This window comes from Dermacentor variabilis, chromosome 10 (assembly GCF_050947875.1).
Source record: "Dermacentor variabilis isolate Ectoservices chromosome 10, ASM5094787v1, whole genome shotgun sequence".
In the NCBI taxonomy this organism is placed as follows: Eukaryota; Metazoa; Arthropoda; class Arachnida; order Ixodida; family Ixodidae; genus Dermacentor; species Dermacentor variabilis.
This window is the reverse complement of record NC_134577.1, coordinates 79,843,016-79,914,385: the sequence shown is the minus strand read 5'-3', so window position 1 is coordinate 79,914,385 and position 71,370 is coordinate 79,843,016. Positions and strand designations below refer to the sequence as shown.

General features: G+C 48.9%; 2 protein-coding genes across 2 annotated transcripts; one reads left to right on the top strand and one right to left on the bottom strand.

Annotated features, from left to right (window-relative positions):
• Positions 1 to 6,607: 6,607 nt before the first annotated feature.
• Positions 6,608 to 14,203, top strand: LOC142559620 (uncharacterized). Its single transcript, XM_075671196.1, has 4 exons — positions 6,608 to 6,695; positions 9,448 to 9,568; positions 12,354 to 12,650; positions 13,956 to 14,203. The coding sequence occupies exons 1-4, from the start codon at positions 6,652 to 6,654 to the stop codon at positions 14,127 to 14,129; spliced, it is 636 nt and encodes a 211-aa protein (XP_075527311.1). The 5' UTR covers positions 6,608 to 6,651; the 3' UTR covers positions 14,130 to 14,203.
• A 27,876-nt stretch (positions 14,204 to 42,079) lies between these two features.
• LOC142560709 (midnolin-like) lies at positions 42,080 to 70,879 on the bottom strand. The gene is made up of 5 exons (XM_075672999.1): positions 70,533 to 70,879; positions 51,910 to 51,997; positions 50,714 to 50,770; positions 49,020 to 49,190; positions 42,080 to 46,236 (listed from the first exon to the last, which is right to left on the bottom strand). The coding sequence occupies exons 1-5, from the start codon at positions 70,703 to 70,705 to the stop codon at positions 45,697 to 45,699; spliced, it is 1,029 nt and encodes a 342-aa protein (XP_075529114.1). The 5' UTR covers positions 70,706 to 70,879; the 3' UTR covers positions 42,080 to 45,696.
• Between the last annotated feature and the right edge of the window lie 491 nt (positions 70,880 to 71,370).

Here is a 71,370-nt window from a genome sequence, read left to right as displayed (position 1 = left end):
TTTCATTTATTGCACTTCATCATGCCCTACATTGGCCTAAATTTCAAAGGAATTTATACTTTAATGCAGAAAGTAATAGTAAGAGTCTGCAAGCACGCATAATCGTTGCTAATTGCAATGGCTGTGCTTGTCCATGCGTCCCGTGGCGTAATCGTTTCAATATCGGGGCTTCTGTGCTAGAGGTCCTGTGTTCGAATCCTGCTGTGGGGCAATTTTAATAACGCTTACTTAATTATTAACAACGCAGTACTTTCTTAAAGCGGTTCCCTTTGCCCAAGTCAAGAAGCCATTTAAAGCCAGAAGGATGCACTTTAATCCAAATCAATGTGCTACCCATCATTCCCATTCTAGCTGAACTGCCATGCTTGCAGTTCCCTTAGACACTAGCGCCACAGTTCTTTCTAGTATGTATGAAACTCTATGGCCACAACGACACAGCACTGCTTCTGCATTTCTTTTTCTCACGCCTTTCGGCGCATACGTCACATACCATCTACATACCTTCCTATACTCTGCCGAGTATGGTGAAAATCGCATTGCTGTTTTTTTTTTTTTTTTGCCGCAACACATCCGCCTACTCCTGTCTTTATTAAAGTACATTCTTAATCCTATTGCCCCAACAAGACTTCCTAATATGGTGGCGCACAGGCGAACTCGACGGCGCTTCTTAAGGGAGCAATTGGGTGAAGGTTCGATTAGTAATGCTATCTCCCAGAAAACTTATCGGCAAATGACCGGTTTTGGTCAAACGTTTTCTGGAGCGAGGGTTCGTCGTTTTATTTAAATTCCGCTTTTCTATGTGTGTTATTTTATTTTATTGTACCCTCAAGACTGATGTACTACAGAGGGGAATGGGTAAAAAACATATACATAAGGCGAGCTTTCGGGAGAGGAACGCGGCCTCATGCGTGGGCCAATTCCGGAGGTAGTCCAAAATATTATACCATTTCCAGATTTCTGTTATTGTTTCGCACTTTTAATATTTAAGTCTGAGAAGATTTAACATAAAAGGCATGCACTGTCGGTGATTCGTTTCATGACATTTGTCTGTGGGCTGTCCTCAAAATTCCGAGGAATAACTTTATCAAGAATGTAAAACACGATACGAGCAACTTTAATGATAGAATTGTGTGGCAATATAACCCGCATACATGGCATGTCAATGTACATGTACTCAAATATACGAGACAATTTTCGCTCACGGACAACGCCACCGACGCCGACAGCGACACCGGATTTTCTGCGACACGGGGCCCTTAACGGAATCGCGTTTAAAACGTTGCCCGTACGCGATGTCTCAGTTGATGTGCCATTATGCTGCTCACTGCGAGGTTGCGAAATCGTTTATAAGCCGTCCTTTTTTTATGCAAAGCTTCTCTTCGTGAACCTCTCTCTGGTTTTTCGAGACCGTGGGTGCTGCGGCGTGGCGGTTCTCTGGTCGAATAGGCCAACCAGTCACAGCGGAGGACGCACGCGACGTCACCGCCGCTGTGTTCCGAGCTTGCACCACTGCCAGATGGCGCTCGCATCCGCGGCGGCCGTGCCGGGGAAATAAAAGCACCAGAAAAACGCCAGGACGTCCCGCTATCTAGTGCACGTGTGTGTTTCCTTTACAATTCATTGCACTAGCATTTCTACATGGCCACCTGGGATTATTTAACCTGCACATAAATCTCTAAGTATACACTGGTCTTTCCGCATTTACGCCCCCCCCCCGCCATCGAAATGCTACGGGATTCGATCCCGCAACTCCGTGCTTTTAGAAGCCCAACACCGTAGGCCACTAAGCAACCACGGTGGGTTCTGCTGGCTTTATAAGGGGGTCGCGCAGTAAATTAACTGCTTTCCGCCGCCCCGTCTCTCGCAGCCTAGGTGCCGATCCCCCTCGTTGTGTTAACCTTTGGTAATACCTGTCCGGTGCAGTCACGTACCGCAACGCGCCATTATTCGAGGCAGAAGCGCCCCACCCAATGGCCCTCGTCACCTCGACGACCACGCTGCGACCCGGAGTGCTCTACTGCTTTATCGGGGACCTGAAATTCGGCGAACAAGAACTGTGTTGCGTAGGCTGCACGTTCGTCGTTTACACGGGACTTACGTTGATCAACCAGCAAACCTACAGCTACCGGCCTGGTGGACAGGAGGCCTGGGACGCCTTTATGAATGTGAGTGCGCTCGTAAAATGCAATAGCGCAGAAATATCGCGCGCACGTGGGTATCGCACTGCCGAGACAGGGTTCTATAGGTTTTAACGAACAGATCGCTTACAGAAAGCCACGTAAAGAACGTAAGCAGTTTCACACGTTAGCTGAGAGCTTCTATTTCTGAAGGGCCCCTCACCAGGTTTTAGCATAGCAAGGAGGCAAGCGCGAGGGGACAATCACGCGGCGGCAATCGTGACTTCAAAGTGTCAAGCGGCTGCGCGGCGACAGAGCAGCTCAACATTTCAAGCAGGAGATCCGCACACCCTAATATTCCTCTCGAGAAAGCGTCGCTTCCAACGAGAGATTAAAATTAAACTAGACTCAGGGGTTTCACGTGCCAGAACCGGCGATCTGGTTATGAGGCACGCCGTAGTGGAGAATTCCGTATTAATTTTTGACCACCAGGGTTTCTTGAACGTGTCCCCAATGGACGGGACACGGGCGTCTTTCTTTTTTTTCGCATTTCACGCCCCCTCCTTCCCACATCGAAATGCGTCCGACCAGACAGTCCAAGACGCACTGCTTGCAGCTTCCAGTTTATAAAAAAATTCCTGTGCGGCCTGGTGAGGGTACTTAACGCAGTACACTGACGCGATATTTTACTGTTCCTCTCTTCCTATGTAGAGATCAGATGTCGAACCTTCAGTAACTATATTAACCCTCAATCCTTCTAGACCAAAAATACCAATTTCGTCTTCACACAGTAGCGCGCCCAAATAAAAGCGCGCGCCAAGGGCAGTGCTGTTTAAAAGCATGCAGCAGGCACCCTCGTCACATCGCGAAGACAGGGAAGTGGTGGCGAGGCAAACCGAACGTGGGCGTGTCAGCCACTGTAGAGCTGCCGCGGGCCACGTCATATAGCTATGGCGCCTAAAGCTTAACATGTTAAAAGAGTACTACATAACAATTTATACACTCCATTTCTCTTTTGGTTATAGCGGTTGGAAGTCTTAGACCTCCAACCGCTATATTTACAAAAAAAGTGACGAACCCTTCCTCTACCGGAAAATGGGGGTAAGCGAAGCTTGTTCCACGTGCACGTGACCTTCGCCACGGTTAAGTAACCCACAGGTAACGGTGCCGGATTGCTTCGGCCTCCCGCTCCCTCAGCTCGGGATCTCGTTGCTGTCGGATTGCCTGGGCTCGGGCGGCTCTAACGGCCCAATTGGCGCGCCGACGGCGAGCCCTTCCACGGGCGAGTTCTCGCCGCTGCTTGTCGAACGCTGCCCATTCCTCGGGGGAACGCACGACGCGCGGCCGTCCCATCCGTTTTCCGAGACTGAACTGAGCGGAAACGAAGACAGCACAGCACGCGCGAAACCCTTTCCCGCCCTTTCCCTCCTCGGCGGAAGCAAAACGGCTCTGATTGGTTGCGCGCGCGGCGTGAGCGCGTGCCCATGCAGCTGGAATTCTTGCTAATGACTAACAATCTGGCGCTGGCGCAGCTGTCAACTCATCAAACCGCCCTTTCCCGCAGCTGCTCTGCTCTGGGAGCAACCGGGGTTTCTTCTTCCTTTTTTTGCGTGACCACGACAACGCCACCGAAACTTGTGAGCCTATACAAGCGTCGGCTGAAAAAGAAAAGTACTGCGAGCGTCAGAGCGTCGCTAATCATTTGATATAATCGCCAAAGTGACCTTGAGCCAACAGCCAGCGCCATTATCCGGGCACTCAAACAACAACATCCGGGCAAGTTTGCGAGAACAAAACGAGATTATCCGGGCAACCAATCAAAACTTCAAATAATGCGGTCTCTGGCCCCAACCCTTTGTACAGGACCGCATTACAATGGCTTAGTTACTGCCCAAACAAATACAAAAAATATTGATTCCGACTTTTTCATAATGTTTGTTCCCTATATAACTCAAGCTGTAACTTCTAGTACGCTGAAGTCTTATCTACCAGTTCCAATAGGGCGACGTTCAAAAGGCAGATACAGGGCACTATAGACTTATTTGTCATCTTTTGGCGCTGAGCGCTGAACGCCAATGGCCCGCGAGTTCTGCGGCGCGGGTTTGGCGCCGTCTCGAGAGATGGCGCCACGCTGCGTGCCGCCTCCTCCAGGCGCTTCTACCCGCCGCGGTGGCTAAGCGGTTCTGGTGTTGCACTGCTAAGCACGATGTCTCTGTATCAAATCCGGCCCGCGCCGACTGCATTTCGACGGAGGCGAAATGCAAAAACGACCGTGTCCCGTGCACTGGGGGCGTTAAAGATCCCCTGGTGGTTAAAATTATACCGGAGTCCCCCTCTACGGCACGCCTCACATTAAAATCGTGGTTTTGGCACGTAAAACCACAGATTTCAATTCATTCTTCTAGCTAAGCAGCGCGCTCTGTCTGCCTGGCTTCTTTCACTGTCGTGCGGTCTTCAACGGTTTTTCTTATTCTAGCTGGACAGCGACCATACGGAGCAGTGCACAGTATGCCGCGGTGAGGTGTGGTGTGGTGGGGTGTGCCGTTGCCAACATGCACTACACCCATTTTAAGTTTGTGGCTAGTGTAATGCTCAAGCAATCTCCTTTGCCGGTTGCCATTTTATGCTCACAACTACTATCGATTACGGGAGAGCGAGCAATTTTTTTATGGCTAGTTTTGGTTTCGTTAGCCGGAAGGGGCCTGCCGTGACTTCATGATGTAGAAGGCGGTCACGTGCACGGGAGCAGAACAACCCGACGTTTCGGCATTTCACTTTCGTTCGCTCGATCGTCTGCTATGCTGTTACTTCAGCCCTAGCAGCATAGCAGACGACAGTAGAAGCGAGTGCGAAAACATCGCTATCTCCAGCTCGCACTTATCACCTTCTATGTCGTGAAGTTGCGACACAGTCCCCCTTCAGGGAAACGAAAGCAAAATTTATTCCTAAAAAAAAGTTATTCTATTAAATTTACTGCGCTATATGACACTTGCCAGTAGTTCTTGTAAGGTTTAGATGTCGAGGACTTTCACTTAGCGCAAAAGAGTTCGAGGAGTCGGAAATATCGTGCAGGTAGTCAAAAGCCCGCGACTGCAGAGAGACAGGCATTCAGCATTTCCCAGAGAAGTGAGCGTCGAGACCTTGGGAACTCGCGAACGGCACAGTGTGAAGAAGGAAAGAATGGCGAATACTGCTGTGCACGCCCACTTCTCGCCTATACGCTCCGTCCTGCTCGTGTCTCTGATACTAGGTCCCAACAATTCTGCTTTGGAAGCTACATACTGCTAGTGGAACAAGTTTTGAACTGTTCGCGTGTAAACATGATAGGTCATTTTTGCGCGTTCCAGCAACTCAATTTCGTATCGTTCTTATGCCATCGAAAGCCACTTATGAAAAAACAAAAACACTTTATTTAATTATCTGCCGCAGTGCTCCCGCCTTATGTAGGCTGCCAATTCAGTTACAGTTGGTCTTTAAATGCGTAGTGTCCTTTCTAGTACGTCCGGTTTCGCGACTACCTCCTGTTTTATCCGCCGGAAACGAGTGTCCGCACTGGCTGCACCTGCAGATGCTGCACGACAAAAAGGGCAGCGACGGAGGACTAGCTTTCCCTCCGATCTCGACTGGCACTTACCAGTACTCCTCCACCCTGGACTTCATCGACCAGTCGCCTGATCTCCCCAAGTGGTTGCAGGCGGAGCCCAAACTGCTCAGCCTCGGCGCCATCTGGCACGACACGGATAAAGTCAACCTTAAGCGCTACCAGGCTCCATACCAGGCACGTCATTGTTTGGCTTCACTGCACGGTACCCCATGTAGTACACCACATAGGGGTTGGCCAGGCATCTTGCAGAAAAAAAAATCAGGCAGAAAGCATCCTTCGAAAAGGGTTACCTATGTTAATTCGATGAGCATTCAAGGAGTGGGGGCATGTGTCATTTGGCGATAGGAAATTCATTATTCGTAGAGATTTTAATTAATCGTGTTTATGTTACGTAATTAACGGAGTGTAAGTTGGCTGTTCGGGCACACAGTGGCCGAAGCTGTCTGCTAGGCCAGTCAGCAGCAAGTTGTATATTCGGGCACATAGCCAGGGGTCAACGTCTGCTCGGCAAGACCAACGCATACTTAGTGGCCCAAGCCAGTAGAGCACGGACGGACGGACGGACGGGCGGACGGATAGGCAGACAGACATACCGACCGACGAAAGCCCGTGAAGCGGCCTAAGAATGCAAACGCATTAAAATTGAATATACACCAGGGATGTAACTAAATCGATGTTTTCACGTACGCCCGCTGCACACTCGGAAACCACCGTAACCTTTCGGGCAGCTTCCTACTATACTACACTGCGTAGAAGCGGCCGACTCACCACGAATGCGCGCCTGCTTTTCTCAACTTATCGTCTGGCCGATGACGAAGGCGAACTAAAGCGCATGCACTCTGTATTTCACTATTCCAGTACATGAAGAAACTCCTGACGGGCAAAGATGGCGCCGAGACGTTCCTCGGGGCAAAGGTCACCAGTCGCTACATGGCCGACAAGCTGATCGAGGAGTTGCTCGAATTTCACTACAGGTGCTTTCTGTCGCCTCGCTGGCGGCCCTTAATAATTAGCTGAGCGATCGTAAACGCATTGCGCGTGTAAAATCTCGGAACGAGATTGAACCTCAAGTTGAATTCGATCAAACACAGCGGCTTCCTGAGGGAGCTGGGAGTTAGAATGGAGCGGAGTCACCTCGCCCGGCACTCTGTCACGTTACCCCTATAGCTCGTGTGATGGGAGTATACGAAGAGCACGGGACTGTTTAAATTTGTTTTACTGTACAATTCGACGAGAACAACGGTTTTCGAAACGGTATTCAATTAAGGATCACGTCCATATGTTCTCAATCAGATGACTGAGAAATCTGCGGTGTATAACCAACCTGTCATATATGGGTTTCGTGGAGTACGACAAGGCATTCCTCTGCACAGAGATAACAGTAGTGATGTAAGCATTGCGTATATAGTGAATAGTAGCTTAGCAAGTATCTACGAACATTGCATGGCTATACATTTCCTTTTTCGAGGAAGAGCGGGAAAATACTGATTAAATACGATATCACGCAAGAAGACACACTCTCTCCAGTGCTATTCGCTCCACGCTTAGAAGTATTCAAGATGTCAGGCTGGTACGGATCAGGCGTGAGCACCAACGGGGAAACATCTGAGCAACCTGAGCTTTGCAAATTAAGTTGTCCTGTTCAGCAACGTTGGAAATGACTTGCAACAATTCATCGAGGATTTTAGCCGACCTGTTGTATGAAAGTACGGAAAAAGCTAAGGTGATTGGCAGTCAGCCTCATAGAAACCGTGCAAGAGTATGTTTATAATTTCCAATTAGCTAGTAAAACAACGCGCGCATGACAACAGTATTGTTGCCATTTCTGTGGAAACAATGCGCAGGCAACTTTCCTGTAACCCATACAGCATGGGTTTCAGAGTGAGCACAGATTCAGCAGCCAAATTTTCTGGATTCACGTGTGGTTAAGTGACGACCATATTAGTTACACCATGCATCTGCAGATAGTAAACAAATACAGTTTATTTGCCTTTTAGTGTTTCCTCTGACCCCGCAAAAGAAATCATACGAACGCAGGAGGGAAAACGGAATGCGAGGTGTTCAGTTGTCACGTGTGTAGTGGAAGCAAACAATTAAGAAAGCACATAAAACATCCGGAACCAAACCTTAGCATGCGTCGATCATGTGCGAGTTACAATTTCATTTTTTTTTTTTCGGGAGAACACAGCAACTTGTGTGCTCATGTGAATTAGTAAAGATTTCATTTGTTAAATGTCAATGTTTGTCCCCTCCTGAAGCACGCCCCCAAGAAACATGAATTACGCCGATGTTCTGCGGGCCAGTTGCAGGCAACTCCGTTTTGTATGCATCGAACACAACTGTACAGAAGCTATGAGAGTACAGTGCGGTCATTAAATTTTTTTCACACGCCAGCACTTTCTAGGCTTCAAGTTCTAGTTTGCATTCGCCGCACATAAATAGATAGGAATAAATCGAACACGTGCATATAAATTATTTGTCATTTGTGAAAAGACGCAGTTGATCCCATGAGCTATCGGCGCCACTTTGAGCGCGGCATAACTTATAAGTTGGGCCCTTCTCTATTGGCGTGCGTCGCGTTACAGAATATAGTACTTCCTTCGTTCCGCTGGCATATTATTCCCTGTATTGTGTGTTTACGGTTCAGTGCTACATTGTAACAGTATTAGGAGATTTAAGCCAAAGAAAAAAATTCAACTCGGGCCTGTGCTTTACTGCTATTAGCTTCATAACTGGATGATGGCTCTGTTGAAAGCTCCAATGCTGTGACGTGTGGTAATGCAGGCAACAATGCAAATGATTGATGCAGGGGCGAACGTCTTGAAGCCGTGGCCATAAGGATTACTCACAAAATTTCCCCAACTGAAGCACATTATCTTATTTTTTAATGTAGCCTATCTGTTTCGCGCGATGTTTCGCGCGACCGCACGCGTGCGGTGCGGCTTGCGGCGATGGGCGGCTCGAGCGTAAACCGGCCCCCGAGAAGCAGTTAGGATGCAAGTGAGGGCTTAAGCGGACAAGGAACGCGCGGAAAAAGAAATTCACCTAAGGGACTATAACGCTTTCGCATTCCCACACATGAGCAGTCGTAATGTGTCTCTGCCGGTTTTGTAAAATTTATTTATGACGTCCCTGTTTGCTTGTACGCTTACGTCGTTTCATAGAGTTGTTCTGATCGGTGCTACATTTCATTTTTTTTTATGTTCCTTACTTTCTACGAGCATTGCTTTGCTACGAATCTCCGAACTACACGCGTCAACAATTTAGGAAGTAATCTCTCAGCGTTTGCTAAAAATTACCTATGATAATTGTACATTTTAAGAATGTCGTATCGAGTTCCGTTTTCAGTGAAAATTAAAGCTGGTGCTGTTTCAATAAGTCCGAAATTTAAGAAATTAACCACTGCAAAAACAAAACGACGAGTCCTCAGCAAAATGCTACAATCAACAAGTGCGAGCGCGAAATGATTAATAGGTTGCCTTAAAAAAATCTTATATATTGTCAGGTGATAGCTTTCCGATAAGCGATAGGCGCTTCAAGGTGCCGTGGCATTAGGTAAAAAAACACGACAATGCCACTGGCAGAGCGAGTCGGGATCCACAACGCAGCAATGCTTTGCTGTGCTTAACAACACAGTGGTGGAAACAGCAGTGCAGTAAAAAAAATAAACGATCTAAGTATGGGCAAGCCCTGCCTCGAGCGTGATCCGATTTCGTCTCATCGCAGCACGATCGACACGGTCATCATAGAGTCGTACATAGCGTCGCCCGCCAGGATAGACTGTCGCGTGTATCCTGTCAGCAGCAGGACAGGCGTGGAACTGAGCGTCTCCAACTTGCCCACGTTGGTGAGTCCCACTTTTGCATTTAACCGCGGAGCTCTGTTTCTTTTCCCTCGCCGTATCGGCTCAACACGTGACGCTCCGAAACTTCGAGCGTGTTGGCCGCGGAAATGTTTGGTCCCCGGTAGTTTTTAATCGATGCCAACTTGTTTGGCTCCCCTGCCATAGAGTTAGGGTGTGTTCCAATTCTGACCAGCACGAGACAGTCCGCGTAGACAGCTAAGGATATAGCAGAGACAGCTTGGATGCCATGTAATGGAACGCGTTTCTAGCCGTCTGGAAGACGTACAGAAAACACGTCTGCGATTTGATGCCACCTCGCAGCGACGAGAAAAAGTTGAGAAAAGCACACATTATTTCATTATTTTAATACATTGCGCCTGAAAACCTACGAAAAACACTATGTAGCTGACATTAAGGGCGTAGAATCGCGTGTCTACGTTTTGTTTGTTTGTTTGTTTGTTTGTTTGTGTGTGTGTGTGTGTGTGTGTGTGTGTGTGTGTGTGTGTGTGTGTGTGTGTGTGTGTGTGTGTGTGTGTGTGTGTGTGTGTGTGTGTGTGTGTGTGTGCGTGCGTGCGTGCGTGCGTGCGTGCGTGCGTGCGTGTGCGCGCGCGCGGGCGCGCAGGCGACCTTCCTCTCGGCTTTCCAACTGTCCTGCTCAGCCGCCATCTTGTTTGGACAGGAAAGCAGCCTGTGTCGTCTTTGACTTCGATGCTGTATTCGCGAAGCTGTCTACTTTGACGTCTTCGTGAGAATTCGAACGCGACTTAGGATGGCCGCTGTCCACTTAGCCGTCTACTTAGGCGTCTACGGCGCGTATTGGAACACAGCCTTAGTATCGGCGGCTGGATGGATGGATGTTATGAGCGCCCCCTTTGGAACGGGGCGGTGGGTTGCGCCACCAAGCTCTTGCTATTATACTGCTTAATGTCCTACCTAGGTTAAACAATCAAAAAAGGGAAAAAACCCGGTGAACTACCACATCCAAATTTTCTGATCCCCTATTGCGAACTGTGCTTTTGCGAACTGTGCCTCCATCTTTTGTCGTTTCCCTACTTCCAATAAACCTCCAATCGCCTCTTACTCGGCGAACACTAACGGAGTCGGCGAAGACTAACGGAGTCGCCATCTGTCGGAAACGCCTCGCTTGCGTAGTATGAGGGATAACGCGGTGCGCTCCCCATAGGTTCAATTGGCTGTCGGCGCTCAATAAAAACACCACGCGGGAGCCCTCCTGGACATTTCTGCAAGTACTCTCGGAACGAAGGAAGTTTCTTACTGTAGAAATAATAATCTTGGGCAAACAGAAAGCACAAAATGGTTTACAGACGTCTCTTTACGGGATATCTACAGTGAACGCGCACTGACCGCGGTCGTCGCGATGGAGTCCCCCGAACCGGTTTCTTGCGTGAAACCATGTGAGATACGCTCTTGCCGTGTGCTGTCTGTATAACTAAATGGAGCATAACAGAATGAAGCATCAGTGCAGCGATCGCACGGATCCGCTGCGACCGACTGCGCGTCTGCATGCCTGTCCGGACACAATGTTTCGCTTTCGCTGCGAGCGCGTTGTCGCACCGTGCCGCGAGGTTTAGTCCGCGGAATATGAGCATTTGACAGCACACAAGCAACCACTGTTGCGTGGACGCCATCAGAACTGTCCAAAAATATTTTTGTTACGACTATAGGACTCCGACACCTACAGCAACCTTTGGCATGCCGTCGCGACGATTCAATCTTCTTTGTTTATTTCCTTCTAAATCCTTGGTCGTTTGAATATCATTATTTATCAAGTTGCTTCACACTGTACGTTTATCGGTCTTCTCAGCGAGCAATTTCCCGCTGCTTGTTTTTCTTAATCGTGTACATCCTTGCTTGGTGCTAACACGAACAGGAGCTTATGCCAACCCTTTTTTAATGGGTGAAATAATGATATTGAAACTCCAAGAATTTAGAAGAAAAAAAAGGTTGAATCGTTTCGGCGGAAATTTGGACCACCTGGGGGGGGGGGGGTTCCTTAAGCTGCATTTAAATCGAAGTACACAGGTGTTTCCCCGATTTCGACCCCATTGAAATACGGCCGCCGTGGCCGGGATTCGATCCCGCGACCTTGTGCTTAGCAGCCCAACACCATAGCCTCTAAGCAACCCCGGCGGTTCAACGCGTTTCCGTTTCCATGGTTTTCTGATGCACAGAAGAGCGTCACGTCGCCTCTGGTAGGGATCGCCTCGGGACATTATCGGGACGCTCCCGGCTTTGCAGTAAACGCCCCGCATCCGACTTTACCCTGTCGCGACGGCCAAATGTCCCGACTTTTGCTTTTCTTTTTTTCTTTCTACTGGATAAAATCAAATAGACGACATTTCCTTTCTTTTTTCATAATATGTGACAGCTAGTTTGTACATTCTTCTCTTTTCTTCTGCTGTTGCATTGTCGTAAACATACAGGAGGTTTCGTCTTTGTCGCAGTTCTTGTTCTGTCGTACAGGCCCGAACACTTATACAGTATACCTCTTTCCGTATTGGTGGCCGTGTTAGTCAAGCAACTGGGCCGTACATTTATTGTAAACCGCGACACCGGTATGACTGAAAACAAAAAATAGTTTACTTTGTTGCACGTACGTCGGCCAAGCACAGACAGAGTCGGTCGTCGCCAGCTAAACTCCGCCTCTCGAGCGCCCCACTCCCCTCCCTCAACCGACCCGAATTCAACTCGGGTGTTGGCAACCCTGGTAGATAACCCTATATGCGCGAGCGCATCATCGTCCTCTCTCTCTCTCTCTCTTTGTCAGGAGCTTGCCGCCTACATGTCCAACAGAAGCCGGGACGAGGGAGACGTGTATCGCATCCTGTTCGCCTCCACAATGGCGTTTATGATCTACCGCAGAGGACCCCGACAGCCGAACCTGACCGACCTTGGCGACGACTGCGAAATGAGCTACATGACCGATATGGGAGCGTACTGCTCCATGAGCTTGGATAAAATACCGAACGCCAGGTACTCCAAGGACAACTATTCGATGTACGCCGTCACTGATGGCGGAAACTACATGTACGCCTTCGAGCATTATTGGACACTTTTTCAGAAGGTACGCACAAACTTCATCTCCGGCGTCCGGGGGCTGCGTTTAAGCGGGGGCGGCGCACAGCGCGCCGGAATTCCCGACTTGCGCACCTCAAAAGTCGTTCGCAGCGCTGCCGGAGGTGCGAGGCATACGCAGGCAATATCCTTGCGCAGCGGAATATAGGTCCGGGCGTAACTGCCTCACAATTGGCGGAATTGGTGAGTTTTTGTCTTGACGCTATGTGTGACGCTATCGCAAGAGATTACGTGAACGGCGTCTCTCAAAGCGTTTAATTAAAAGAGCGCCAGGAACTTTGACGCACCAGCGCACACTTGTAACACCGTCTGAACAGATCGAGCGCAGCGCTAAACCTCGCTATCGCTTGCAAGTGCTTCAGCCTTCGAGCAAAAAAAAAAAAAGAAACGTTTTCTTTTTTCATTTATTTTCTTTGGGCTTACTCGGTGCTTGTTGTTGTTGTTGTTGTTGTTGTTGTTGTTGTTGTTGTTGTTGTTGTTGTTGTTGTTGTTGTTGTTCCGCTGGGCCGACTCAAACCAAGAGTCACGCATAGGACCCGGATCGCGTGGTCCCGAGTCCATGTGATTCGACTCACGTGCTAGAACTTGCAGACCCATAAGGCCTGCAGACTGGGCGTGGGTCGGAGAGTCTTGCAGAGTCTTGCAGTGGATATATAGATTTATTTATTTATTGTCATACTCTCAAGTTCCCAGGGGCATTACATGAAGGAGGGGTGATAATTGCAAATAGATTCGTTAACAATATTCTTGAAGTTTGTGGCGTCAGAAGTGGCAGTGATGGAGGCAGGGAGGCGGCTCCAGTCATTCGTAGTTCTTGGCAAAGAGGAATCAAAACAAACGTTGGTGCGACAAATTGGAACTTCAACCTTAAAACGATGATCCGTGCGTGACGATATGTATGATGTCGGGGAAATTAGTTCATCCTTAAGTGCTTCGTTAGTGTAATAAATCTTATGAAAAAGGCATAGGCGAAAGAATTTACGACGTAACTCTAGGTTAGGCAAGCCAAGGGTCAGTTTCATTGACGAGACACTTGCATGACGAGAATAACTCAAGACAATAAAACGAGCAGCTCGGTTTTGAATGGATTCGATGGTATCTTTTTTTTTAGCTTTAGAGTAGAAGGGTCGAAAATAGAGCATGCACATTCAAGTTTAGGCCTCACTAAGGATTTGTACAGAAGTAACTTGACAGCTGCAGTTGCCGACGAAAAATTACGCCGTAAGAACCGTAAAAAGATGTCGACGATTTACTCGATTCGTGTGTTTTCTTTTTCTTTTCTTTCTGCCTGCAGTACTTCAAGTACATGCCGAAATATTCGGATGGATGGGCTCTCTACGACGTGGAACTGGACAGGGAATTTGATTGCACCACAAATTACGGACCTGGCTACAAGCGTGTCGAAACTACGAAAGACGTCGTCCTTGATCGGGCTGCGAAACAACCAACGTACCGCGTAGCTTCGTAGTAAAAAAAAACGAATTTAGCCTGAAAGGTCCCGCACGCTTTCCTTATTATACAGAGCGTCGAAAAAATAAAATGTGTCACAAACAGCGCTATAGGTGTAATCTCCTGACATTCCGGCGTACACGTCTGTACGCCAGCAAGTCATCGCTATAGCTATTTTAAACCTTACATAGAAAGCGCGGGAAAGCCTCTTCTAAAATCGGACAACGCTGGTATGCGGCCGCCATTTTTTGAGAGACAGACTGAAGGAGTAGCCAGCAGCCTGCACCAGTGCACGCTTGCATGTTTTTTTTGGGGCTGTTCCTCCAGCGTTGTTCCACTGGAACGGGGAGACCGAGTGCACTGGCCCAGCTAGAGGAAGAAAAGCGCTTGGAGGAGGCGCGACCGAACGTCTCGGCAAATCTCGATTCATGCTCCGTGATCTCGACGCAAGAGGTCACGTGTTGGGCCGCCACTGAGGGGCAAGGGGGTGCTGGCTGCACGCAGCGCTCGCTTGTTGCCAAGGCTGGCTGCGTGACGTAATGCTGTCTCCTAACTTATTTTTTTTTCCCTTCCTCCCCGAAGGTGGTGATGAAAACTTTTATTCAGCAAGGGAGGGCGAAGCTCGTAGGCTCCGCTAAACTAGGTGTCGTCCTTAGTCCGGGACATCATTGGTCGAAGCCGCCGCTCGCGGCCCGTTGGAACAGAGCTCGTTGTTCCTCTAGTCCGGAGCTACTGAGCAGGGTCGCCTCCCAGTTCTCTCGAGTGTTAAAAGACATGTTTTTTTTTTGCCGCAAGTTAAAACACACACAAAAGGAAGATACATAAAGGCAACACGGGCGTGTTGTCCTTGTGCCTTCCTTTTGTGTGTGTTTTAACTTGCGGCAAAAAAAAAACGTCTTTCAGCAAGCACCAACTATAGGCCAACAAGCAGTTCTCTCGAGTGTGGTGGGAAGTAGGGGATAGCTTGGGATCCTGTTGGCAGGCCCAGACCATGTGATATATATCTGCCAAATCCCCGCATGCAGTGCTGGCATTGCCCGCCGATATTTGGATCGAAATGTTTAACTATTGCTGGGCAGAGCAGCGTATTAGTTTGGAGGCGCCGTAGGACGCACTCTTCTGTTCTGGATGGGCCTTTTGCCGGAGGGGTATACTGCCGGCGCTGGTCGCAGAAGTAATCTCGGATTGGCACTGAACCGTAGCATAGAGGGGTAGGACATCTGGGCCGTTTAGGGCAACGAGGAGGCTCCCGGAGAATGAGTGCGTGGGCCGCTGCATGTGCAGCTTAATTACTTAGGAGGCCCTGATGGACTGGAGTCCAGATTACTCGTTCTGGCGCGGGATCTCGGTCCCTGACGCAGAGTTTGAGAATTTCGCTGGCTAGCGGAGAGATTTCCCCTGCCAAGTAGCTTTCACAGGCCCTTCGAGATGTAAGTATGCATTGCGATGTTGGGTCTGCAGCCGCCAAGGTGATAGCAACGTCCTCTGCTTGGTTTGGATTCGCGGCTCTAAATGAGAGTCCATCCACCTGAGTTCCCCAATGTGTAACCGCCACCGTGTAATATCCCCTGGGCGATGGTCCGGCTACATCAATATACTTAACCCCAGAACGGGAGCCAAGCCGTCTTTCTTGCGCTTTGGCACGCGCGTGTCTTCTTACTTCATGTGTTTCCTTTGTCATATTACGAGTGAGAGGGGGCACTCAGAGTTTGGTGCGCCAAAGCTCTGGGATGTGCTCTGTGCGTTCAGGTTCGCAATCGTGTTGAATGCACAGGCGGTCCAGCAGGCGACGCCCCGGGGCAGTCTGCATAAGCCGTGTGTACTTGTTTGTCAGGTGGGCCTCCCTGAGCTGCTGAATAGAGTTAAGGACCCCCAAGGCACATAGTTTCTGATTGGAAGTGCCGATGGGCACCCAGGTAGCACACAAAGTCTTGAAAACGTCGTATTAAGGGATTCAACGTCTGAAACGGATTTTTGACCAAAATCGACGCATCAAAGACGTTCCAAACAAGATAGCTTAAAAACGAGGGGTGAATACGTTTTGATAACGTTGGAAGCCAGACAGCTTAAAAACGAGGGGTGAATACGTTTTGCAAACGACTCAAAACGCCACGCCACGGCGCGTCAGCCTCTTTAGCGGCTTCTACAATATTCAACAACCCATCAACGCGATCCAACCTTGCGCAAGGTGGCGATACCGTCGTCAAATCATGTGACCAAGGTGGCCACGTGATTCGTGATGCCGGGCAGCCGGGCGAGCCGGGGCATAGTCGCGTCGTCATGGCGTCGTCGCGTCACCGCACTCGCATTGCGCTGTGGTGTGTTTGCGGCTGTTCTGAACGTGCTGCCGCTGCCCTTTGCTATGTAAGTGTTGCAGTGTTTTGCTGTCAAGAAAACGATATTCTGTGATCAGTTTGGGTTGCGCGATATGTTTGTGTGGTTTTAATTTGGAAATCAGTAGTGTTTTCAATTGTTATGTGATCAAGGCGGCCACGTTATTCGTGAAGCCGGGCATAGTTACGTTATCGCACTCGCATGGCACTATGGTCTGTTTGCGACTGTTCTGAATGTGCTGCCGCTGCCCGTTGTCATGTAAGTGTTGCAGTGCTTTGCTGTCAAGAAAACGACATTCTGTGATTAGTTTGGGTTGTGCGATCTGTTTGAGCCGGGCATAATAACGTTATCGCACTTGCATTGCGCTGTGGTATGATAGCGGCTGTTCTGAATGTGCTGCCGCTGCCCTTTGTCATGTAAGTGTTGCAGGGTTTTGCCGTCAAGAAAACGACGTTCTGTGATTAGTTTGGGTTGTGCGATCTGTTTGTGTAGTTTAATTTGGAAATCAGTAGTGTTTTCAATTGGAGGGCGCGGAGTGGAGGGCACTAATCAGCTCTTCAAGTTCATTGTCATGTTATGTGAGGCGCCTTTTCACTGCCGCTGTAATTAACGCGTTAAGGGCAGTATAAGGACGAAAGTTAGAGGGACGACATCGTGCCTGTGTGTCCCTAGCGTCGGGGTCGGCCGCTATGCGTGATGCTAACAAGAAAGCATTTTGCAGAATGCGAAGAAAGGCGGCAAAATTTCTGTCTGTGCGCACCTTGCTGATCTCCGCAATAGAGCCATCATCGTGGTATTTTAGTCTCCCGTTTAGCAAGAGTGTTGCAGACAAGGGAACTGGTTCAAACAGGCTTTTTTTTTTAATGCTTCACTACTAGTGCGGTATCCCAAAAGGTGAGGTCAAGTGCTCGCCCTATTTTCTTCCCTCGCGCTACAGCGCACTGACAGAATTTTGCGTGCACCGTACCGTGCTTTTATCGTTTGCGCTTCAGGTTCTCGATTGTGTTTTCGCCCCCTTTACCCACGTGATGGGTATTTCATGGTATTACCGGGTACCACATGTGTCCATATATTGTGTCCAATATATGAAACGGCCAAATTCGATTTTATTTGACGCCTCAAATGGTAGTAATGTATTGAGTCCCTTGTAGCTTTGTGCTTGTTATCAATTTTACTATTTGGCGAATGGATACAGCATGTACGCTGCATAACTCGCTTGCGCATACTGCATACGTGAGTCGAGTATGCCCTTGGTATAAAATAACTTGTATGCTTTAGGTAGTACGATTGTTTGCAGTTTGGGACATGTGTCGGAATGTACGCTGTGCGCCCTTCGCGCTTTACGGCGGCCTGCCGAGTTCGTGCGGGTGCCATGTGTGCGCATGGAGTTCGCGAAGCGCTCTCGCAGTTTTTCTTTAATATATATATACATGTGTTCTGTTCGCGCGCTTCGCACAACAGGGCATGTCGCAGTTCTTTGTCCTTGTGCAACACATTTTCCTAGCGTACGTCTGTGCATTATTTGATACCGGTTTCACACGGGGCTTTTTTAGCCGCTATCCAGTCCGTTACAAATCGAATTTCTCGGTCGTGATGGCTCCTCTGCGCAAGCTACGAGAGTGAGCCAGTCGCATCGATAATTTCGATCCGGATCGGGCTTGATCGCGATCGAGAGTGGTCGTGTGACACCGGTTTTACACATGGCTCCCACATAGGGAACACTTTAAGTTCAATGCTACTGAGTGAAGGGCAAGTGCATATATATGCCAGTGGTGGTATGTGGGCAAGTCTTTCTGGTGAAGCCAATACTTGTGCATTCAAAACATTTCAATTACCAGCGTAGTGCATCAATGTGTCTACTTCGACAAAATGGAGCACCAGTGCAGATATCTGAACATACCTGTCCAGGGCAGCAAGTGTGTCTAGATTGAAACCACTACCAGCATGTGCGGCAGTTCTATTTCCAGCAGCGGGACTGCACAATAATCAGTAGGGTGCTCTCAAGCTGTTTATCTATGAAGCTCTGCCTGGACTGTGTGCCAAATATTTTTAGACGTGAAAGTGGGGGTGAATTGGTAAACATCAGTGGAACTGTGCCTGGACTTGGTGGCAAATGTTTTTGGATGTGAAAGTGTGAGTGAACTGGCAAAGAATTTGCTCTGGGCTACATGTGTTAAACGTTTTTCTCATTCAGAGTGCTTTTTTTTACTTTAGGAGACTGGAGATGTGAGCAAAGTGTGACATGTCACTGTGCTAATTAATGTATTTGCTGGTTTGCAAATTATTCGTTGCAACCTTATTTTTGCCAGAGAGGTACAACTTTGCCTCTTGTAAAGGGCTCTTTATATAAAACACTTACCATTTATTATGACCATTGCTTCCTTTGTTGCACAAATGCAGCTTCCAGTGCATTCTAGTTTATTTCCATGTTTATGTAAGTTTCTAATATGAGGCTTGCATATTCATTTCTCACGTTCTGGAGTGGCAAGATGCAGCATTACTGTCTCATCGTTCGCTGTACTACAGTAGTGTTCACTTGTTACACTGAATCCCCCGTTTAAGTATTCTGTACTAATTTCACTTTATTGCTTTTTTGTTGTATGGTTATTTTTTCTCGCCATTAACTTCTTTGATATATCCTAAAGGCAATATTTCCAATTTTGCATTGTTCCCATTTTTTTTATTTCTGTCACAGGATTGTTTTATGATGGTATGCGGTGGTATTTCTTTTTGTGCTCTTTTCAAGCTTCTAGATGATTGGTAACATTGCTTGGAGGCAGTTACCATCCAATTCATACTCTTGCATTTTTCAGTCTACTTCTTCCATTCGCTCCGATGTCACTTCTGCATAACTCTAGCCCATCTAATAGCACGCGCACTTTACTATGATAAATTAGACACTTTAGTACACTCCAGGTTTTTCTGTTCATTTTTGTATGTGTACTTGGAATTTTGTTTATGTGCTAGTGAATGTTCACTTTCGAGTTCATTACGAATCCTTTCTGCGACTTTTGTCATTGTTGATGTACTTTTATTTCTATTTGCATTTCTCACACAGTTTGTTCGAACCTTGCATAAGCATTACATTTTAATAAAGTGTTCTTGCTTTGTCACAACGTTCTCATTTCATGCACTCTTGGCATGAAGGGCTTGGTCTGGCCACCTGCCAAGACGTGGACATTTGTTCTTTCCAGAATGTCATTCCCATTGTGGTTGTAAGCATCGTAGCTTACTAAAGGCCGTATTAAGGATTTATTATTCCTAACAGGCTCATTTTCGTGCGACTTGGTAGAGGATGCGCCGGCCATGCGGGGAACAGTGCTTGGCACTGCGCCATGGCTCTTACAGTCAACACCGACGCTTCTACTCATCTGGGGCGCGGTTGGAGATCGTTGTTCGAAACGCCCGATCAATTTCACCTCACGCGATTGGCCTAGGCCGTGCCAACGGGTGCGGCTGACGACGTCTGCGCGGCATAGGCCAGTCGCGTGAGGCGAAACAAAACGCGTGTTTTGAACAACGATGTCTGATCGCGCCCGTCACCCGCGAAAATTAGCTTCAGATGATCGTAAACCTTTCAAGACCGCTTCTAGACCAGCTTTTTGATAACGTCCTAAAAACGTTTAGAAATTGGTTACGAATAGTTTTGGCAAAGGGATTACTTGTGTCTTTCCCAATCCTATTTCTAGACCAGCTTTTCGAATACGTCTTGCAGACCTGTTCTAGATCGTCTCAAGAAAGTAATTAAGCCGGACATTAGCAGAGATATCCGACGTTTTCCCGCCGAAGTTCTCTCATTCGTGTCTTCTTTAACCCGTTTTTATCGTCTTGGATAAACGCTACGAAAACGTTACGTATCTCTTTTGTGCTACCTGGGCAGGTCTGGTTCAGGCCCGTTTGGTTACTTTCCTGAGGATTGCATCAGCCCTGTTCTCCTCGTGTTTAGTCATTCTTAAACATGGAATCGAGTAAGGAATCCTGCTAGTTAACAAAGGCGTGGGCGAGCCGAAGCGCGCCACCGCATAAGCTTCCGCGTTTGTTTGAGACTAGCCGGATCATACGTCCTACCTGTTCCCCAACTTTGCGTAACTTGTACAACGCATAGTTCCGTTTTTAGTTCTGTTATGTATGAGAAGGCCCCAGATTTGGATCTCAGAGACAACCCGGATGGAGCCCCTCAGAGCCACCCGGATGGAGTCAAGTCCAGGGACGTCCTTTCCTTTAAGCTTGCCCGGATATGTAGGAGTTCGGATTTAGCTGGAGCGCACTGGAATCCGCATTGAGTCGCATAGGCGTCCACAATGGAGGCGGCCTGCTGGAGACGGTCTTCCATTTCCCCTATACTGCCCTGATTTGCCCAAATAGTGATGTCATGGGCGTATAATGCATGATGTACCACCTCCACCTGTGCCAAGGCACGCGGGAGCTTCATCATGACTATGTTAAATAGTAGCGGGCAGAGTACCGCCCCTTGCGGGGTCCCCCGCGTACCCATTTCAAATGAACCGTGTTCCTCATCGTCTATGCGGAGGATCGCCAGCCTATCTGAGAGGAAGTCTCTGATGTATGCAGAGGTTTCCCTACCGCAATGAGTGTCGCTTAAGTTGGTCAGAATGCTCTCATGTTTAACGTTATCGAGCGCATCCTTAAGGTCGAGAGCAAGAACTGGCCAGTCATTGTGCGTCGAGTAGATGGGTTGGATGATGTCTTGATTTAGTTGGAGGAGGATGTCTTGTGCAGACTGTTAGGATCGGCCTGCACGGGTATTGCTCTGCAAAGCTATTTCAGCCCGCTGCACGTGTTTCGATCGACCCGCGGTGTTGGCGCCCTTCAGAGAAACAGCGAGGACAGCGCTAACCAACCATGAACTTACTTCAGAGAACTGTGGACTATGGCAACGTCAATCCACCAGGTGCCTCGTTCGGAGAATCGGTGACAGCAGCAGGGCAGGCCACGTGGTCTCTCTCGGCAGCAAGAAGAGCTTCCCCCCCCCTACCCAAAAAAGTGCTTTGCGGTGCGTGGGCCCCAGGATTCGTCACAGTCTGCTGACACTAGTGGCGACTACAGGAGAAAGGCAGCTCTGGAATTTAGAGGTGCCGGCTGGGGTCAGGCGTGACCACCTGGCTACGGGGACGCGCTCAACTCGGTTTCGCGGAAACCAGTGCGTACGTGTGTGTGCAAGCCCTCCTGCTCAAAGGCGGCTCGGATCGATGACTGGTCGAATGGTTCTCTCACCTAGGGAACTAGGGACCAATGGAGTGTTTATAAGCAGCTGTTGTCGGCTGCTAGAGTGTGCTCGTCGTCGTGCTCGTGAGCTGCGTGCTGGTCAGTGTGTTTGGAGCTTCGTGCTCGTATGCTGTATGCTTCGTTTTGTGGGCTCCATTTGGGAGTCACGCTAGACTGTGTAAATGTATCGCTTGTTTAAAATGTAAATACTGTAAATAAACCCTGTTCACCTAGTTCCTCCTCCCAAGTTCCTCTCTACGACCTTCAACCCTTACAAATGGTGGCAGTGGCGAGATCGTCCGACAACTCCTACAACTGTATGCCAGCTGTGGGATCGTCCGACAACTCTTACAAGACACGTGCGAAACTAAAACCAAACATGGTATCCGCGAAGTATCCCGTACTTACGAGGCACAGAGAGCCGGTCTCGAACCATGGTTTTCACGAGCTTGCTGAGTGAGTGACATGGGTCTGAGGTTGGGGGTCTGTGCTAATTTGCTTGCCGGGTTTGGGGACGAAGGTGCCTAATGCTGTTTTCCAACCAATTGAGAGCGGTTCGCCGTCCCAGATCGCGTTTATGTATTCCGATAGATGCCGATAGGTATCATCCGGCATACTTACTAAAAGTGTCACCGTGACATGACCCAGGCCCGGCGCGGTGCCCCCACGCATTTTGGCCATCGCCGCTTTCAGATCATGCGTGGCAAATGGAGCATCGAGTCGATCGTGTTCCCTGCCCGCGTATTCGTGTGCAGTTCTGTCCGGGTCCAGCGTGCGTCATAGGTATTTGTCACAAAGGGCATCAGCTAGCTTGGAATTGGTTCCATGAAAGCCATGCAAGGCCCGGCGTTGCTGTTGCTGTGTTTTGTCCTCCGGTTTGCGCGGGGTCGATGAGACTCCAAAAGAGGCGCCATACCGCCTTCGAGTTCATCTGCTTAGCTATACCGCATTGCATCGTTCTGACCAGTTTGAGCCGTTGAGTTGCGCCGCGTATTCTGCCGCTTGCATACTCGACGTAGCTATTCAAAGTTTGAGCTTGCGGTTGAGTTTGCTTTTTCCGCCAGCGTTTGGTTAAACTCCTGCGGGCCTCCCAAAGGTGGAGCAGGTGGTTTTCTACTGCAGGAGTGTCTTCTGTGGTCTGTAGAATTGTGAGACACTTAGAGCTGGTTGCAGTAAGTTGTTTCGCCCATTCTGTGTATCCTCCCGCTTCCAAAACAGAGGGGATTGTCTGAGAGCGAAAAGCTGTCCAATTTGTGAGCGAGCTTGGCTTGGCTCCAAATTCTAAGGGCTGCTTTAGCGGAAATGGGGATTTTGAGGAGACAGTGATCGCTACCGAGCGTCTCATCTCAGTTTTCCCACGTTGCATGAGATATATTTTTTAACCAATGGTAGATCCGGGCATGTATCTCGGTTTACTGAATTTCCGATTCTAGTAGGTAGCACCGGGTCGGTAAGGAGCGATAAACGGAGAATGGAGATGAGTTCTGCCAATTTGCGACCGTTGGGGATTTCGCCCCCAGTGGCAGCTGGGGGCGTTAAAATCACCCACGATAACTAGTGGGTGCTTATCCGCTTCCTTAATTGCTTTGTAAAAGATCACGTTGAAGACGCTTCGCTTGGATTTGGGGGAACTGTAAACGTTAAGAATGTATCTAGGGTCTCGTCTTCTATAAGGTTGTATGTTGACCATCGTGTACTCATGCCCCTCCGAGAGATCGAGGTCTACCTGACGAGCCGTATATACACTCCTTATGTACGAGAATACAGGTGGACGTATACCCCCCTGAAATGAATTGTATCCAGGCAGTTTCGCCTCCAATCCGATCTCCTGTAACGTTATGACCGCCGGCATTGAATTTAGGGTCTGCATGTAGAGATGAAGAGTGGCCCTCTTTTTGTCATCTCTGCAGCGCCTGCTCAATTCCATTGGATACTCTCTAATTTCTCTTGCTTGGACTTTTTATGACTGTCTTTGGAAATGCCTGTCATCATTAATTTATTGTGGAGGGGGTGGCATCATCACCACTGGGGCCTGCGTGGGAGCCTGAGTAGGCATGGTAGCCTCGATTTGATATGCAATGGCGTGCGCCGTAGCACCCTCGGATTCGGAGTTTGCCGGGTTACGATGAACAATTTTGCGTCGGCGTTGTTCCGACATCTTAATGCGAGCTTTGATTTCCTCCAACTGGGGAGTAAGACAATTTTGGACGGTCTGAAGTACGCTGGCCGTGAATATCGGCACGCTGCTCTGCTTCATGTTCTGTATATCGCCGCCTGAACTACAAGGTTTACCTGTTGTGGAATAACGTGTTCCACCACGAGTTTGCTTTTGTTCCAATATCGTTTTGTTCTATTCCTCAAATATTGTTTCCAGCCTGCTAAGACGTGTCTCTATCTCCTTCGAGGCGGCCACTACGGTTTGCGAGACGCTAGTATAGCCTGATAGGTCCGACCCAGACTCCTGCTCCTCGTCCGAGATGGTCGAAGCCAGCATAGACTCCGGCTCCGTTCGTGGTGGAGCCTGCGTCGTTTTCAGCGCCTGGTTTTGGCGTTCTAGAGCAGCAATCCGTTTTTGCGTGATTTCTAGCTGTTTACTCATTTCGATTTCGGAAGGGGACGGGTAGGTGGCAATGGGAGATTGAAAGGCGACCCCTGACCAACTGCTCACCTTTTGCTGCGGGGTTACCAGCGGGGAGAAATCCCCGGCCTGTACATTGCTCGGTTTGGGCTGTCCAGTTTTGCTTTGCTTGGGACTCTGATTTCTTTACGCCAGTCTTGGGAGGTGTTGGGGGTCCTCCTTGCTTGTGATGTCCCGGTTGTCCGTGCTCCAGCTGGGGTGGAGCGGGCGTCCGCGTCTTCCCGAATTTTCCCGCACACTCCGCAGAGCCGCGGTCAAGTGCTTTTCGCCGCAAATGAGGCACTTGGGTTGGCAGTTGCGCTCCGCTGGGCCGTCCGGCGTAATGTCCACCGTTGCGCCGCAGTGAATGCACCGCCGACTGTCCGGGTTGGGGCATGCATCTGGTCTGTGGCCCACCGTACCACACCGGTAGCACGCCGGAACCGTCTTCGTACAGTAACGCACTGGCACGTTTTCTGAACAGTATATAGTGAATGAATCTTGGAACGCGACGCCCCTTGAAAGTCACCACGGCGACGTTAGATGTTCCTAGTTTCCGCACGTACACGATTTCGCTCTCGATCCATCCGAGCTTGTGCCGAAGGGATGCCGAAGTTTCGTTGGCTGCAACGTTGGCTACGCCTTTGCGGGGTTTCTCCAGAAGATTTTAAATGTCCGTGAAACGGTATTTGCCGGTCCCCGGTCGTCAGCGTGACGTCCCCGATGAGCTTCGAGGCCGAGGTTTCCGTCTTCACACCCACGACAACGGTATTCTGATCCCATACCGGCCACACAGAGACACCGGCGCTCGCGGTGTACTGCCCGCGAGGCCTTGCACTGCGGTACCGATCCCGCCTGTGCCGAACGCAGCGTCGGGATCCATGGTAATTCATGGCTTGAGAAAAATCAGCAACTCGTCCGGCCGGATCCGAGGTGTTTGTCCACGACGCCAGCTGCCCTCCTTGCCTCGAGGAGTCAGAGGTGGCACCGGCTGCGGGAGCCAAGTTTGTTGCATGGGACCCGGCCGCCGATCCTAGCGAGCTTCTCTCGCATTTGACCGAACCATGATCTGAAGATATCAATCTTCTCCGGGTACAGGGTCCTGCCGTGCTTCCCGCGGCCTGAAGTTCAATCCACTGCATCGTGCTGGGGTCGTAGCCTCCCGTACAAAAATGCATACTTACATTCTTTAGAATTCTTTCCAGCTTTCTATCAACTTTATTAATATCATATGTACTTTTACTTGCTATTAACGCTTGTTACAAGAAAGTTGGTAGGCTTTGTATTTACTTTCGTTTGAATAAAGCTTGTTAAAAGAAAGTTTAAAGGAAGTTGGTAGGCTCCGTTCTTACTTTCGTTTAAAGAAAGTTTGTTACAAGAAAGTTTTAGAAAAGTTTGTAGACTGCTCCTACTTTCGCTTAAAGAAAATTATACCAATTGTATTTGCTTAATTCATTTGTTCATTTAATACTGCGATAAAGAAGCATAATATACAAATTCCTTCGCGGCCGCTGCCGTGGCTGGAAAGCCACGGCGTTCGCCTCGCCGGCGTTGGGCTCTGGCATGGCGTGCTTTCAATCAGTCGTAACTTGCCGGGGAAAAAAAAAAAGAAGGCACCTCGACAAATAGCGTATCCAGAGGTTCCTGACGACTTCACGAAGACGCTCGAGACCAGTTTCGGGTGGATGTCGGGACGAATTTTCCGCGACACCTTAGCGATTTCCGACGGAGCCGACGTAGCGTGCGTTCGACCGCCGCACCGCGTTTTGTCCACGATAGGCAAAAGCAGCGCATCCGGACGCGTCCGGCGCCACGCCACACCCGCGAACACGCCGGCCCGGGCACTCATTTTGCGGGCGTCCCACGAGTACCTGGAATATCAAGGCAGCTATCTTGTTACATTCAAAGATGTCACGACCTTTTACAAAGATAGGCATCGCCAACGCCCAACTCCTGCAAAACGGCTTGGCAAGGCTAATGAACGCATCTCGATCCGACTTTTCACTAACACTTTATTACGTGCCCGGCAATCTTGAAACATTTCGATTGTTCCTTCACTGTTCCTTCACTCCCTGTGGGGAGGTGGCTGCCACCTACCACATGGTTTGGGCTTGTCAGCTCAATTCAGATATGTACCTCAACCCTGGCCCAACCCGAGAGGAGTGGGAGGCGACACTGCTCGGTTTCTAGGACCTTGAGGCCCAAAAGGCCTTGGTCCGGAGGGCTAAGCTGGCGGCTCGTGCCAATGGGGTCCCGGAATAGGGACTCCAGCCATTGAGGAGCCCCTTAAGGGCTCCACCTCTTTTTGTTTTCAGTAAACGCTTTCAAGCAAGCAAGCAAGCCACGCCACACAACAGCTCGGCGAGCGCAGTAGAACCGCAGCAAATTAAATTTCGAAGTGTATGGTGCCTGTATCTTCCTTTTGAACGTCACCTATTGGAAATGACAAATAAAACTTAAGCGTACTAGAAGTTACAGCTTTGAGTGATATTGTGAAGGAACATTCGGAATAACTCGGAAGCAATATTTTTGTGTGACTTGTTTGGGAGTAACTAGCGTATGTAGTGCGGTCCTGTACAGTGGGTTGGGGGATTTCGTTCTCGATAGCCCGGCTTCCCCAAATAGCGCTACTTTTTCAGCTGTTGCACTACTGAGACTTCCTGCCCTACGCAAACACCACCGTTATGAACGCCTAAGTATCTACCCTAATTGCCCGAATAACGACTCTGGCTATTGGCCCAAGGTCACCTGAATGTTGCAGACAACGGGAGCTAAAAATTACAGGGACTCCTAAGATCTCTCTGAAAAGGTGAACGGCGAAAGCCTACTCTTCTTCCTCTTATCATTCGCCTCTTTGCCTCTCTTCTTTCTTTTAGTCATTACTGCTCACGACTGGGCATTTTTAGTCATTTGTAATCAACTGTGGTCATTACAAGCCGTCGTTAGACATGTTGGTCATATCATATATTCATTAGTAGTCATTACAAGTCATACATTTCAATGATTACTGGTCATTATTAAATACCTTTAGTCATTTCTAGTGAATTGTAGTCATTACAAGCCATTGGTACCATTGGTAGCAATTCTTAGTCATTACCTAGTCATTATTAACCTCTACTAATCTCTATTATAACGTTACCATTCACTAACGTGTCACTGTCAATCATTTTTCATTCTTTATTAATCTGTCTTCATATGGTGTGATGACGCTTCGGCGGACATTCCGGCGGTCAGGTCTGCTCAAACTTCACCATGAGCCTGTGGGAAAACTTAAAATCTAGTGACTGTTGGTTTCGAATTTTTAATTTAGGTCATACATTGCTTTATTAACAGGTGTCGAAGATCGAAAATTTTAAGGCAACGAAACTATCAAGTGTACAACTCTGTAACTCAGCAATGAGAAATGATATCACAATTAATCTAACTGCATCCAATATAGTACATCTAAAGCGGACAAAATTGATGTGTTGCACATCAATCTAAAAAAATTTAGTAAAGTGGACATGCAGCTTTTGCGGAACCCTTGTACACAACGTAACAAATTCACGTAAGATATAAAATGACATCAAATTTGTCCGCTTTGAATGTTCTAATAGATGCCGTTTACAGAACCGCGATATCTGTTCTTGATGCAGAGCTATTAATTTATAAATTTAGTGCTTCTATTCTTTTCAATGTTTTCGAATTTTTGAAAATCATTTTAACAAAATTCGGGCCCTAAATCTAAATTCCGGTTCTAACAGTCACTAGAATTTAACTTTCTCTCTCAAATGCAACAGATTTCATTAAAATCCGTCCGAGGGTTGTCTCAGAAAAACGTTTTTGCGTTTTACATGTATTTGAAGTGGCCGCGTCGGAGTTGGGCCCGAGCTATATAAGCTTCCTCTTAAAAGCATTTCACGCTTAATACGAAGCGCCGACCTGCCAGTGCGAGCCGCTGTTTGGTTAGGTTTGGTTAGGGAGCCTATGCATGCAAGCTCTGTTTTATGATGGCGACAGCCTTCGTAAACGGTACACGCCGCCGCCAGCTAAATTAGCGGGTTAAACTTGCCGACGAAATTATAAGATGTGGGAACCAAAACGGCGAAAGAGCAGCCGACAGACCACGTTTCCCCCAACCTTTGGCGACGTGAAGCTAAATAACTTTTTTTTTTTTTCAAATAAACGTTGGCCTTAGCAGCCAGGGACATGTAGCTTGTCTGGGCGCAGCTATATACGGCATGTCTACGTTTTAGTTGCAGGCTAGTAAGCACTGCCTTTATTACAGGTAACTTCGAAAAACGCGCTCCATATCTTACGTATACAAGTGGAAGGCAACGGCAATGCTTAACGCGAGCATGTCACCGTACCTTATAACTTGTCGCTTTTTACGCGTCGAACGACGTGCTATAGAAAAAGAAATAACTTTTGATGTGTTAAAAGGAAAACGCCTAACTAGTATATTAAAGATGTATGCAGGTTTCGTGTACGCATTGGTATAAAAACTAAAAGAAAATTCAATATATCGCGCGCCAATATGGGCGACCAAAAAAAAAAAAAAAGCAGGAATGCGCCGCGACTTCTAGCGAGATTAGGAATCGATAAACTGACTGCTCACCACATTTGCCTGTAAATAGCGTTCAAAATTTTGGTGTTGTCACCACCCTAAAACGGAGCTTGCACGTAGGCGCCCTAGGTGTTTCTACGTGGACAGTTCTGGCTTTAAAAACCAACTGCAACGAAATTCTGGGCCCTCTAAAAAAAAGGCCAGTTTCAGATCAAAAGTTTCAAAGTTTTACTTTTCAAATACGAGTGGATGTGTCACAAAAGGCTCGCAAAAGTGTACGTATTTGATAGAGAAACCGGGGGGAAAAGATAAAAGCCCATTTTTTACAGCAAGATGGTTGAACGCGAAGCGTTCCCCCGATGCAAACCGAATCAAACTCCAAAGTCAACGACCACGAAACGAACCCAAGAAATGCTGCGCGACCTTATGCTATGTATGTGATTTGATTGCTTGTTTAGGTTCGTATTTTTTGAACGTTGAAATTGAATGAAGACGCATTTTGTTAAGTTGCATATATCCTTTAAATCACGTAGCCGTTGATTACACGCGCACACTCTCACTTTCACGGACGACTCTGCACTTGCACAGTATTGCTTTGTGATCGCTGTGGCAGACGGTCTGAGGCTCTGCCATCGGAACGTGACACACAGCCTGCTCGCAAACGCGACATCAATGCAGGAACGGTGTTGCGCGGTGGGTTTCCGCAGCGTCTTCAGTTTCAGCGAGTAGCGATCTAGCACGAAGCTCTCGGTCCATTCGCCGCGCTCTTTCGCCACATCGATGTTAATGTCACCGCACGCGATGATCGGCGTACCATGTGGGCTTTAATGTCGGCATCGTTTCTGCCAGGAACGTTTCCGCGTCACAACGAGACGTCTTCGGGTCTGATGTACTGCACGCTGACGATCACAAGACCAGTAACAATAATATATGGGGTTTTACGTGCCAAAACCACTTTCTGATTATGAGGCACGCCGTAGTGGGGGGACTCCGGAAATTTCGACCACCTGGGGTTCTTTAACGTGCACCTAAATCTAAGTACACGGGTGTTTTCGCATTTCGCCCCCATCGAAATGCGGCCGCCGTGGCCGGGATTCGATCCCGCGACCTCGTGCTCAAACAAGACCAGTATAGGCACCTCGAGAGCACGAGCGTCTCCCACATGCCTCCTGCCATGCCGTTGCCGATACACGGGATCGGCCTTACGTACACAATCGCGCTCGCTCTTACCTTGGCGTATACGGCCGCCTCTTCTTCTGCCGTGCGCTGCACCGGCGACCTACCCATGGTGACGGCCGGGAATGCATTGCGTGACGCGCGTAATGCAATGCAGATATAATACAGTTCCTCTGGGTAGCGTGGCGTTCAACCATCTTTCTTTAAGAAAGGCGCTTTGATATTTTTTTTCGGGATCGTGAGACGGGAGCCCGTGCTCAAGCGCACGCTGTCTCTGATAAGCAGAGAGGCTCGGTTAATCGCGACGAGGGTGGTGTCATGCCTAGCAGACGCAACTTGCGCTTCCGGCTAACGTTGTGCGCATGCGCTACTCTTGCTGAGATCGTCGCTTCGCGCCGTTATCCGGCCTTGACCACAAGTCGACGCTGGCGCGTGTTGCGTTTCGCCTGCGACACGTGGTTTTGCCGGCGCGACTGCGGCGGGGCGGCAGACATTTTGGCCCGATCGTCGTCGCCGCAACACTCATCGCCAGGTGTTTCCAGGCGCGACTGCGGCGATGCGACCGCCTAGGGATCATCCTCGCATTCCAGTCATTGTGCCCGAAACAGGCGATGCCAAAGCAGGGATCTCATTCCAGTCATTGTGCCCGAAACAGGCGATGCCAAAGCAGGGATCTCGTTCCAGTCATTGTGCCCGAAACAGGCGATGCCAAAGCAGGGACCATCCTCTCATTACAGTCATTGTGTCCGACCGGCAGCGCCACGACAGGGTGCTACGAGATCGTGCTCGACATGGTGCTACGGCATCGCTACGACAGTGTGCGTCACCATTAGCCCATTGTACATTCACGTGCTCGTCTTTTGAGGGGTTCCTTCTTGCCCTCAACTGCGAGAGTATAAAAACAGCTGCCCCCGGACGCCAAAAGGAGGGCTCCGATTTCTTCTGTTGAGTGAAGTGCTCTCCCGTCTCTCTACTACGGTCAAACCTGACCGCCAACTCTTTGCGATGTTAAAATAAACAAGTTGTTTCGTTGTTACCAGTCGACTCATGCTTTGCCGGGACCTTCGGATGCTTCCAGTTGTACCCCAGGCCGCCAGGCCAACGCTACCCTCGGGGCTTGCGACCCAGGTACAACCACGGGCGTCAGCGCCGAGTTCCCAACAGATCGTACCAGCAGTCAGATCCAAACATCTGGTTGGCAGCGGTGAGATCGCCTCCGACGTCAAACAACTGTCTGCCAGCGGTGAGATCGCGACAACGGAGGCCAGCAGCGAAGAGATGCAGTTGACTGTATGCTGAGCAGCTCAACGACGATCCGGGAGCAGTGCAACGAGCCCTGTGTGACGACTGGTTGCCTGCAGCGGAACGACTGCGCGGAATTCCTGCCTGCGAGGTTTGGTGAGTGCGGGACTTTCTTCTTCTGAGCTTTGCCAGGCTTTTGTTAGTGTTAGAAACAGAGCTGGTAATTGTGGTTGTCGTTGCTGCCGGGTTAGTTTGCGGCAAGACAATAGTAAGCAGTAGAGAAAGCAGCATTCAGAGCAGCCATGGATTTGAAGTCGTTGCGCAAACCGAAATTGTTGGAGCTTGCAAGAGAGTTGGGTCTGGATGTCTCGGACAAACTCAGAAAACCAGAACTGATAAAGGCTATTCTTGAGTTAGAGGCTGAGGATGACGAGCTGTCGGAATGCCTTGAGACCATTGAAGAGAGGGAGACTGCAAAAAGACAGGAGCGCGAACTTAAAGAGCAAAAAGAAAAAGAAGAGCGTGAACTTAAAGAACAGAAAGAAAAAGAAGAACGTGAACGTAAAGAACAGAAAGAAAAAGAAGAGCGTGAACGTAAAGAACAGAAAGAGCGAGAGCAACAAGAGCGTGACCGTCAACACGCTTTGGAAATGAAGCGTCTTGAGGTAGAGATGGAACGCGCTCGTAATGGAAGTCAGGCACACGGTGCAGGAGAACGCGTATTGTTCAAAATGACTGACCTGATGCGGCCGTTTAAGCTTGGAGAGGACATTGGTTTGTTCCTGGTTAACTTTGAGCGAACGTGCGAGAAGCAGGGGTCTCTCGGGAAACGTGGCCACAGCGCTTGCTCACTTTGTTACCCGGCGAGGCGGCCGACGTAGTCGCTCGCTTGGATAGAGAGGAAGCAGAGGATTTCGACAAAGTAAAATCGAGTCTGCTAAAAAAGTACCGGCTGTCTGCGGAGGCGTTCCGTCGGAAGTTTCGGGAAAATGAGAAAGGCAGAAGTGAGTCATATACAGAGTTTGCGTATAGGCTTATGTCGAACATGCAGGAGTGGCTCAAAGAAGAGAAAGCGTTTGGTGACCACGATAAAGTTCTGCAGTGTTTTGGGCTAGAACAGTTTTATAGTCGGTTACCGGAGAACGTGCGATACTGGGTCTTGGATAGGCCAGACGTTTGTACGGTGGCTAGAGCCGCTGAGCTAGCCGAGGAGTTTGTGACGCGTCGAGCTCGCGGAGCTAAGGACGGTCAAAAGGGTGAATTTGGCTCGAAGTTTGAGAGGCCGAAATTCACGCCCATGAGATTTAAGGGGGACACGCGTAGTGAGGATGCGAGTGAAAGCAGTCCGACCAAACGTAAAGAGACGGCGGCAGCCAAACGCAGAAAGCGGTTCGAGATGAGGCGAGCGCGCTTGTGTTATACGTGCCAGAAGCCGGGTCACTTTTCGGCGCAGTGTCCGGAAACAACGCCAAAAGTTGTGTTTTTTTCAATAGGCAGCACTGACGAGAACATGAAGCTTCTCGAGCCTTACATGCGAGACCTCCTCGTGAACGGGAAAGAGTGCCGAGTGCTTCGCGATTCCGCAGCTACGATGGATGTAGTTCACCCATCTTACGTAGAACCCCATATGTTCACGGGCGAGTGCGCGTGGATCAAGCAAGCCGTGGAAGCTCATAGCGTGTGTCTGCCAGTAGCAAAGGTGCTTATTGAAGGACCTTTCGGAGCGCTTGAGACGGAGGCGGCAGTGTCATCTATGCTGCCACCCCAGTACCCGTACCTATTTTCAAACAGGTCCGATCACCTCCTGCGCGAGAAGGGGCTTTTGTTTGGTGAAGCTAGTGTTCAGGCCTTAACCAGATCGAAGGTTCGGGAGCTCGCTGCAAAGGCGGTAGTTGCGGGGCCGACGTTATCAAACAACGAAAAAGGGTCAGAGGCGCAGCAAGCTGATATTCAGAGCACGCCCGAACTGAATAAAATTGAGTCTGTAGCGTTGAAGGCGCCAGATACTGGAGAGGAAAATCCCGATTCGGGAAAGTTAGAAGAGCTATCTACTGATTTGCTCATCGCGCCTACGTCAGACGGACTTGATAGGTTGCTAAAAGTCAGCCGGTCGGCTTTGATCGCCGAGCAAAAAAAGGATGGCAGCCTAGAAAACGTGCGCTGCAATGTCAAAGAAGGTATCGCCAGGAAAACTGCGCGTTTTGTGGAAAGGGGTGGAGTCCTGTACCGGAAGTATCTAGACCGCAGAGGAGTGGAGTTCGATCAGCTGGTCGTGCCTCAATGCTATCGTCAGGATCTGTTGCGCTTGTCACATGGGGGTTCGTGGTCCGGACACCTAGGAGTTAAGAAAACTAAGGACCGTCTCTTGCAAGAGTACTATTGGCCAGGGTGTTTTCGGGACGCAGACCATTTCGTGAGGACATGTGACACTTGTCAGCGGGTGGGCAAACCAGGGGACAAATCAAGGGCGCCGTTGAAATTGGTACCTATCATAACGGAGCCTTTTAGACGGCTCGTTATTGATACAGTGGGACCTCTGCCGGTAACAGCCACGGGGTACAGACACATTTTGACTGTGATCTGCCCAGCGACAAAGTTCCCTGAAGCAGTGCCGCTTAAAGAACTCAGCTCAGTTGAGATAGTCAATGCACTACTGTCCATATTTGCGCGAGTTGGTTTTCCTGCAGAAATCCAATCAGATCAGGGCACAGTGTTTACTAGCGCTTTGACGACAACTTTTCTCGAAAGGTGTGGGGTAAAGCTGCTACACAGCTCAGTGTACCACCCACAGTCGAATTCCGTTGAGAAGCTCCACTCCGTCATGAAGCGCGTGTTGAGAGCATTGTGTTTTGAACATCGAACTGAGTGGGAGCTGTGTCTGCCTGGGGTGATGTTTGCTTTAAGGACCGCGCCGCATGCGGCTACGGGGTTTTCGCCAGCTGAACTGGTGTACGGTCGCTCGCTTCGATCTCCGCTTCGCATGCTTCGAGAATCATGGGAAGGTAGGGGCGACGACCCAGTCGTGGTGGAGTACGTACTTAAGCTCCTCGAACGCTTAAGAAGGGCACAGGAGTTGTCAGGTGAAGCAATGACAAAGGCCCAGCAGAGGGCCAAGGTTTATTATGATCGGACAGCCAGGGCCCGTCGTTTTGAGGTTGGCGATGAGGTCATGATATTGCGCACATCGCTAAACAACAAACTAGACGTGCAGTGGGAGGGCCCAGCACGAATTGTTCAGAAACTGTCGGACGTTAACTACGTGGTAAGTCTGCCAGGAAAGCGGAAAGCACAGCAAGTTTACCACTGTAATCTGCTCAAACCTTATAGACAAAGGGAAGCAGTGGTGTGCATGATGGTAAACGTTCCTGAAGAGCTTCCGGTCGAGCTTCCAGGACTAGGCTCAGTGACGAACAGGGAAGACACCGGTCAAGTCATTAGTGACCTTATCAGTAAAGCACCGCTGTCGCCCGAGCAGAAAACCGAACTACACCAGCTATTACAAGAGTTTCAAGGTCTGTTCTCTGAGAGGCCTGGTAGGACTTCTGTACTTACTCATGATATTGAACTTACCTCCCCAGAGCCAGTACGATCCAAGGCATATCGGGTGTCACCCCGCCAGAGCGATATTATGGAGGCTGAGGTAAAGAAAATGCTACAGCTCGGTGTTATTGAGGCAGGTGAGAGTGATTATACCTCCCCTTTGATATTAGTTGAGGTACCGGGCAAGGAACCTCGTCCTTGCGTCGACTACCGCAGGCTTAATTCCATCACTAAGGATCAAATTTATCCGATCCCTAACATCGAGGAGCGCCTTGAGAAAGTTAGTAGCGCTCAGTTTATTTCCACCCTAGATCTTGTCAGGGGTTATTGGCAGGTTCCACTTACAGAAGAGGCTAGTAGGTATGCGGCGTTCATTTCACCAATGGGAACATTCCGTCCTAAAGTGTTGAGTTTTGGTTTGAAGAACGCGCCATACTGTTTTTCAAGTCTCATGGATAAAGTGTTGCGGGGACAGCAAGAATTCGCTTTACCGTATCTAGACGACGTAGCGATATTCTCCGCATCCTGGTCTGAGCATATGGCACACTTGCGGGCAGTGCTAACCCGCCTGCGCGAAGCGGGCTTGACAGTCAAGGCTCCTAAGTGCCAGATAGCACAGGCCGAGGTTGTCTACCTCGGTCACGTGATTGGTCAGGGTCGTCGCCGCCCCTCTGAAATAAAAGTGGCCGCTGTGCGAGACTTTCCGCAACCGCGCACCAAGACCGATATTCGGTCGTTCTTGGGTGTCGCCGGCTACTATCAGAGGTACATCCCTAGGTACTCTGATATCGCGGCTCCCCTGACGGATGCTCTAAGAAAGACAGAGCCTCAAACAGTCGTCTGGGACGAGACCAAGGAAAGAGCTTTTAGCGCCCTAAAGAGTGCCCTAACAAGCCAGCCTGTGCTACGATCGCCAGACTATACAAAAGGGTTCATTGTTCAGTGCGATGCTAGTGAGCGAGGCATGGGCGTTGTACTGTGCCAACGGGAAAATGGAGAAGTAGAACACCCCGTCCTGTATGCTAGTCGTAAGCTGACCAGTCGTGAGCAGGCGTATAGCGCCACCGAGAAAGAGTGTGCATGTCTCGTGTGGGCCGTTCAGAAATTGTCATGCTATCTAGCCGGCTCGAGGTTTATCATTGAGACGGATCACTGCCCTCTCCAATGGCTGCAGACCATCTCTCCCAAAAATGGCCGCCTCCTGCGCTGGAGCCTCGCTTTACAACAATATTCCTTTGAGGTGCGTTACAAAAAGGGGAGTCTCAACGGTAACGCCGATGGCTTAAGTCGAAGCCCCTAACGTAGGAATCAGCCTCAAAATTGTTTGTTACTGATGTTTTTCTTCCTGAGGCAGGATTTTTTTTTTACATATTGCTTTTGTTTAGTGTTTCAAAGTGATGATATGCTTTCTAGTGCAATTTTTCAATTTGTGGACGCGTTCTGAGTGATGCTAGACTACTGTAAGGAACTAGGCAGTGGTATAACAAGGGGAAAGAGCCTGGCAGGGCTTAGTGAGGGTTGTGCCGTGCTTGCTGACTGAGCGGTTGAGTTTCAGCGTAGTTCTAACGCTTGCCGGGAACGAGAACAAAAATGTGAACTCTCCCGAAGTCACTTTGCAGTGTCCCGTGCGAACCTGAACGAGAGAACGAGGCCTTCTCTGTGCGCTGCGCTCAAGAAACGTCGAGGGACGCCCGACTTCGGTTATGAGCATCATCGAGCGACATCCCTCCGGACAGCGGATGCAGTCCCCTGTCCATCGGGATCTCCTTCCCCCGGCGGGGCGGTCTGTTGCGTTTCGCCTGCGACACGTGGTTTTGCCGGCGCGACTGCGGCGGGGCGGCAGACATTTTGGCCCGATCGTCGTCGCCGCAACACTCATCGCCAGGTGTTTCCAGGCGCGACTGCGGCGATGCGACCGCCTAGGGATCATCCTCGCATTCCAGTCATTGTGCCCGAAACAGGCGATGCCAAAGCAGGGATCTCATTCCAGTCATTGTGCCCGAAACAGGCGATGCCAAAGCAGGGATCTCGTTCCAGTCATTGTGCCCGAAACAGGCGATGCCAAAGCAGGGACCATCCTCTCATTACAGTCATTGTGTCCGACCGGCAGCGCCACGACAGGGTGCTACGAGATCGTGCTCGACATGGTGCTACGGCATCGCTACGACAGTGTGCGTCACCATTAGCCCATTGTACATTCACGTGCTCGTCTTTTGAGGGGTTCCTTCTTGCCCTCAACTGCGAGAGTATAAAAACAGCTGCCCCCGGACGCCAAAAGGAGGGCTCCGATTTCTTCTGTTGAGTGAAGTGCTCTCCCGTCTCTCTACTACGGTCAAACCTGACCGCCAACTCTTTGCGATGTTAAAATAAACAAGTTGTTTCGTTGTTACCAGTCGACTCATGCTTTGCCGGGACCTTCGGATGCTTCCAGTTGTACCCCAGGCCGCCAGGCCAACGCTACCCTCGGGGCTTGCGACCCAGGTACAACCACGGGCGTCAGCGCCGAGTTCCCAACAGATCGTACCAGCAGTCCGATCCCAAACACGCGGTACTGCGAATGTAAACTGTAGTCATAGTAAAAATTTTGGCGCACACAGTTGACAAGGACACAGTGAAGGGGGACACACGAGAGTTCTGCTAAACTGTAGTGTTCTGCGCAGGTGTGTAAATTGGCTTTCCTGCAGTTCGTTTCCGGCGCTCACGGACTAATCAGTGAGCCATAGAAAGCTTCGCTATAAAAAAACGCCGTCAATTCCGCTCACCTAAAGTGACCCATTACTTAAGAAAGCGCGGATTTTCGAAATGGCCTCCGAGAGTGGACCTTCCACGACTGCCCGCGGCGCGATGAAAAATCTCGGAGGCGACGTGCTGGCTATAGGGTTTCTCACAATAATACATAGCGGGAAATCTAGCGCCCCTGTCTATGGGAGTTTCCTACAACGAGTGCTCCGCCGTCACGGTAATGACGTTATATGGGTGTGCTAGGTAGGCTTTTGTTAACTGGTGTTGCGCAGGGCTTAGCCTAAAACGTGAACATGACCTCACAAACTATGCGTTTCTTTATATATTTTCATAGAAGGATTTCATTAACATATATTACATATTTCAATTAAGTTTATTCGCCTGCGGTGCGCACTCAACCGAACAAAAGCAAGAACAGACGACACTGTCACAAAGCGAGTGTGATACCTCTTCTGTCCTCCAAATTTGGCGGCCCGCCGATACTTTTATTGCGATAGCAACTCCAGGCGGATTTCTGCCGTCGCCGTCGCCGTGAGGTTTCGTATGAGTGAAAGCGTGTCAGGGTGAGCCGGCGAACGCGGTTCAATCTCGCGTGCGCGAGTCGGGAACGCGGCCCGGATGCGTGCCCTCTCCTGCGGCGCGCGAGGGAGGGGGTGAGGCGAAGGAGGAGAGGCGTTCTCAGGCTGCGGTGCCTCGATATCCTCCTCGCCCGCCCCTCCGTGCAGAGTGGACACAACCGCGGCGTCTACTACGGCGTTGCCGGCGCTCGTGTCTCGAAAGCAGTCTGCGACGTGGCCAAAGTGCGCGCCTGCGCGAACCTCATCTTCAAAGCGATCTGCAATGTTTGCAGAGTGCGCGTAGTGCCGGTAGCTTCGTATGCGCTGTGCTTTTGACGTTTCGTACGCGTTGAAGCGGCATGTGCACGGCGGTCAATTGTCTCAAGGCTGCTGCCGCGATTTCTAACTCCAGCGTTTTCACGGACAGTTTCCGCTGTCACCGAGCGATGTGTGTTCATGTTTACCTGTGCGCGCGTGACACCGTGCTGGTTAATTTAGTTAAAACACGTTGACGGGCAAGTTGGTTTGAATCTATGACACAACGTGTCAGTGCGACTGAACAAGGACGTAGTAAGAAGCAGACGCAAAAGACAGCGCTGTCTCCGTGTGTTTGTTTCTTTCTACGTTATCGTTGAATCACGCTTACGCATTCTGTCATTGTTAATTTAATTAGTATTTTACGTTTCCTATAATCGCGCATCCAATCAGAAGGCCTCATGATTGAATAAAACATGTATTTGAGTAATAAAAGAGTTAAAACATTCTTTTACTAGCTGTTTTAATGGGAAACGAATTATTGTGACAGCGGAACGGTGCTATAGCCAGGCGTGTCTTCAAAGTGTCCTATAGCTTTCCGAGAACGATGCCAATCCCAGCATTTCTCATGCATAAAAGAGCGCCAGATTTCGCTCTAGCTAATTTAGCGAGAAATTCTACATTGCTGTCGCTTACACGTCATAGCTGCCGACCTCCAGGTGCACGCATCGTCTGCTTGGGCTGTTTATAAGAAAATCAGGCAATTGCCAGCCCTGCAGCCTTGCCAAGATTGATAAGGCAGTGCATATAATACCCGTATATACTCATCAGATTATTTCCCACGAATTCTAACGTCAACACCGCAGCGACCGTTACAGCAGTGGTGATACGAGTATCGGAGGTGGAGGAGGAGTCTTGCATGATAGCTGTTTGCAGGTACACACTGGCGTGCGCGCGACGTGCGGGCTTGGAATCCGAGGCCAAATTTGTATGGGTAGATCACGGAGAGGAGGGTGGTATCCTGTAAGAGTCCACCTAGTGGAGTGCCCATTACAGCCACTGCTGATTCGATGCAGCTGTGGGAGAGCGGAGGAGACGAGCGGCCCTAGCCAGTCAGCAGCGGCCGAAATGGACAGTCCACTGTAGTGGACCCTTTCAGAATACACCCCCGTCCTGCGGCGCGCGAGAGAGCGCATAGTATCAGGGGCTTCTTACATTCACACCTCGACGAAACCATCTTCCATAAGCATCTACCATCAACCGAGAATACCATCCCTTCCCGCCTTAAACGTAACTTTATATTACTTGGTGATTTTAATCTACCTGGAATGCAATAGGACAACATGTCGACACCTCAACTTAACGACAATATATCACACACAAAGGATCCACTCTCCTTGTTTTTATTTCTGTCAGCAACCGTCAGCAACCGGCCCACTCAGCTCAGCGGTAAGTGGCCGTATGCTATGAGCGTTCCCTTTGAAACGAGGCGTTGGGTTGCGCCACGGAGCTCTTCTTAGTTCGCCTCTTGTATACCTATCTATTATTTTTTTTAATGAAACGCAAATAATTCCCAGCATCAAACTTTCTGGACCACTATTGCTGTTCTCGCTTCGAAAAGAGCTCCCCTTTTTGTTATCATAAATTGTTTCTTTCCTGATTTCGTTTTTTCCACTTTGGTAGACTGATAGCAGGTTTTTCTGTTCCATTGCTGCCACCCATGAGATTGTCTCAGCCTCTCCGACTTCGTGTTTGACGTTCTTTGTTGGCATGTTGCTTACTATACTGGTCGCTTACTTGCTGCTAAGCTTCCTCGTTCTTTTCCCCCAGTGTGAGTCAGTTTTTTTTTCTGTACAATATTTTTTTTCGTCGGCGGAACTGTTTAAGCTTTTAGTTCTGCCGTGGAGCGTTACCAGAAAACTCAGCCCAGCTGTGCGCCGCTTTACGTTGCCTAGCAACCACCTGCGAGCCACGTAAACTCCTCGCACCCCACGCGCGTAGGGCGCAGTCGTGACGTCACAGACGAGTAAAGGCTCGGAACAGCCGGCGCGGCGACACACCCCTCACCTCCTCTTCTCAGTGCGTACGTGCTGGGAAGACCGAAGAAGCGGCTTACAAGGAAGAACGCCGTACTGCCAAGCGAGAAGCAATGCATCGCCGCCGAGCTGATCCGGAACACCGCGCCGAAGCTGCGGCTGAGAAGAGGCGACGCCGAGTCGAGGATCCCGAGTTTGTTCAGGCAACGCGTCGGTGCCTGAACGGTCAACGTCGCCGAGACAACTTAGCAAAAGTTAGCATATAACCCCGCAAAACCTAGAAACAACTTAGCTAAGCCTACCACAACCTCGCAAAACCTATAAACGACTTAGCTAAGCCTACCACAACCTCGCAAAACCTATAAACGACTTAGCCAAGCTTACCAACAACTTGGTAAAACCTACAGACAACTTAGGAAAGCCACATAAAAGCTTATGTGATCACAAGCTCCGCTGTTGACTCCAGCCTTGCCCCGCTAGTCCAAGCTGCACGCACTTTTTTTTAATTTCAGTTTTCCACAAGAATGGAGGAATGCCAAAACAAAAAGTGGAAATTTTTTCACTTGACCGAGATTCCGGCACCCTGTACAGGGCATACAGCAAGTAGACAAATTTCAGAGTCAAACAGAATTGATGTTCTGAACACCCTCGCAATATTAAATTGAATGCCTGAACACTCTCGCAACCCATTAACTTTCTTATATGATGGTATATAGTGTTCCTGTATATACACTGTTATATGGGGCTTAGTGCTAACTATGCGAGGAGGGGGACACTTCCGGTGGGGAAAAAAAACTAAAGTGTAACAAGTGTTAGCGACGCACATTTTCCTATTTTGCAGCCTCGCGATTAAGGCAGTATTTTTAAACATTCTGCAACCCGACACTAGTCTGCTGTGGTCTAGGCATTCGAAATTTCGAATGCCACTCGACGAGTGCTTTAAATCGAAAGCCTTATCAAGTGTGGACTTGTGTCTAGTACTGGCTAGTCAAGCGTACCACCGCACCTCCTCGGTTTCGCTGTGAGAATTAGCACTCCGTATGTTTGCGACCTTGGCATAATAATCCAGTCTATATATTGAGGGTGTGTCATTAAAAAAATTAACTGTTCAAATAAGCAGAGATGAAACGAGGCTGATCTTGTTTTGGGAAACCATGCTACTTGGCCGCACATCGAAATGGCTTCCACTTGTTGGCCCTGCTCAATGCCATATACCCACGAGACAGATGAAATGTTAATGTTTATAGTAATTAAAAGTATCTCAAGTTGCTGAAATGCAAGCACTATCAATGACATTATAAACATTGAATCATAAACATTACAGACAGTCAGCGCAATTAGTTTGACAACCAAAATACCACCAAAAATTACTTGTAGGGCAGAAATCCGAGGCATGTTTTCTGTTCAAATATTTCACTTTACTTCGGAAATGTATCTTTTATGTGCAGCCGTGACAACTAAAATCGGGAGCAAGAGTACACGTTTGACAGAATGAGTTGCAACACCCCATGCTGCATATGGCATTAACTTTGAATACCATTATTGTAGGTATGTTTGTGTGCTACCGTGCAAATGGCATTAAATTGCAAGGCATCGAGCAGTTAACGCTGTTTGCGCGCGTGTGGCGTGCGTACATGTGCAATTTACTGAAAGGATAACAGAATGTTCGCAGTGTAAAATAAGACGCAACAAATGATGCATGTTGTTGACCAGGCGTACGTTCATTTATTTGCTATCGGAAAACTCCCAAAATATGACAGGAAATCTGTGGAGTGACGCTTGTGTGCTTGCAGACTGCAACGGGGTGAAACAAGGGAACACAAAACAGAATACTGGTTGACCACTGCCAAGAAAGAACAACACAGGCTGTACATTCGTGGGCCATTGTGGAGTTTGCATGTGATCGTTGTTGATATTGCCAACTGCTGCAACATTCCAGTATCACCGGCATCCTACATGTGCTTAAGTGCCACACACATCACCACACAGGCGAAGGCCAACCACCTGGCTGCGCCACTGTTAACATAGCATTTGGACAGTGTTTACAAGACTATTTATAGAGTGGGCTCAACTAGCCAAAAAAAAACTACCTTTGAAAATTTTCGTGACTGCGACAAGCAGTTATGAGCTGCCGAATCGTCGGCCAGGGACAGGTTACCAGAAATAATCGAATGGAAATCGTGAAAAATGGCGTCACTAGTAAGTCGAACCTCAACATAATGAACACTGATACACCAATAAGTATAACGAGGTTAACTTGAAATGTTCCATGCCAATGTCAGCATGTAACAAATACATGCTTATAACGAAAATTGTATATATAAATGGCATTGTTGTCTTGCATGCCACTTTGTTATAACATGGAACACTTTACAAGTCACTCGCAACCCACAACTTTGTAGCACACTGTTTACACATTGGCCATATGTGGTGACCACTTTCAGTCACAATTACAAATGAATTTTGACTAGTGGGTACATTCATTGAGGCTTTCTAAATACAATGTATTGTGGTCCGCAACAAGCCTTCGGTGGTGCAAGCTTGACACAAAACCACACTTCCTTTTTTTTTGCCAATGTGTGGATATGTGCGTGGCACTGCAGCTAAGCTCATAAACCAAAAAATACTGAGGTAGCAAGGATGACAAATGAAAACGTTCATGACCTTTCCGACAAAATATACACGCGGCTCTGGAAGGTGCCAGCAGAGGCCAGAAATGGGATATAAGTGTACAAATACAGCTTAATTCTTTTTTTTTATCAAGTTTGTAATACTCAAGAAAGCAGTGTAGTCGAAAAGTTGCAAAAAAGAAAATACTTGGTTGTAATTGAACCCCGCCATAACAGACACTTCACTGTGCTCATTGCATCAATAGCATTTGTGTGTTTTGCATGTCGCACAGGAAATAACACTTGGCTTTTTAAGAGTTAAAAGCATTCTGCATGGAGCAACAAGCTCAAAATATTAATTGGAACAAAAAAAGCTTTTTATTGACAGAGTATACTCTTATCTCTTGCCATTAAAATACTGCAAGTGGACTTTTTTTGTGTGTGAAAATACTGCGAGGTGTGACAGTTAAATTGTGCCACAATATTAAGACCAATATATTATATTGTTATCTGGGTCGGCAATTTGCAGCAACCTCAGAGTTCACAGCAATTGCCGAGAAAAGTACAGCCGAACCCTGATATAACGAACACAAGTATGACAAACTACCGGATATAACACGCTAAATCTAAAATTTGCACATTTTCCCCCACGATATATAAGTATGTACGCCTATAACAAATATCAGTTATAACAAAGGTATTTTGATGTCGAGTGTGACTTAACAAGATTCGGCTGTGTGATCCGTTGCTTCTAAATTATGAACAGAAAAAGTAAAAACACCAGAGTAACATCCATTAAGTGCCACTCAGCTTAGCACAAGCCTGGAAACCGTAACTAGGACCACTGAAAGCCCTGTCAAATACCCTTCCCATGCTCTCGCAGAGTGTTACAGGGGTAGTCTGTAGTCACTGCACACTTTTGTTGCAGGAATAGCTTGTTCAGCTACACACTGCAATTTGAGTTCAGGACAGCAACTTCCTTTATGCTTCCCACTGGAGGCACTTACATAATGTATGTAGCACATGAAGTCAGACCCAAAGCCCACAGTTCACTGGAAGCGACAGCGCAATCACCGAGCTATGACGGAGTTCAAGTTTGAAGAGATAGTGAACTTGGTAAAGTACCATGCAAGCTAATACTCTACAAGACTCTGCATTGCTTCTAGACAATCTCGTCTTCCTTTAATGCTAACCACAACTGGAAACTGACTGGATTTGCGGGTAGGTGCGGTGCGGTTCTCGTAAGTGTGAAGGCAAGAAAAAATGAACAATGAAGCCATAACAGTATACTCAAGTGTACAATTCAAGAAAAAAACAAAAAAACGTGTAAAGGGAGACAAGATTCTAATACTGAGACAAAAATAGAGCTCTCAAAGGGTCGTGATGCTTGCAAGCAGGTATCAACAAAGCCATCTGTTCCCTTGGAGCAGTAGTTTGTTCGCACGACACCACCGCAGCCTTGCAAACTTTGGTTCAACGTGCTTGCACCTCGAACGTGCAGTCTGTTGCACAACCAAAACAGGAGGTTGCTTGCAGTCTTCCAAGGCACTGCCCTATAAGGATACCTGCCATCTCAGGAGTGCATACGGATAACCTGTAAAGTCATACCTGCAATAATGCTAGCCTACTAGCCAGTGCTACTGCACCTAATACTGTGCAAGTAACCGAACAGCTAAAACCCAATGAAAACTAAACAATAAGATTGATTAGCTTTAAGATGTGTGCCTCGCTTTTTTTTTTTCTAAAACCTATATATTGATACCATCGAAAGCTGCTAGCTTCAAGGCTGCATGTAACAAAACATTACCTTAAGAACACATTATGCCCATAAAACTCGCTGTATAAGTGCCCTACACGTGAAGAGAAGTGATTGCAGCGGCCAACATTTACATGAACTGTCAAGTATCTTAAACACACTAGAAGGTGCAGCTCCTACTAACTCACAAGGGTCAGTGCAAACATGCCTTCTGCAAGCCACCTGTTCCATCTGTAGTCACCATAATGCACTTCCTCCACTAAAAGTACCAGCTTGTCGCATTTTGTAAAAAGCAAGTGCAACGATTTGTTGACACCTTTTCAGACAACCAGTCACCTTGAGGAAGAAAGCGCCAAAATAATGGCCTGCTTTGGTTGCAGAACAGACCGCGCAAGCGAATGGCTGGCTCTCCCCACCCTCTCTCCTCCTCGCATTTTTCCTTGCCCTGCTGTCAAAACATCATGGTTATCCTGCTTGGCTGCCTTTCCGGTTGCCAGTAGTGAGCTTCAAATTTTGCTTGAACGGTACTCGAATGAATGCCACCCAAAATGCTGCGCCGCATGATCAACATGCCAGTCCGCAGCAGAACCGCCTGATGGTAAACTCAACTTTCAAAGCACACACACTGACATCCAAGAGGCAACCACACATTTTAAAAGCAGACATGTCATGATGATATTGCAACAGCTGCAAGCAATCATGCATTACAATAATGAACAGTGTACACGTCTCTATTCCTGCTGACGGGACATTTCTGGGACTGGCAAGGACAAAATGCGCTTCCCATGCGATCAAAATCGCTGCACGTAAATCACTTCATCACTTGCTCCAAAATGCCCACATCATCACTGTCCACCAGGTGAGGGTATTGGTGGGAGAGAATTTCGGTCAGGCTGGGCCGGTGTGGGAAGGAAGTTTCATCAAATCCTCACTGCAGCGAGGACACATCCTCACACCAGGACTGGTTCATCCGACGATGCTGCCGGTGGTGAGCTGGCGGGTGTCGGATAGGGTGATGCCCTCCGCCTGGCCTTCCGCCTCTCGCGAAGCGTCGCTCTGATTTGGTCCAACTTTCCCCTCAGCACCCGATGCTCTTCCTGATGTAGGCTTGTTGCATTTCGGAAGTGCGGTGATGTCGGAGGCGTCGCATCCCCACCCATCACTTCACTGCCGCTGCCCGAGGCAGAAGACGAGGAAGGGTGCTGGGCACCGCCAACAACCGAAGTGGTGCCATTATCGTTGGTAGCTGCAGAAGGAGCTGTGGGTGATTGTGTCGATGCAGCCGAGGCGCTCGTTGGAGTGAGAGGACCACGCCAGCCCTGGCTGGCACCAAGCAGGTCGCGAAGAATGTGCAGAATAGTGGCAACATGGCGACGAGGCCTGCCCTCACCATCTTGGAGCTCAGGACCCAGGGTGCCTGAAAAGCTGCCAGAGTAGACGCCCTGACCCAAGTGGCGCAGCTGGTCGATGACAGCTCCACCGCCAGGTGCCTGTTCACACAAAGTAGAAAAACCTTCGGTTATGGCCATCACTATGCTAGAGGACATATATCTGTCCTAACCACTCTACGTATATTAGTAAACTTGATTGTATTGCATCTTGTACAAAAGGTGCATCTAAAAATAGGCATAGGCATACGAATAGTATGTAGCTGCTGACCAATCCCCCAAAAGTCTGAATATTGAGAGTCCACGCCCACAAGCGTAGAGTGGCAAGGCTGTTATTCACTCGTTTCGCGACTCCTCTGGTTCTACACATTCTGTCTCCTCTCCCTACCACTCTATCTACATCTTCTCTGGACTGCTGCATGTTAACACAAGAGCAAGCATTGCAGTTTCTGCAATGCTTTAGTGAGGGGTTACAGATAATTACAGCAGCCGAAAGAGTATTGAGACAATTCCCAGGAAATTCCAGAGGGCATTGTGGCAAAGCGATGGAATGTTCAAAATGAGCTCCTCGTGTCATTATTCCTTTTTGCCATGCCCCTGCAATATATATATCTACATGCTACGTATATAAAGAAAGGGTGGGGTTGGCATCTATAGCGGCTGCCTGACAATTATGAGCCACAAAATCTAGTGACAGCAGGCAACGAAGTTGCTTGTGAGGGTGTTAATGCACTAAACAGATGCTGGACCGACATGGCAGCAACCCGTAAGTGTACACACCTACACACTGCCATCACATGCATCCAGTATCAATTATCCAGTGTGTTAAATAACAGCACGGACACAAAAGTACTTGTTGCTTGATGTGAGCGAACTGTAGGCTTACTAGCTTGGCTTGGCTTGTCCAACAGTTACTACAGTGAATAGGCCAGAGTACATGTCAAACTTAAGTCAAAAGCAGTGTGCCCCAATGCACTTTCATCTCCCCATTGCTTGCTGGGTGACATCTTTTTGAAGGGTCATTTGCCGCTTCAACCAGCTTAAGCTGCTACCGTGCCCAGCTTGCATCATCAACATCAATTAGCCACCCTTAAATTGCAGCCTCCCCTTGCCACATGGCAAGGAGAAAATTTTGGTAGAACTCATCTACGACGACTATCCAAGTACACGGCTAGCCGAAACGCGTCACGTACAAGGCATGCTGGGCTCCTCTCGAGCATCCCTGTCGACATGCTATGCCTTCTGGCAGCGCTGCCGCGAAGTCTGCAATACCTAGCGGCACGCACACAGTGACCCAAGTCAGCGTCAAAGAGGTTCATCAAATAGCGGCACACACACTGTAGCACATAGCCACGCAGACGGCTTACGTCCTCAGGCTTCACTACTTTCAGGACCAGCCCGCGGTTTTGGTGGGATAGCTAGATAGCCGGACATTAAACTGGTCTAACGCCAGGTGTGCTATTCGCACGAAGCCGAAATTTTGCTTGTGACTGCCACTGAAAATCAAACCCGTGCCCCACTGTTAGGTAACAAGCTAACCGGTGCACTATCGGGCAGGTTTGCAGGCATGGCGACACATGCAGGTTTTTGCCCACCGCCCCGACAGAGTGGTGGCACATGTGCATGCATTTTGAAGGCCACGTCAGGCAATACTGTAGCACACGAAGGTGACAATGCGCGCACTGCAAAGAAAAAAATTGCACACGAGAAGTCACCAGTGGTGACCGCGAGAGTCTACTGACGTTACAATAAACTAGTTCAGAGCCAAAGAAATCGCCAAAGCCTGCGGAGTTTTTGCGTTTCTTCATTATCTTTTTCAGCAGAACCCCCCCCCCTCCCCAAAAAATAAAGAAGAGCTCCACTGGATCGCAAAAACCGAGAGAAATGGTGCCAGTGTGACCACTTAAATGCAAGCAAACAACCACCACCACATTGCTTCTCCGAGAACAACTTCAAATAGTCTGGTAAGTACAACCTCAACGCAAGCAGAATACTTATTCTATGGAATGAAAGTCAGTTTTGTCTTCTTGACAAGGACTAACAAAGGTGCACACACACGAGTGCCGTGTTTTCTCCCCACTGCATTGTCTTTCGTTGCCCATGTGTTGCTTTGAGACTTTCGAAGTATTGATGCGACAACTTTGTGTCCATTAAAAAAAAAAAGTTAGGTAGCCCCTAACTGCATAATTACGGCAAACAGCCTCAGTTTCTCGAGAGTAGCACAAATAATTAATGCACCTCTTCCATGAGCAAAACACGCGCCAAGTGCAAGACTGCTTCGGACCTGAAAGGGGAGGCTATTCAAGTCGCCAAAAGCGAAGGTGGCAGTCACACGTCGCTAAATAAACGAATCAAGAGCATGCCAGTCCATCAAGTGTGGCAGTTGAGGGCATACAATGACAGTGTCAAAAAGGTATTGCATTCACACTTCCAGGTATGCACTTATCGGTGGACTGGCTCTCGCATCATGTCTTGTCGAGTGCTGCATAGAATCTGCTTTTGGCAGCATGGCCAAGCATGTCAGCACACAGCAGTGGTCTCTAGCATGACAAGACTGCCACAAGTCAGGTTTCCGCGACATGAACGGTCCTTTTCACGTCCGACACTGTGCGACACCTGGCATGCTTTATGAACTGGGCATATTTAAAGCTAATGTAAGGAATTATTTGTTGTGCTCTCGAGAAACTGAGTGCTCAACAGGGTAATTACTGGGCCGATAGAGAAATAGAAACGAGAGAAAAATTTTCTGCTGGCGCTCTTCAATTTCCAAATTTACTGTATGCGGTGTGAATGCAACGACGAAAGAGTAACTCAGGCGCAGCAATTCGACCTGTCTGCCGTTTGCTGGCCGCCCTTCCCGAGTTCCAACGAAATGGGGCACCCACCGCCTCCGGAGGGGGCCCTGTGGCGGCAGGAGGAGCGGGGCAGTTGGGCGAGGTGGGTGTGGCCGGTGGCGTCTCAACTGGTGGGCACAGCTGCAGCTGGACAAACATGACGTGGTCGCCCAGGCGCATTGTCAGATGCAGCGGGGCACGTCCACACAGGAAGTTCTCCACCTGCACCGTGCAAGCAGGGAAAGCATTAACAACCGAAACGCGGCACCACCGTGCCAATGCTCCAATATCACAAGTGTCCTTGTGTGCAGTCCACCTACTTCGGAAAGCACTGCTCATTTTGAGTACAGCCGATCCTGAATCTAACAGACAAATGAAATTAACCATGTGTTATAAAAAAGTAAATTTTCAATGTTTCTTGCCAATATTGGGCGTGTAACAAATATATGCTCCAAACGAACATTAGTTATAACGAAGGTATCTTTCGGCTTTCGATGAGACTTCCTTATAGTGGGATCCGAGTGTATATTGTTCTGCAAGCTCCATATTTACTTTCACTTGTTTATTTACTTCATTTAACTTCAGGAAGCCTCAGAGGGATTAAAGAGGGGAGCAGGTACCATTTGTGTAATTAAATATCAAGTACCTACAGAACACATAAATGCAAAATTAAATAATTGCATAACTTAAAGGTACATTTACAATGTTCCTGCAAATGCAATGTGGACTACTCCATTGTGAAAATGTTAATTGTTTATGGTTACAATAACGGTGGCAAGGTGGACAAGGAAATCACAGTGGAGGTGCGAAACGGCACGCGAACTTCGGAGAGGGTGCTACCTGTGTTCCACACTAAAAGGGGACCAGTAACCAGTGCCAAGACAAACTGTACAAATGCTTCTACAAATCAGGTACATTCTTTTAAACCGGAAAGTGGACTGAAGCAATCCCCAGTACTTTCGAGTGAGCGAGTGAAAACTTTATTCGAAATGTCCGGCGATTTGGGCGGGGTGGGGACACAAGCACCCAAGCCTGCGTGACGGCCTCGAGTCCTTGGACACGGGCGGCTTCCTTGGCGTGCCATACGGCCCACAGTTCATCGGCGAGGTCGTGGCCAAGAAGGGCCGCCTCCCAACGCGCACCACGGTTCGAGACTGCCGTGTCTACCCCATTCGTCGGGGACTCCTACTGCTCGCTATCGGTGCATACCCACAGCATGTGCTGCAGCATCGCTCTGGCTCCACACGCTTTACGCTCGTCGGATGAACGAAGTTCGGGGTAGCAGCTCAATAAAAATTTTCAGCAGGATTCTTAATCCCCTATCGACTATGTTAATAAGACTATAAAATAAACTTCTTTTTCAGGTGCGAATAGCTAAATGACATGAGTAAACATAGATTTAAGAAAAATGGTGAACTGCTCCTTTTGCTGATGGCACTCATTGATAAGCTCGCCAGCATGTCTTTAAAAGTAGCAACAAATGGAGGTGCTTGTATAAAATGAGGGCCAGGTCCTCACTCAAACTTGGTCAAACTTTCTTAAGGAACTTTACCAGGGTAATTTACTGGCTATTTGTGCCACTAAAAAAGTCGCTATGACTCTAGAAAGGCAAACGTGTTGTTAAGGTGCTAGCGTTATCAATGCCGGTAATAAGCAATGGTGCAGTGTGACACTTTCGAAAGCTTTCGTTGTCAAACAGCAAAGTAACTGCAGTTGTGCAGTCTGTTTAACTCCATGCAACCCACCTGTGCGTCGGTCAATGATTCCAGGGCTTGCATGACACTCTGTTCAGGCTTGATGGCCTGTTGGGTTAAGAACACATCAAGAGGAATTTAGAAAATAGTGGTACATAGTTACTAAAAAAAAAACAATGAAAAACTGTAATACTTCTTATTACATGGGGGCAGAGCTCCTGCACATGTGTTACTATGTTAACTAGTCAAACAAGTTGGTATCTGTTTCGATTCTTGAGAGCAGACACCAAATCAGCATAGTCTGCTATTCACAATGGTTTCGCACTTGCGAAGAGGTGAAAAAGTAAAAAAAAAAATTTCAAATTTAACACTGGCCGGTGTACTTTGTCTTACATTAAAGTGCTTTAGTAAATAAAAATGCTTATGTTTTCTGTTCTCCAGGTTAAACAAATCCGAATGAAACTTCAGTACTATATTCAAAAATGCAGTCATGCATGCGCTTTGCCTTCATAGCTTTTCCCTTTATTTGCCACAGGAAGTTGTCTGTGCATGAATGAACCAAAGCTGCACAGTGTTGACAGCTGTCAAAGCTACTTTGCTGGGCAATTTTTTTTTTACATTTACTGCAATAAGCTCCAACATGAAAATACTGTATCTGTGAAAGTCTCCCGATGAACATCATTCAACAAACCTGTTTAGGAACCCTCACCACAGCCCAGCGTTATCCGCTTTAGGTGCCAGTTAATTTGGTCCATTGAAAAATCACTTTCACAACATATCTTGCATCTTTAGAACCGTGAAAAGCATAGAGCAGTAGAATGAATTAAGAATTTACATCTCTTCAGTGGGTTTTGTCAAATTTACGCAATATGGACTCCCCATGAGAACTCTACAGATATGCGACCATCAACTATTTCATGCACACCATAATGGGAAAGCACCCCATCCAGCCACTTAAAAACCTTCCTGATGTGTAATATTGAGCAAGACGAAGCAAACCTGCTACGTGACAATATACTGACACAGCAAGCAAACACCAAGCCATCTACTTTCCAACTTGTACTAAAACACTTGACAAATTTCATCTACAGCAGGTGCCAAGCAATAATTTGATTAACAGTTAGACTGCAGAACAATTATCACTAGAAAGAAAGAGTAAAACACCGTACAAACGACTATTCAAAGGTGTGCCATCAATGAAGGAACACTCCGTATAATATATGAACGGCCCATTGTGAATGTCTCACCTGTAGACCAGTTTCCACACTAGGCAGCAGTGTAAGGCGCTCTCCGTCGCGCACATTGTTGGAATCCAGTGTTCCCTCTTTTAGTTGCCTGCGTTGTAGACAAGACAAAAAACAGCATGGTCAACCAACCAAAGTTAACCATGATAGAGCAATGATGTTCAACGGAAGAAATATTCCCCATTTTGGGGAATGTAAGTGATTCTTGCATGGTTAAATTGTCCCAGCGCAGCAATTACTAAAAAACGAATCCATCATCTGCTAGTTACAGTCACAGAGGCGAGATGCAAGAGCACTCTTGTGGCCGCCCTTTGGGCACACATCCGAGCTCAAGCTGCCTTGACTAAACCGCACCCTGTACTGTTTCAGGCCATTAAATACTACTGTATTTATTTTCCCAACTCTTATTATTTATTGCACTGAACGTCACAGGGCAACATAGGAGATCCAGATCCGACTTGGCCACCCGGGGTTCTTCTACGAACACCTGATGCTCGGCACACGAGCATTTTTGCATTCCGTGACAAAGGGTCAAACCGGTGACCTGGCTCTTGGGTAGCCCAATGCCACAGCCCCTCGGCCAACACAGTGGGCTCACGACAACCTCGGGTTTGATCGCTTGGGTTTTTTAACGTGCACCTAAATCTAAGTACGCAAGTGTCCTTGCACTGCACCCCCACTGGAATGTGGTACCCACACCTGGGAATCACGCTCAACAGTACAATGCCACTGCTCCACACAACAGTGGGTGCAATTTAGGCGTATCGCATTATGATTCCAGCAACTTCTCAGTTGGCACCGGGGTGGCTGTTGTACATTGCCACTCCACCGACACCATTGTGGACAGCCCCACCGGGGATGGAATCTCCCAACCTGGAATGCTGCACTAGCAGATGACGCAGGTGCTCACACTGTTTTCCGTGCTCATGCTTGCCTTTTGGTGTTTGACAAGCTACAATTAAGAGCTGCAGGAGGGCTACATAGTGGATGCTCCTGCCAAATGACAAACAAGGCCATACAGAAAGACAAGAGAAAATAAACTGGCCTGCTAAATTTAACGCCTCTCTCTCTCTTTTTTGTTTGTTTTTGTTCTGACCAGGCCATTGTTTCCTGCACACAACAGGTTTGCTACCTCGAACATGCAGACATAGAAATGGCTGCCACCCAACAAATCTGGGAAAAGCGTCGGCAGGGGCTAGAGGCGTTCGTGGGTCGGACATCGCCGATCCTTCCACCCGTCCTCCCACACGCGCCCTTTGCAGAAGCCCGCCCGCGGCCTCTTCGTCGTTGGGGCGGCAGCCCGTAGGCGTCACTACTGGATGTTTGCCTTTGACCGGACGCGCTTATTTCCGCCGACCCGAGTTCATTCCTCGTACCCCTCCAAGGCTGTTCTCTGGATCGAGTCAGAAGTGAGCCCCGGTTAAGCAGCGCAACCACTCCCTCCCACTCCTCCCCCGCCCCCCAAACGTCAACGAGAAGAGCCCTCCGACATCTCTCGATAAACGCGTGCAAGGAAAAAAAGTTTGCAAACACCCACATCGTGTCCGCGTCCAGGTGAAGTAAATGGGAGAAGGTAGGGGAGAGGGAGGGGAAAGCAGCAGTGCCGTACAGGAGAACGAACGCTCGTCGGACGAGAAGGGGGGGGGGGGGGACGCGATCGGCGGCTGGGGGAACCCGGGCACGGACCTTGAGCCATCGATCCACCCCGGCGTGACGTCAACGCTGACGTCAATGGTCGAAGCGCGCCACGGCTAGCAGCAGAGGGTAGACGGGTCAGGGACTGAGCGCCACTGGCTCGCACGAGGCGCAAAAAAAGCGCGCGCTTTTTCTTTCTGTCCACTTTTGGCGCGGCCACCCACTTTTCCTCCCGCGCGATTTCTTTTCTCCTTCGCGTGTCGCCCGTTGGCACTCTTTCCCGTCACCAGGAAAAAAAAAAGAAAGAAAGCGAAAAGAAGAAAGGAAGAAAAGTTCGGCCTTTGTCGCCGAACTTTTCGGCACGCGCTAAGGTCAGGTCGGCGCAGTGTCGACCCGACAAGTTCAAGCAGCGTCCACGAGTGCGTCGGCTGACGTCATTCCAAAAGGGCTCTCGAGAATCCGTTCGAGCGCCCGCGCAATTAAAGAACCAAACCATCAACCAGCTCCCGCGCGCGCATGCTGAACAGCAAGTGGAAAAGAAAAAAAAAGATGCTTTCATGTACTCCATTTCCCGTTGCAGATTGCTGCTCCGTTAGCAGTGTGCTGCCTGCATGTCAGATGAAACGCTTTGTTCACATGTTATTTTATTCGTTTGTTACATATGACGTGCTTGGGTCCTCGGAAGGCATTCGTTATGCAAGTCACTTCGTTGTAAAGGTCATGCACCGCATAGCTCAAAACAGAATAGGCGCAGAATTATTATTTCGTTATACGGGTAATTTCGTTATAGAGGTGCTCGACTGTATGTGTGTGCGCGCAGTCGCGAAGCACGCAGTGGCTGCAGGTAGCGGTCCATCGTTATACATCGGTCCATCGGTTATACAAATTGTGCGGCGAAAACAACCGTACAGGCGAGTCTGCATTACCCTCTGTCGCACCAAATCTCTGCACTGCGGCGAACGCTGGTGCTCGCGAGAGCCAATCAGCGACGGGAGCCGACCGCATGTCCCAGAGAAGGCAAGATTTCGAGGCATATGGCAAATCCTTCCACGACGCTTCCTTTCACTCGGGGTCACGCGACTAGAGGGAGGCAATGGGGGATCCTTTCGTATGGTTCTATAGGGGCGTGCTAGTAGTAAACTGCGAGGCCGAATCGAATAGTGCCATAAAGAGAATCGAATAAGGAACGATTTTCGAATAGCTTCCGAATAATAAACAGCCACTTTTGCAATTAATACGAAACGATGTCCACATATCCTACAGTATGCAAAGTGCCAGCAAGTTTCTGGTATTGACTGGTACGCTATGAAGTGTGTAATAAAAGCACAAATTGAACGTTAGGAAGACCTAAGCAGTTTCTTTGCATGCACTGTACCTGCACGTACCTGGCCCTCTAAGCGACGTAGCCTGCTCCACTACAAATAAGGTTCTCATGTTTTGCGCCTATACTATATAAGCCTTCGCGGATGAAACATCGTACTATTGCTCCACTTTCTAATTTATTTGCTCACGGTTGACGTTATGAAATATTCATAAAGAATTCGAAAAATATTTGTATTTAAAATTTTGGAAGTTTCGAGTAATTGCAACACCTCTATCTGGTTCCCTTTCCACGCGGTTACGATCTCGTCTGCAAAAGAAAAAAGTATATCACCGACGATTACGATACTCCCTAATGCTAAATTTGAGAGCAGCTCTACACGTGTTTTCATTTCGCTATATATTGGCTGGAGCGGATAATCTGTCTCGTGCGGTAGGTTCCAAAGGAAACGAAGTGACGCCCCAAAGGCCCCGAGGGTTAATAAATAAATAAAACTGTGACGTGTCTGCCTTGCTAATTTTCAAAAGTTTCAAAATTCGTTCCAATTTGGATGCGCCTAGTGAAATCACTGGCCTCAATTCGTAGATTGCAATATTTGCGCTATAAAGTAATTAGTTAAAATGTTGATGAATAAAACATTGATTATTCAATTAAATATATCTAGATTTCTTGAGTAACTAGTGCCTACCTCCAAGTAATCCAGATCAATGCGTACATCTCTGTTATACATGCCACATAATTTGTCTTAAAGTTCTTTCAACGTAAAAGCACTTGGTTGCAATGCCGTTAGTTACCGCACTGCAATTTCGCACGACCTCACAGAAACCAGCAAGAGTATAATTGTGCAAAGATTTCTGTGTCCATTCATCCGGCCCTTTGTCAATGACCGAAGTCAAACATGGCATATAGCAGACAATCAAGCGTAACATTTCAAAACAGCATTCAGGGCCCACATATATGCGGTTGTCATGGCTCGCATCATGGCTGAATTCTTATTCAAGGTACGGTTATTGTTATTAGTTTCAGTATTGTTGTTCGATAACAATCCATCTTCCATGCCGTTAGGAAATGTTACAGTGGCAGGCATGTTTCCCGGGTCACGAAATCGTTTCGCAGTACAGGAGTTCGCTTCATCAACGCTATCGTTAAATGAAACAAATAGCATCGCTGTCAATTTTGAAGCCTAGTCAAAAAAACAACACCAAGGCTCATGGGAAATACGCCCACACCGCGTAATAGGCAAGCAGTAATTTCCTGCAGCCGGATCGCACGGTAATTTTGGCGGAGAGATCGAGCGGAATGGCGTCACTAAAAGTCACCACCAGCCAAATAATGCCCCGACAGGTCCGACAACAGTTTGCAGGGCCTATTTCTCACGGATCGACGCGCAGGTGAACACAAAAAATAATAAAAATAAATAAATAAAAAGAAAAGAAAGAAAAGCAAGGATCGCGTCAGAGGAGGTTGTCTCGGCGATGCTAGCTGCCTGTCCTCACACTACCTCCTGCAGCATGGAAAAAGAATAAAACAAGACTACTAGGTAGTGTCACGTCACACGTGACTATTCTGTGAAGTCTGGTCATAAATATATAAAGGGCTCATGGGAAATGTGCCCTTCAGCACGTGATACGCCTGCGGTAATTTCTGGGGACTACGGGATATTCGTTGAGCGGGTGGCGAGGGTCGATAATGGCGAGGGCTCGTCACTAAGAGTTACCGCGAACCAAACAATGCCTCGAAAGATCCGGAAACCACGGAGGACCTACTTCCCAAGAGTCAACGCGCAGATACAGGTCCCGGATAGAAAGAGCGGGCAAGGTCAGACGCGGTTCGCTAGCCAGTGAAAGGTAAAGCCATGGTAAAGCTACGGAGGGAAACAGCGCAAGTAAGTGGCCCCGAAAAAAAGAAAGTACCGCATTCTCATCCACTTTACTTCAAATGTGGGAAGAGAAAGCAAAAACATGCGACATACAGACGCAAAATAAGGCAAAATATCACACAGAGTGCTAAATTTGGCTCATTTTCCGGCCGTTCTCTTCCGCGGTTTGGCCAAATGCTCCAAGAAACAAAGCGCTGTCGAACGCTGCCCGAATAATTCAGAAGCTCCGCCCCAGCAGCTTTTCCATCCACTGCCCACACAAAGTCGCCAGCGAGCATTGTTTTTTCTCTCTTCCCTGTTGAAATTCCGGCCGAAGTTCCGCGGGAGTGAGAAGAGCGTCTCCAACATGGCCGCCCACCCTCGACGCACCGCACACTCGTGGGTAAGTAGGGGCTCTCGATTCGCCTCCGCCGCCCCCTCTGGCGCCTCTGGCCGAGAGACGGGACCTTGCACCGTCGACAGAGAGAGAGAGAGAGAGAGCACGAGGAGGGGGGGAGGAGGAAGGAATCGATGCCGGCTACGAGTGGGCGGCCACGGGGGTGAGCATTGACGTCATCCAGCAGACACACGAAACACCGCCGCCCGCCCACACGCTGCCCGGCCTACACAGCAGCGCAGAGATAGAGCGGCCCGAAAAACGTGCCGAACAGAGAGCGCGCAAACAATCGCACCGCCGGCGGGATTCAAAGGCGGCAGCCGTGTCCGCGCAGCAAACGAATGACGAACTTTAACCTCTCACGCTTGAACGATTCGTATAACGAGTTAACAATTCCAGTCAATCCTGATGCTGGACATTAGCTAAGGCGGTTTGGTCGATGGCAAAGATCATTTAAGAAAGAAAAGCTTTGCGAATTGGGCCCTCGATGTCTTGCGCCTCATATCGGAGAACACTGGCCCCCGTCATGCTTCTTCGTCACTGAACTCGCAACCTCCTGAGACCCTTCATACACTACATGTGGGCACCATTCAATCCTTCAATCCTAAAAAATTCACTAGGACGCGAGTACGTAACATATTGAAACCGCGAATATGCGATGTCGATGCACGCAGAAATTTATGAAAGTGATCATACACTGTACATAATTGTGCCGCCAGCTTTCGAGAAAACTGGCACTAAAGTTGATGCAGGCCGTCGTGTCGTGATAACGCACGGCGAAAACCGACCACACAGAATACTGTGAAACGAAACAAAAAAGCAGGATGCAGCGTTAACGATGCTGCATTTTCAACTTTTTGTATTTATGCGAAGAAAAGCGGTTTCTTTTTCTCCAAATCGAACAGGTGACGGTTACCTTGTCCACGTACCTGGAGATGCCGCTTCTGTCACGTAAGTGACACTTGGACAAAAAAAAAAAATCGATCGGTGTGTTTCATGTTCATTAGGTACGAGTCAGCAATAGGAAACGACTTGAAAAGCGATTATAGTTCTCTGCTTTCTTCGGGTCTCGGTAAGTTAGATTTTTTTTTTTATCGCCCGTAGCATGTAGCTGGATTACTCAACAGGCGGAATGCCAGTAATGTTACTGGCATGCTAAATCAGAATGCACAATCACGAATTGTCACTATCTTCCTAATTCACGACAAATTTATAGCCGGTGATTTCGAAAGGCATATCCACTCAAATTCTGAGGGTCACACCAGTTTCAGATATGCGTTCTCAAAACGTGCGACACCATACAAAAACTTTTTTTTTTGTTCACAGGGTACAAGTGGAGCAACAGTGCATTCTTGTACCGCAAGTTCGACAGTGCTTATATCAAAACTGGTGCTATAGTTTCAAAATTCGATCCGAGCGGATGTGCTTTGACAAGTCGACGGCTTCGATTCGCAAATTACAATTACTGTGCGTCTCAAAGCAACCAGTCAAAACGGTTGATTAGTAAAATTTCAATGACTGGTTTATGCCTTTTGATTTTTCTGCGTAAGTAATATATTTGCCTATTCGAGTAAATCCGGCTCAAATGAGTAGATCTGCGCTATATGCCACAGGAAATTTTTAAAAAAAATTGTTAACTGAATAAAAAAAAGCTGATGCAGATGCATTTCGGACTCTTATGAAGAGGAGCTCTCGCGAAACGGTTGACCGAATATGCGTGCTATTGAATGTTCGTCTTCTGCAAAATCGGTTTCCAGCACAGTGACCACGTGCCCGCCTGGCAAATCGGCGAGACACCGAAACCATACCACGTGACACACGCGACGACCACTCGACCGAGGATTATATGCGCGCTGTCTGCGGGATCGACCCGTTTTTCTCCATCGCGCATGCATCTCCGGCATCAGCTCCCCAGTCCACCACTACTGCACTACAGCCAGGACCGACCGGACACACCTTTATACTCGCAAGAAACCGAACGATAAGACGCGCCGTACACTGTGGGTTTTTAAAAAAAAAGAAGGCGATGAAATTTCCGCTTTAATATAAGTGAAGCGCTCGTCCTCTGTCCGTTTTTTTTTTTTTGTCTTGTCGACACCTTCCCCGCTAATTCAAAGAATGCAACTCGCCCAGCTTTCCATCTCACACTGTAATAAAGGAACTATGCAGCACTCATCCCCTCTTTCTATTTCCCTTTCCCCCACCCCCAGTGTAGGGTAGCAAACCGGGTGGTGCTCTGGTCGACCTCCCTGCCTTTTCTGTCCCTGCTCTCTATCTCTCTCTCTGCAGCACTTTAGGTAGCAAGACAGCGGCCGCGGCAACGATCAGCAAAGCCCGGGAGCTGTTCGCCTACAGCGAAGCTCCGCTTGAAAGAAGCGCCTGCACGCTAATACATGGACACGGCGCTCAGCAATAAGTGCCACGTCGAGCGATGGATAGAAATAGAGCGTCACCTTTGAAACGGGATGGCGACGGATGCCACCAAGCGTGCGTTTTTTTTTTTTAACCTTTCTCGCGCGATCCTTCTGCACCACAGAGTTCCCTACAAGTGCTTCGCACTTCTTGCAACACTGCAGCACATCTAGTAAAGGTTACACGGCTTGCTTGGCGCAGTGCAAGTTTAGCTTCCCTGCATGGTCGGCGCGGCTAAGTGATGTCGAGACGTGGTGTTGGCGTGGCTTCAACTCTGCGCATTAACGTGCCTGCCCAAGCGCTGCAGCCTATAGTCGTGATAACAAAAATGAACGTAGGTCTCACAGAAGACGGGGCGAAAAGAAAATAGAAAAAAAAATGTCACTGTCGACTGCACTGTGCCGAGTTCAGGGACGTCGGCTCGCTAAAACGGCGCTGCGCCACGTCTAGGATATGTTTGTGCGGCCCGCCAAGCTTTCTCATAAAAAATTGATTTGTCAGAATATATATATATATATATATATATATATATATATATATATATATATATATATATATATATATATATATATATTGAGCGACTGCGGTGCTGCGGTTTAAACAAGCTGGCACTTAGGGCGAGTTGGAGCTGCACTTCGGTTGCACATCGGCGCAGAATAGGGTAACAGAAGAGAGAAGAAACGTTGCTGCGCGTTCGGTCCCTTTTGTCCGCTGCGCCGATAAACAATCAAACACGTCAGCACTCTTCTAAGCCCTAGGTTGCGGTAGTTCCATAAGCCTTCCATAAGGGTGGGGGCGGGTGGAGGTAAAATACAACTTCGCGCCAGTCGGGCCGAGCGCTTACGAAAGGTATGCACTCGCTCTAGCTGTCCCCGTGCGCAACATACAGCGACTCCCACACCGCATAATGGCCCGAGGGCGAGTTTGAAATGCCGAAGAGCGGCCGCGATAGAAAGGAAGAGCGACCCGTCGAGAAGCGAGCAAGCAAGCAAGCTCGCCTGCTGCTGTAACCAAACGCCTCTCTCTCTCTCTCGCACCCCCTCCCCCCCCCCCCCCCCCCCGAATACCGGTCACTCCATCAGGAAGGACGCCATTCCAGCGTCACGAAATAAACGTCATCGCGCCGACCTTTCACCAAAAAAATCGCGCGCGCCCTTTCCGTCCCGGCCTCGCCCTCTCCCCTGGCCGCTCGTCTCGGGTCGTGCAATGCTTGAATGCCGTAAACAAGACGGCGGCGCGACGTAACCCACCGGCCGCGCCGGTGCACCATGTGACGCAACTTGCGGGCGACGCGACCGCGCCGTGACGTCAGCAGCATCTGACCCCGCGCCTCAAAGATAACCGCCTTCGGCTCTTCTAATTGTGACCGACTGTCAGCAAATGCGTCGAACGCACGTAACTTTGCTCCAAGGTGCTGCGTATTCCGGTGGAGCAAAGTGGAGGTGGTTGAACGATCGTGCGGGCAAATAAATAGAGTTGGCGTTAACGCGTTACATTTCTTTTTTAACTTAGAAACGAATTAATTGTACTAGCTTCCCTAAAGTACTAGAGGTTCCAAGAAAGTTCTCTCGCTGTATCAGTATTATGGGTAAATCTTCGTTGCATGTAAAGAATCGACTTTATATAACTATTTCTGGGCTCCTGCAACGAAAACCCACTGCCTAAAATTTCTGATCACGGAATAACAAGGTAACTGCTTTACATACCATTACGTTCTTTTTTTTTTTTTTTTTGGCAACCCTCACGCGTTACCTTAATTTGTGAGCGACGTGTGCGGGGCTTTATCAACGGTATTACAGCACAGCTGAATGCACAATTGCAGCGTAATTACACCATAATTAGTGCACGCTAACTCATAACGCACTTTTATTTCTTTACCCAGCACACACTCAGCTCGCCGACGAAAGCACGACGGAAGAACGACCGCCGGCCGCTTATACCGCGAATTTAAACGCGAAAAACAAAAAACTCGCAGACGTCGCGCGTGCACACACATCCATCGCGCGACGCGAAGCGCGAACGACCCGAAACATTCCGCTCGCCCCGAGCGACAGCGCGACATGTGTGAACCGCGGTGTGAACCAAGCCTTTCGGTCGTACACATCTCGCGCTACCGAGCGAGCGCGCACACCAACTCGGAGACGCACGTTTTCGGCGCGAATTCACGGTATTTGTTAATAACGAGTGACTCTCACGCTTATACCGCGGCGAACTGGGACCGTGACACCCAAAAAGTTTCTTTAGAGATGGATTTCGCCCAAATCGCTGTCCGCCTGGAACACGTATGTATTATACGTCGTCGTGCAAGTGAGTGATTTGAGAGAGGACTTCTTCGTGAGGTACGAGAATCCTTCGTGGTAAAGCGCTTGGCTTGTGAACTACACGTACCCGTGTCCAACGTTCTATGCGCGCGATACAGATTTACGATGAATATACAATCGCCCACTGGCCCAGCTTTCATGAAGTTATTGCGCTAAATCCTTGCCAGCCTTCAAAGTAAAAGGTATCCGACCTTAGAGAGTTGCGTGGAAGTACGATCAGCCTCGATAGATGACGAAGCACCTTGTGTGGGGTACGTACACCCGGCCACAAAATATTACGGACCATGAAATCTGAGAAAATGCTGATTATCTCCGCAACCGCACAACGCAGACTAATACTTGCATTTCGGGCCTCGACTAGAATATGTTAACAACATTGTCGTATACAGTTTTACTGGCTACTACTACAAGCTTCCCGGAAATTGAACGTTTTCTGAGAACTCGTGGTCCGTAAACTTTTGTGGCTGGGTGTACGTGCGTGCGCGCGCCAGTGTGAACGCTTGTCGGGTGACGCAAGCTTTTTTTCTTTTTTTTTTTTGCCAGCAGGAAATGACATCGCATGTATATACAATTTCGTAACCTCTTTTGCGTCTGTGCAGCACCTGTATCGGGTGACATTTTAAGCTGAATCTCTATGGCGACATGTCGTGCTTTGAAAAACATGTCGCTATGCAATTTCATAACGTGTCAACTTTCTTTTACCTTTGCGGCGGTATGCTATGTGCGATATATTTTTCCTGTTAGTCACGTAAAAAAAGGACTAAACGCGGAACCATATTTCACTGCCAGCATTGCCTCGTTTATTCGTGCCGTTAAAGAAGAAGAAAGATCTTGTTTTTGCGTACGGCAATTACTTGCCGCGACAAACACATGCAAGAAGAAGAAAATAAAGCAGCCCCGTGACGTATACAATGGTTAGGATACTGAGTTTGAAAAGTAAAAGATCGTTCTATTATAGGCGACAATTCACTCTTTAATAATAATAATATTTGGGGTTTTACGTGCCAAAACCACTTTCTGATTATGAGGCACGCCGTAGTGAAGGTCTCCGGAAATTTTGACCACCTGGGTTTCTTTAACGTGCACCTAAATCTAAGCACACGGGTGTTTTCGCATTTCGCCCCCATCGAAATGCGGCCGCCGTGGCCGGGATTCGATCCCGCGACCTCGTGCTCAGCAGCACAACAACAATTCACTTTTTTTTTTTTTTTAGCTCGGGTGCTCCTATATAAATACGTGTAAAATGAGAATTCGTTTTCCTCGGCAACCACTCCATCAAATTTGATGAGGTTTGTTGCATTAAAAAAAAAAACTTCAAATCTAGTGACTGTTCGTTCCGAATTTTTGATTTAGGTAATCAATTATCAGAAATTCTCACAAAATCGCAAACTTTCAAAAAACGATACCATCAAGTTTACAGCTGTAACTCAGCAACGAAAGATGATAATACAATTCTGTCAATTGCAGTACCTCTAAAGTGAACAAAATTGATAGGTTACACATGAATCTCAAAAAAAATTTAGTAATATGGAAATACAGCTTTTACAGAACCCTTGTAAACAACGTAACAAATTCACGTAACATATAAAATAACACGTCGAATTTGTCCGCTTTCAATGATCTAATGGAGGCCGATTACAGAACAGCGATATCTGTCCTTGATGCAGAGCTATGAATTTGTAAATTTCGTGCTTCTGTATGTTTTTTTTTCAAGCTTTAGAATTTTTCAAAATCTTTTTAACAAAATTCAGGACCTGAATCGAAATTCCGCTTCCAACAGTCACTAGAACTTAACTATCTTTCAAATGCAACAAATTTCATTAAATTCGGCCCAGGGGTCATCTCAGAAAAACGTTTTTTGCGTTTTGCATGTATTTGAATAGGCCGCGTCGGAGTTGGGACCGAGCTAAAGCATTTCCTTTCCTGCCTAAAGCGGGATCGCAAAACGAGTGAACAACGGCAGCTCCCATTCCCGAGCCCACAAGTGCCGAGTAAGAGAAGGCTTAGAAGCGTCGTCAGCGTTGCTCAACGTCGCTCGAAAGAAATTTCCACATAACGGCTACTGAATCCGACCGGCGTCGCCCGATACGCCCGCCTCTCGAAACAGAACGCGACGAGAAAAAAAACGGGAGCGCGACGCGACGCTTGGGTCTTCGGAAGCCACCGATGCGCCTGCGAAGGAGTGCGAGGGGGAAAAGGGTCGCCTCGCAATGCCCCGCCCTCTCGCGTGCGCCGAACACTGAACGCGCCGAGCGGGCAGAAAGGTCAGCGGACCAAATAAGCGCGCGCTCGCAGCACAAGCGGACGCGAGGCCTCCATGAAATAAAAAAAAAGAAAAAGAGAGGCGAACCACGAGGCCCTACTGGGGCTTTTAGTATACGCTTATTTTTTTGTTTCGTTTCCCCTATTATACACGGCGAGACGCGCTATTCTCCGAAAGGCCAGAGTGCAACGACGACGCTTCCTCCGTGCCTCCTCTCGCGTCGAGCGTGCGGCCTTCGCAAAATGCGGGATATCGTAATAAGACTGCTGGCCGGGAAAGGGGGGGGGGGGACATGAAAGCAAACGATAAGCACTGCAGGCGGCCTTGCGCGCTCTGTTGCGCGACCTTTTTTTTTTTTTTTATTTCGGCGGACTCCCTCCTTCCCGAGGTCGCGACCTGTTTAACGGTCGCTAAGTGGGGAGAGGAAGCGAAGAAGCAACGGGAAAAGGACGCGCGCGGGGAAACAGAAAAGGAGTGCTGGGGGGCACGGCTCGCGCAAATCACAGAGCATGGCCTCAGAGATCGGGCCACGACGCGCTGCCAGATCCCAGAGCCCATGCACCAACTTCCCTACAAAAAGATTACTGGGGAGTTTTGGGAACAGCGCCACCCAAGCGTATTTGCGTACTCAAAGCCACAAGCCTTGCTAGCGTTCTTTTGTAGAGGAGAAAGGGGGGAGGGGCTGGGTCCTACTCGGCTGTTTCTTTCATAGTGACATATTCTCATAGCGACATATGACTTCCACTTGGCCGACTATCGACTTTCAGCTCCCCCTTTCCGTCCGGTATATTTGATAATGATGAGACGGGTGCATTTCTTGCTCCACAAAGCCCGGTCACTTCAGATCCCTAGGAGTCCGTGCTCTATGCTGCATGCTTAAAGGGGCACTAAAAAGCGAGACTAATACCGCAGTCACACGCTCGCTTTGAATTACCGTTGAAATCAAATATAGCCGAAACCCGCTGGGCCAACTGGCTCCTTTTTGCAAGCTCGCACAAGGAAGCCAAACCGGCACACACATAGAAATGGCACTCGGTTTCAATGGTAATTGAAAGCGAGCTTGAGAGTGCGGTATAAAGCAGTTCGGACTGCCAAAGTAACCTTACTGTCATTAACTAAGCGTGGAAAAAAATTATTACCACCAGAGAAACGAAGTTCGAATTTGGCCCTGTATGAGCTTGGAGCGGATGCCTCAGCGGCGGGACGTCAGTGTGACGTCACAAATTTCAAGCGTACGTTGTCGCCCTTACACCGCGGGACGGACAAGAGCAGACACACAGCGCACCGTATCTGCACCCGTTTTGGAGCAGGAAAAGGTTTTCGAAACTTGCTTAAAACAAATGACTGCGGACGGGGTCAAAATCAATGACGTCACACAGAGCTGAGACGAGTACTTCGAAGGCGGCGTCTTCGTCTGCCTGGTTGGTACGAAGTCTTCGGTCGCAGTAAGCGCGAGCCGTTTGTCTACTGTGCGCAATTGACTAATACAGCTAAACTTAATGGTTATATCTTTACTGGCCCTTTTAACTGATCCATTTCTTGCTTCGCGATTACCGAAGGTGACGGACTGGTTTATTCTTGCTAGGCATTTCGCGCGCATTTGCAAGTTTCCCACTAAACAGTGCCGGTGTACGAGGCCGGGCTTTAGTATTAGTACAAGCGAACTCTTTTTTTTTCTTTTTTTTTTTTGCGACGACACAGACTTCTTTTTTAAAATTCCGTTGTAGAGAAGTGTAAATAGTTTCCTTAATTCCTGACACTGTATCCTCTCTCCCTGTCCTTTTTAGCCCCTATCGCCGTTCCCTCAATGCTGACTGTTGACCACCGTTTAGGCGTCGACGGAAGCAAATATTCATCTCACAAGTTGTTGGCAGCACTGTGGAATCTTCTATGGGGGCGAAATGCGAAAACACCCGTGTACTTATATTTAGGTGCACGTTAAAGAACCCCAGGTGGTCGAAATTTCCGGAGTCCCTCACTACGGCGTGCCTCATAATCAGAAAGGGGTTTTGGCACGTAAAACCCCAAATTTAATTAATTAGTTAACTGTGGAATCTGCGCGACTCCTCAGCCAATAGGACGGCGGAATGCCCCTCTAGATGTGTTCATCCGCGCCGAGTCGTCTGCTCAACGCCACAGTTATTCGCGGTATATATGTGAAGTGCATGCGCAAAGGTTCCTAACAAGTCACGTGTCACCGTAACGCATAATGTACAAAGCAAAAAAAAAAAAAACCTAATCCCACTCATACTCAGACAGTTACGTCCGGAACTATATTCCACTGCGCAAGGATATTACCCGTGTAGGCCTCGTACCTTCGGCAGCGCTGCAAACTAGTGAGATAGGGTATAGCGTTACAGTGCGGTCAGCAGTAACTACATATAAACAACGACCACTTACTACTACTGCTATATAGCTTCTTGCTAGAAAAAGAAGGAATAACGGGAAACTAGCAATGGTAGGTTCTACAAAAATAAATAAAGGAAGGGTGTATGACGCATGGCAGCGAGTGCGGTCGGATTGGAGTGCCTCGGCGCGACCTCTCGTACTTCAGAAGAGGCGACGAACAGATAAGGGAGAGCACTCGATAAGCAAGCGACTACCGACTTGCAGGGCTGAACAAACTTGTTTTCGCGGGCCTTTTCTCTTTACGTTTCGGCTGCCCGAGCTTATCGTCACCAGACGCCCTGTTTGCACTAGGGTAAACGAGGAACATTCGAGTAAGGTTAAAGAAACAAAAACATTCTGACATTCGGATCTGGAATAAACAAGCTTCACAAGCCAGGTTACCAGGAAACAGAGCAACTCCCACAAACGGGAAAGTAAAAAAAAAAACAAAACGGAAGGCAGCATGAACGATAAACGCACAAAAAAAAAGGACGAGGGGGGGAGAAAAAAAAAGAGTAAAAAAGAAATTGACGTTAAACAACATCGAGCCGGCGCCCTTCAGCACTGAAATGAGGCTTGAATGCCACAGGGAAGGACGAGTTTCCTGTGAAACGTAATAGTTCGAGCTTGCAAAACAGACGTGATTAAAAATTTTGCTGTTTAACGTCTCAAATGTTCCATAGTGGTATACGAGGCAGATCGTAGTGGGGACCCCGAATTAATTTCGATCGCCTGGAGTTCTTTAACGTTTACCCAAAGGACGGTACATTAATGTTTCTTTGTTTTCCGGCCCCACAGGATTGCGGCGGCTGAATGTCATAGCCACCGCGACGGGTGAAATCATTCGTGACTAAACCTCGGCCCTAACAGGCATCGCAGCCACGCATTCACTTGACTTTCTGAGCGGCAAACTTCCACGGCACGACAGGTGGAACCATTGCCACGAGCGACAGCGCAAGACAATTTCGTCGTCTGCTACCGCCGGCGAAAAACCAGACGGCGGCCGCCCACGCAGTCGGCCAGACGACACCGACACCAGCGCCGCCGTTTCCCCGGCCGCTGCCTAGCGACGCGCGTGCGTCAGCCCCGGGGTCTGAGCCCCGCGAAGGACGCCGTGGCCTCGTGACCCGTCATCCCACGGTTCCGATCAGCGGCGCCCTGCATCCGATGAACGAGAAACACAAAGAAATGGCGAGACGCAACACAGCGGCGAGAGCGCGACCCGCATCTTGCGAGGAGCCCGATTGGCTAGCTTTCTTTTTCTTTTTTTTCACAGGGTCAGAAGTACGCCAACGGTGGCAATCCACTGGAATAAGCGCGACAGAAATGGGGCGGTTCGGCACTTTCACCCAGGCAATGAAAGATGTAGGAAATCAAGAACACGCGGAAAAGGAGCACATACTGGACTATATTCTACAATACGTTCCTTGGCGTTAGGTCGCTGTAATGTTGCTCAATTTATTCAAAGTTAACTGTCAACTTCCTTTGATTCCGTATGCGTCGCAAAGGACACCGTGCTGTAGACGACGATCGAATAAAAGTTTCGACTTTTTGCTTCCTGAATGCACACCAAAATGTAGCTTGTCGCGTAAGAATGCTTTCTTGTTTCTTCGCGCTAAACGGAAAGTATGCAGGATGTCAACATCACAAGCAAGGCTAGGCGAACAACTGTGGTTAAAGGCTACGTCTATTAAGTAGAAACACCCTGCAAGTGATCAATTGTACGCGACAAGCGATGCGGTGGAGATGGCTGTCGCGTTCGCTCGTCGCCTACAAATCGTACCCCATGCAAGCGACGATTTCGAGCGACGTCTCCCTGGTGTTGCCGATATGACGTCAGCAAATACGCGTCGAAACTAGCGTGACGCGTGCTTTATCAATTTAAGTTGATGTATTTTACCGTAAAACGCAGCGTAAAATATTTCTGCCGGTCTTGCAGTAGGTCCTTGTTCTTGCACGTGTAAAAATTCAAACGTTCGCTCGTTCCGTGCGACAATTGGTAGTATTTCAGGGACGTACATCCAGTTCCGGCTTCGCACTATTGGCTAGTCGATCATAGCACTCCCGGGCGACGAGCGACAAATTCTAGACTTCCAGAACCGAGCGATCTGTTCAAGCCACGGCCTGTTTCGTCGCGCACAAAATCACTCTCATGGGGTTTAGCCTAACATCGGCAATCCGCGTTTACACGGCCATGGAATGTTTTCTGCCGGTGAACATTGCGCAGTGACGCTACGTCTAGAAGGCGCCGCAATTTTGAAGCCGCCGTGCAGAGCCTCCGACAATATCGCTTGATGCGTTCACCGAGTTTGCCGGCTACAATAGAAGCCGAATGAAGTGCTTAAAGCAATGACGTCCGAAGCTCCTGGCGCGAACGTAAGAAAAAAAAAAGTCAGACAAGTAGACACACACACACAATGCTAGCAGGCGACACGGAAAGCCAAGCGATGTCGGCTTTGCGAAATCCATATAGCAAGCGCAGAAGCCACGGCACATTTACTTCACCTGGCCCGTATTCAAAGATCGCAAGGAGACATGTTCAAAGCGCGTTCACTTCGAGCGAGTATTGCGTAAAAAGTGCAACTGGAGGGAACGAAAAGTGTGCACCGACAAGGCCAAGTTGCCGCAGGGGGGGAATGCGCACTTTGGCTTCGGCAGACCAACGCGAGCATTTTTTCTTTCTTTCCGGCAAGCGTGGGTGTCCCCGCGCTCTAGCACGAACCGCCACGGCCGGCAGGCAAGGAGCCGTGCACGCCGCTAAAACCGTGCAGCGCTGTGGAGCCTGGCGTCGCGCAACAGCTCACAGGCCGGCGAAAGCAACTTTTTTGGCGGCCGTGGTTTGTGACGCTGCGCTGCACGCATGCACGTGCGTAAGCGGGGGAGGAGGACACGTTCGAGGGGAGGCTGCCGCGGGCCACCCACCCACCCACCCACAGAGCGGCGGCGCGTGAGATTTCTGGGAAGGCAAACCTCTGCCGAGGCCGTCGTGGGCGTTCGTTCGCACGAAGCCAGCGAACCAACCCCCGGCGGCGATACGCACGCTTCCGTTCTGTGCACCGACTTTGGCTCGATGAAAAGAGGTTCGCGCTGTGTTCACGCTGCAGCGCTTTCAAGGAGTTCACGAACGCCCACTCGGTGAAGCACTGCGGTGCAGCACGGAACTGGAAACCGCCCCGGGGGAGTTGCGAACAGGCGAACACGGGGCACGAGTCGGCGCGTCGGTGCGCCTGCGACGTGCTTGAGAAATGACCCCGTCCACACCGTATTCGCGTGTGCGGGGGGCCTGTAGGATGCATTACAAAAGGCGAAGCCTACGCTACCAAAATACCTCGGCGGCTCGGTTCCCGATCGACGTCGCTCGCGCACGGCACTAATCATTCCGTGCAGCGTTGCCTAGTCGAGGACCAAAGCTGCTGAATTGGTCGAGAAGGCAAAAAAAAAAAATAAAACCGCACCCGAGATTCGTTTCGGGACTCCCACTCCAACACGCACAGCAGAAGTCGGTGACGTTAGACAGGAAGCGCTGATCGTCAAGGGCCACTGATACACCTTGATATCAGATCGGCGCCGAAGTAGCGCAAACAAACGCCACAACGGTAGCACGCACCGAAGGCGAGCGCTGGGGAGAGCTCGCATGCCAGCGGACGCGCGTGCGTGGGCTCCCGTGCTATTCGGTGTCGCCGAGCTAGCTATTCGCTCACGCGTGGGCGCGAGCAACGGGGCGCCCTTTGTTGCAAGCGGCGCGGTTACGTGCGTCGTAGCAGTGCCTTCGAGCGAATATACAGCCTGGCTCCGTCACGAAGACCACGTCAAATCGCGTTGCCCTTCGTCGAAAACGGCACGGTGGACCGGGGGATGAGTACTGTACTACACGTTCCCAACTCCACTTACACATTTCAGGCTCTTAGCGTCACATCAACCCGAGCTCCCAAGCGCGACGTTACGCGCGTAGACGAACAATAAAAAGGGGGAAATACGAGGGCGACCAGCACGAAACAACCGAGATCGCCGCGTTATCAGCAGCGACTGACCTGTTGCGGTGCAGCAGCACCATCCGGTCCTTGGCGAGCCGCAGTCGTGCCGAGAGCGTCTTCTTGAGCGCGGCGACGGTGCACTGTGGCTGCAGCTGGAGCTGCATGCGACCCCCGGTCGTGGTGTGTACGCTGATCGTGATGCGGGGCTCGCCGCTCTCGGTCGACATCATGGCCGTCGTCGTGCTCACCGCCCGCTTACTCGAAGAAGTGCCGGCGACGGCGGGCTCCAGCGCGGCACCTGCTCTTCGGCCGCGCCTGCGTTGGCCCGATGCTGCCCACGCTCGAGTGTATTTTTTATCTGCTCATCGCTTCCGCCGAGCGCTTCCTCTGCCGCGTGGGTGCGCGCGCCTCAGAAAGGCGACCGTTGCGCGCCCTGGCGCCACTGTTCTCGAGAAGAGGCGTCCGGCGGAGGCGTTTCTCGGAGCCACAATCGCGCAACTAAAAGGCAAGCTCGCTTCCAAAGTTTGCACGCAGAGTGCGCCACTAACTGCAAATTTGCGAATTGTGGCGGCACCTGTGTTCAAATTTAACAACTATTTATTGTTTAAATTGCATGTTTTAATGACAAATATAAATTTATTTGCCACCAATAGATAACGCTTGCAGTATACACAACCTAGTTTGTGCGCTCGTTTTGTGCCACAGTTTTGGGGTTTTTAGCGAAGTGTAGATTCGCGGCTTGCGGCCTTCCTTCATACCTTCCTCATGATGCCTGGCCGGCTTGGCACCGCCGACGACGACGCTGACGAAGTGCGCGGTTTGTGGACGCAATCCGGCCGGTCATTGATCTCGCGTTCAGTTATGTGCAGCTGGTGAGTCAGCTGCCAGCGTTTCG

What these genes read in the sequence shown, in the direction of transcription:
- LOC142559620 (XM_075671196.1), top strand. Translation starts at nt 6,652, where the DNA reads ATGGCCGACAAGCTGATCGAGGAGTTGCTCGAATTTCACTACAG. An exon ending in TCTCCAACTTGCCCACGTTG is followed by an intron (nt 9,569 to 12,353) that starts GTGAGTCCCACT and finishes TCTCTTTGTCAG; the next exon opens with GAGCTTGCCGCCTACATGTC. An exon ending in ATTGGACACTTTTTCAGAAG is followed by an intron (nt 12,651 to 13,955) that starts GTACGCACAAAC and finishes TTCTGCCTGCAG; the next exon opens with TACTTCAAGTACATGCCGAA.
- LOC142560709 (XM_075672999.1), bottom strand. Translation starts at nt 70,705, where the DNA reads ATGATGTCGACCGAGAGCGGCGAGCCCCGCATCACGATCAGCGTACAC. An exon ending in GTGCTGCTGCACCGCAACAG is followed by an intron (nt 51,998 to 70,532) that starts GTCAGTCGCTGC and finishes TCTACAACGCAG; the next exon opens with GCAACTAAAAGAGGGAACAC. An exon ending in CAGGGCCCCCTCCGGAGGCG is followed by an intron (nt 46,237 to 49,019) that starts GTGGGTGCCCCA and finishes TTGTGTGAACAG; the next exon opens with GCACCTGGCGGTGGAGCTGT.